General features: G+C 32.0%; 2 protein-coding genes across 2 annotated transcripts; both read right to left on the bottom strand.

Moving 5' to 3' along the window:
* Window positions 1–29,781: 29,781 nt before the first annotated feature.
* Window positions 29,782–30,874, bottom strand: LOC113765412 (basic endochitinase-like). The gene is given in 2 exon segments (XM_027309581.1): window positions 29,782–30,640; window positions 30,642–30,874. Coding segments are annotated over 2 exon segments (903 nt in total). The 5' UTR covers window positions 30,852–30,874; the 3' UTR covers window positions 29,782–29,947.
* A 20,176-nt stretch (window positions 30,875–51,050) lies between these two features.
* LOC113766882 (hevamine-A-like) lies at window positions 51,051–51,982 on the bottom strand. The gene has a single exon (XM_027311047.1). It carries the CDS (start codon window positions 51,980–51,982, stop codon window positions 51,086–51,088), a length of 897 nt encoding a protein of 298 aa, XP_027166848.1. The 3' UTR covers window positions 51,051–51,085.
* Window positions 51,983–72,089: the final 20,107 nt, after the last annotated feature.

Raw genomic sequence — 72,089 nt, 5'->3', positions numbered from 1 at the left:
AATGAATTAGAATAGTTCAGAGAAAGATACTTGAAAGCAGATTGTTGGATTTTTATAGTAAGTCGGCAATAGATCATAGTGCAGGTAAACATGTTGAAGTTTCAAATGTTGAAATCAACCAAATAAGAGGTCTTATTATAACGGAAAACATAATTTATTTTTCAAATTGGGCGGATATGAAATGTGAATGTGATGTAAATCATTCATATAATAAAGGCAGTGATTATTTCTCAAATTTTAGATTGCCACCCTTGATCAAAAGATCTTTTTTTTTTTTTTTTTTGTCAAAAAAATTTAGAATGGTTTCACTTTCGATAATGACCACAGGTCATGGTAACTAAAAGAAAATTTAACTAGTGAAATTATCTAGTAAACACACTAATTATCGATTAGGATGAAAAACCTTTTAATATTGGCGAATAGGAATTGGACTATCGGTAGTGGGTTTATTTTATCAATCCCGCTAACAAAACGTGTCCATAACTCGTGTTCGTAAATGGATTCCAATCCACGAACGAAGTATGTACGTGATTTTTGTTGGGCAGGGAAACAAGAGAATGTAAAAGGAAGGCGGGAACAACTAGGAAGGTAATCGAGTTGAATCGAATTCGAGCGAGCAGTATTATTGGAGTTCGAACTCGAGCTCGATGCTTACTCACAGAATTTGAAATTGACTTGCATGGACTCGAATCAATGCGAGCCTTATCGAGTTCGAGTTAGAAATTTTCATATTTTTTGATAATTTTTGAGTGAAAAGACATTATTACCCTTTAAAAATTTTTATATGATTTAAAACATTTCATAAATTCAGCAACTCTTTTGGGTATAAGAGTAATTTTTTAATAATAATATATTAAAGAATTAAAATTAAAAGCTCGATAAGACTTGATGAGCTTTCAAGCATTGTTTTTGGGTACTCGAACTCGACTCGTTTTGCTTATTGAAGCGCTTGAACTCGGTCAACCTGAGTTCGAGTCAAATTTTTAATCGAGCTACTCGCGAGTTACTCGCAAGCAATTCGGTTCGATTACAGCCCTAGGAACAACAACCACCATCAATTTCAGCGTTGTACTCATGCTATGCATCCACTCTGCAGTGCAAATGTTTTAAAGGGCGAGGGCGCTGCGCAGAGTGATTTATGTCCATCCAAACAAGGCGAAAGCCCCGAGGTGTGGGCGTAACTCCCAAAAAATTTGATTTTTTAAATATATAAAATAATACTACAAAATTATAACATTCATACATAAGTGTGTACATATGTTACTAATAAATATAAAACATGGATAAAATTATGAAAATATTATTGTTGTCTAACAAATAAAATTACAACATAACTCTAACTCATATATTAGCCATATAAAATCATATTAATAAAAGATAGTTATAATTTGGTATCAAAGAAAAGAAAAAAAAAAAAGGAAACAAAGTCAAGATATGAAGGATAAAATAGTAAAATCAAAATTCAAAATAAAAACAAAAACACCCCGAACACCCCAAACGCCCGGGCATTCGCGTTGCGCCCCATTCAAAAGCCGTGGGGCATTTGGGATTCGCCTCGCCTCGAGACTTGCCCTAGAAATGCCTTATAAAACAGTGTTGCAGTGTTGTTCAGCTCTATGCCATATGGACATATACCAACCAGTGACTAATCCCTTTCTTCTCTTGCAGGCAGTTCTGCTTGTTTGTCCAGTGATTTTGTTACGATTTCAACCGCCCATGAGAACATCTCACAGACAGCTACTTCTTTATCCCCTTTGTCTCTTACCAAGAGGGATCTCTATGTGCAGTGAATACAAAAATAAATCATCCTTCAGAAGCATAGCAACTAGTCACAACAGGTTAACATAATTTTCATGAACTTTAATTGGCCAGTGTCCTAAAGGAAATACTTCTAAGGCCTAAGAGTATTATTCTTGTTAGAATTGTTACTGTTATCACGAGAAAGAACTACTAGTTGTCATTGGATAATATAGTGAAATTTGTATTTACTGTGGATTCAAAGTACGATTTAGCAAAATCATTTGTACAATCACCCATTTTTCAATTTTCCTTTTCTCGCCTCGCATGCCATTCTGATGGCACTCAGAAAATTTCTCCGAAGTCTTTTGCCAAAAGAGCATGCATTTATAGGGTCAAGGACTAGTGTTGTTATGCCGCCGCACCATACATTTGACGGTTTATGACGGTTTAAAATAGGTTGAGTTCAGTTCGATTGATCTAAGCCATCAACTCTTTAATGACAATCCTGCAAGTTTGACAAGATTTTTCGTGTAACCACAAGGCATTAATTTTACGACACCTATACTAGCCTCCTCAGTGGGCTGTATTATTACCTGACTAAGAAATTGGGCATCAGTATTATAGGCACCGGCAAAGCCAGGATTTGGTCCTTGGAGACCGGGGCAAAAGTGATATGTATCACAGTAGTGTCTAATGAAAATTACAACAACTATAATTGATAGAGTTACAAATTGTCAAAAGACTAATTATTTATAGCATAATATTCAAAATCAAAAAAGTTATATCCAATGAAACAAGTATCAATTTATTTATGTTATCTATCAAATGGTAGAATTTGTCTTGACACTTTTTGTAATATGCTATTGCACATAAGTTATCGAGGAACATTAAGTTCTATTCTGTTTTGCTTCGGAATGAAGTGTCATGCATTTTAGGCAGAGAATGCACGCTCCTAATTGCGGTGGACACCGGAAAAGTAAGCATAACAAATCTATATATCTATATTAATTATAAAATAAGAGACGAAATGGTTAAGTGGACCTGCCAATACAATCTTTCATTTTTTTTTTTATACTCCCTCAGTTCCAATATTTTTTGTGCACTTAGTAAACCGTGCTTTTTTAATCAATAATCAATTTATGGTGAGAGAATGAATGCAACCGTGGGTCCTTAAATGCTTTAGTAATTTGTAGATAAGCATTCAAAGTGTATGTGCTTTCAGTCGCCAGGGTCATAATAGCTTTGCATAAGGGACGCATTGCTATTTTAGCAATTTTAGTGGAGATGAGATATATCATTTGGAACCCACAATAAGCATTAAAACCTCTTTGGACCATGTGAACAAAAGGCAATGCTTGAAAAGATTTTATTTATCTATTTTTAGTAAGATGATATAATTTTGGGAGGCATAAAAAAAGAAAATCATGACAATTTCAATAGAACAGAGAGACTATATAAATCTAAATTTATTAAATAATTGTAATTTGAACTTGCCACAATTATTAGACTACTATTGTATGCAAGTCGCCAAGTTTTAGTGGAGTTTGATCAAGAACAGAATTTTGGAAGGCAAAAACAAGAACCATTCAAAATTCTCAGGTCAAAATTCTTAACGCATAAAAAATATTATAAATTCTTTTGTGGTGTAATTTGGATTTTTTTTTGGGGGAGAAGGGGGAGGAGTGGCAGTTTCCCCTTTCCACCCCAGTGGTTACGCCAGTGATTATGGAGAGATGCTTGACTAGAAAATTGGAAAAACCAAAAAGTAGGCAGTTGACTTGCAAAGTAGATGTACTAGAAATCTGGAAAAACCAAAAATTACTTGGCACTTGAGGTGACTTCCTTAACTACTACACAATCAGCTAACGTAATGTGCTTTTTTCTTTTCTTGCAGCTGCATTACGCCGAGAATTTCGCCAACATCATCATCATCATCCACCTAGGGTGAGATCTTGCATGATCTACTTTAGTAGCTAGAAAGGCTGCTGTTACATTTTCCATCGAGACAGATCTGAGCATGAAGTGCGTATCCATCAAGGGAAACTAGTCAAAAAATGATTGACAAAACTTGCAAGAATTTAGGAGGTGCCATTCACTTTCTGAAATTGGAATCAGATTCGACTGATAGGGGAATGAAAGTGGGGAATGATATCAGGGTGAACATATTTTTCAGTGAAGTGTTAAGTTTTAAAAGGGGAATGATAGATAGGGCGTTCCGGGCAACATTAACAGATTCCTTGGCAATCTTCATGATTGAAATATAATTTAGAGATATTAATACTAGAGTTACCTTGGTTGTGCAAGTCACAGCCAAGGGTCCATAAAAGTTTAGTTGAATACATAACAACAAATTTTTTTGGTACATAATAAATAGAAATATAAGAGAAAAATTGAGTATCAAAACAATTAAAATTTGCCATGAAGAGAAATTCCATCTATGAAATTCGCCCCCAATTTATTGTGATTTGGAAAAAGTTTTTTAATTAATATCATGTGTATATAATGATACCAAAAAAGAAGAGAAAGCAAATCCATTATGAGTGTATTGTCTGTTTAATAGCAGCATAATTTTAGTTGTAACTAAACAACAAGCAGTCATAATGTTTCTAGCACTTTAATAATTAGAAAAAGGTTAGAAAGCCACCAAGACCTGTCAAAATCTTCAACATCAATAAAAACATACAAACTTACACATTTTTCTTTTTTTTTTTTTAGAGAAAAAGCAAGTTAATCCGTCCATTTAAATCCTGCCTAATAGCATTACAAACAGGTGAGCATATTATCTTACCAAACAGATTTAGAATACACATAGCAATTTTTAAATAAAAATATGAATGCCATGTTTCTAGATATACATATGCAAATTCAAAACCAACAATTTATTTGATTGCAAAAATGTTTTCTTAATCAAAATTGAATTTTCTTATTATATATTGTCGAGTGACACACTAGGCTAAAAGTCTCAATGCTAACTTATACTACCAACTGCAATCCTTTGACAATCCCAGTCATTTTAGCTAGTTAAATCGACAAAATATTATCAAATCATTTAGTCAAATAATAATGATATGTCCAGTTCCAAGCCTAACAACCATCTCAAACTCTAATTACATTATTTATCATTAGGGGCAATAGAAAAGGATAAGAGCACAAAGTCATATAGAACCAGTTTAAACAAAAGATTCTAAAATTTAATTTTACACTTCTTTTATTCTTAGACTATCATTTGCAAAAATTAAAAATCATGAAAATAAACTACCTATCATGGATACATGCTAGTAATTCAAAATAAAGAGATACTACGACATTTTTTTCACACCCTAAATTGCTGGCCCCACCAATCATTTTACACATCATCCACCTTATCCAGTAAATAAGCACTTTTCACTATTAAGAAACTTTATATAAATCAAAATATCAAAATATAATTATCTATCCATAAATTAAGAGACTTTAATTAATTTTTAGTTCAACAAGTCTCATCATTTCCTTCGTGAACATCGTCTACCTTGGACCTTCACTTGTCAAATTCTTCCTCCTCTGCTCTAGCACTATCACCCTATTATCAAATAACAATTTTAGTAAATAAAAAATTAAAATTGGAATGAATTTGTACGATGGAATTTATTATTTTATTGGGGGGGAAGTAATTACAATTTTTTCATTATCAGCATGAAGATTCTTCATGTAATCACCACCCATCCTCTTGTCAGCTTTAGAGAATTTTTTCCCAAAAATAAAAAAGCCAAAAAGTAATTTCAGAATAAATAAAATTTAAAAAACTAAAAAAAAAACACATTGCTTTATATTTAGGGGAAAAAAGTATTCACAGCATTATATACAAACTTCACCTTCCTTCTTTTATGGGGGAAAAAGAAAGCTAGTTGAAGAAGGAAGCTACGAGAAAAGGAATAAGCAAAGGTTTCAGATCAAGAGGTGAAAAATGACAAAAAAGTATTAAATAGTATATACTAGAAAAAGACCGTAAGAGCAAAAAATCATGAATCATGATGATTGTACTAAGCAAGAAAGGAAACATCAAACACATCCTTGACCTCCTACAACAAAACCATTCATTTAGTTAACTATGGACAAATTGAAAGAAAATTCATCAACTATCCAATAGAGAAAAAAAGGCAGAGTAAACGATTAGGATGAATGAAAAAAAAGAAAGGGACACAAAGTGAAAACTAAATGAGGAAACTGCAGTATAGATGAAGCTTTGTTTAGTTGTCTTTAGTTAGAAAGGAGAAAGGAAATAAAGCGAACAAAAAAAAAGAAAGAAAATTGAAGAAAAAAATTGAAAATAACTTTTTCAAAAGAGGGATGTGCCATGTGTAAAAAATAAAGGAAAACCACATGGCATTCATTTGGGTTGCTATAGTAACTCCACTTTCTTCCTATGGACAAATTGAAAGAATATTCATCAACTATCCAATAGAGAAAAATGAATAGAGTAAACAATCAGGATGAAGGGAAAAAAGAAAGGGACACAAAGTGAAAACTAAATGAGGAAACTGCAGTATAGACGAAGCTTTGTTTAGTTGTCTTTAGTTAGAAAGGAGAAAGGAAATAAAGCGAACAAAAAAAAGAAAGAAAATTGAAGAAAAAAAATTGAAAATAATTTTTTCAAAAGAGGAATGTGCCATGTGTAAAAAATAAAGGAAAACCACATGGCGTTCATTTGGGTTGCAATAGTAACTCCACTTTCTTCTTATATAATAGGTGTATATAGTTGTCTTTAGTTAGAAAAGAGAAAGGAGATAAAGTGAACAAAAAAAAAAGAAAGCAAAATGAAGAAAATAAAAAATAAAGATAGCTTTCTCAAAATGTGCCATGTGTCAAAAATAGAAGAAAGCCACTTGGCATTTATTGGGGTTGCTATAGTAACTCCACTTCTTGAAGCTATCTTTATTTTTTCTTTCTTTTTTTTAATTCACCTTATTTTCTTTCTTTTTTCTAATTAAAGACAATTAAACAAATCCCCATCTACATTGTAGCTTCGTCATTTAGATAATACTATGTACTTCTCTTTTCTTTTCCCTTCATCCTAATCATTTACTTTACTTTTTTTCTCTATTGGATTAGTTGATGCATTTTCTTTCAATTTTGTCCATAATTAACTAAATAAATGGTTTCATTGTAGAAGATCAAGGATGAATGTGATATTTCATTTCTTGTTTTGTTTAGTCAAATATTCATAATTCATGAATTTCTGCTCTTACCGTCTCTCCTTGGTATGTACTATTTAATTTCTTTGTCATTTTTTGTCTTCTGATCAGAAACCTTTGCTTATTCATTTTGCCGCCGCTTCATCCATCATTTGGCTTTCTTTTCCCCTAAAGGAGGCAAGTTAAAGTCTGTACATGATGTTGTGAATATTATTTCCCCCTAAATCTAAAGAAATGTGTTTTTTTAAAAAAAAAATTTTTAAAATTTTGTTTATTCTAAAATTGCTTTTTGGCCTTTTTATTTCTGGAAAAAAATTCCTTAAGGCTGACAAGAGGATGGTTGGTGATTACATGAAGAATCTTAAGCCTGACAATAACTTCTAGTGCCTTGGCTGTGTAAGGTACCTCTACTAGCCAAAGAAAAGAATTTTAAGAGAGAAGAAACGAGGATCGTTATCAAGTTGGAGAATGGTAATGGCAGGGAATAAGGTCACCTCCAGCTTGTTTTAGTGATTATTAGGGCTTGTTTTATTTGCATATGAGACCTCAAGCTTTGACTAAATCTAAAAATGATTTTGATCATACAGCTAATCTTTTTTGGGTTGTGGTCTAATCTATCCCTTATTGCATATAAATGCTCATAGTTATTATGAATATTAGACTTACCCTATTATTTTTTTGTAGAACTTTTTTTTGTATCTCTAATAATTTCTCTAAACTACTTATAAATGCTAAAACTTTGAAGTTTTCCCATGTTTCCTATTATGTAAAATATTGAGCCGTTTGACTTTAGAAACCACGTAATCTTTATTTCCTCATTTTTTTAAAACTAATTGAAATATTTCATTACAGCATATACATGTACTTTATAGTGAGTTAAAAACTTCTCTTTTTAAAAAAATTGAGAATGAATTTTTAAATTAATTAGATGTCTTTCTATCAAATAATTATATATAAAATATGCGTCTCATCGAAACCGTGATAATTCTACCATGATCGATGTGGAACAGTAATGACTGTGACCGTGACCACAACCGTTTCTTTGAACCATGTTTGTAGTCCTTTTTCTTATCTTTTCCTTGACAATTCCTTTCCACATATATAAGTATTAAAAAAATATTTCTTATCCATTGAAGTATACAAAATAAGTTTTTATACGTTCTTTAGTTTAAATACGATATTGAAAAATAAATTGTTTTGGCAAAGAATAAAAAACATCCAAAAAATGAAAGAGAGAAAAACTTAAAGAGGAAAAATACTTGTCTTGAAGATTTTAACATTCAATATAGTATTTTATACCAACTTTGCTAGGACGAGAAAGGTTGAAAATGTGGTTGCATGCAAAAGAAACTACATGTACGGTAAGATCAGAGTCTCCTAGAGTAGGGTTGCAAATGAGTCGAGTTGAATCAAACTTTGGCCTAATCGAGCCGAGTCTTGACTTAATTTTATCGAACTCAAGCTCGAGCTCGAGCTCGACGAGCTGACAATTTTGAAGCTCGAGCTCGAGCTTCAAATAATAAAAATAATTATTTTATTTTTTTAAAAATAAATAAAATAATATTTTTTTCTTAATAAATAATAAAATATTAAGGATATTTATGTAATTCTACTATTAAAATAAAAAATAAAGAATAAAAATATATATATTCGAGCTCGCAAGCCGGCTCGCAAGCTAACGAGCTTAATATTTTGAGCTCGAGTTCGAGCTCGACTTTGACTCGACCAGTTCGAGCTCGATATTGATCGAGTTCGAGTCGAGTTTGAATCGAGCGGTTCGATTCGTTTGCACCCCTATCCTAGAGTCTTGTTTGTCATCTTGCACAACAACTGCATTTATGTTTCTTGGCTCGCTATAGTAGTAGAGTATTAGCCAGATCTTAGTCTTAGGCTTTTAAAACTCAAAATCTGTATTAGCAATCTTAGGCCCCATTTGACAAGTGAGTTTTTTGGATGTTCGTCTAAAACTTTATTGTAGTTTTACTGTAGAAGTTTTTAAAAAAATTTTTGAAGTGTATAAATTTTTGAATATTTTGAAATGTATAGTTTAAAAACTTTAAGAAGTTTTTTAAGGTTACTGTAACTAAAGTTTTTAAAAAACTTGTAACAGACAAACTTGGCAAAAAACTCAAGTGCCAAGCAGGGCCTTAGTCTTAGGCTTTTAAAACTCAAAACCTAAAATTTTCTCTCCTCCGGAAAGCTAAGCCTAACTCAAAACCTAAGGCCCTGTTTGTATTGCCATTTTTCTCCAAAACTTTTATATTTTTTATGAATATATTTTTCAATCACCTTTTTATCTTACATATATCAAATCACTACAATACATTTTTTAAAAAAAAATTCAGAAAATAGCAATCCAAATGGATTCTTTCTCCACTGAAAACAAAATGGTAGGTCAATTTATAGAATTTCTAAAGGAATCACCTCGAGTTATATCTCTTTTGAACAACTTCGCATGTGGGTCGGTCATAGTTATTAAACTCGGCTCGGAAAGGAACCTGACGAAGGATATTGGTCAACGGGTCACTAGTTCAATTAGTAGGTGAGTGATTGAACCAGTGGGTCACTAAATATATTTAAATATTATGTTTTATATTTTTTGATAGAAGATATATGATATAAACTGTAATAAACAATGCCATAGCAAATGCTCATTTAATTCAATTCGTATAAGAATTAGCAAGACATAAATTTATTTAGTAATCTACCAAATTTCAAGTGTAAAATTTTATTTGTGTTTAGTGTAACTATCCATCTTATTTACGAATTTTAAGTGCAAAAAATTATTAAAAACAATATTTGTCTTTAAAATGAATTACGTAATATGTTATTTTTTAAATCCATCTTATAACTTATAGAGTTTGGGGGTTCATAAGTTTTTATTAAAAGATTCCAAATAAATTTGTTTCAACGAAATAAAAAAAATTAAGATAAAATTGACAAAACATTCATATATTATAAGAAAGCTACTCAACTAATGTTTGACAAGTGGTTTGGTGGTGAACATACTATAAATACATGCTGAAGGTCCCAAGTTCAAATCTTAGCAAAAGCTTACCAAAATTTTTCCACAAAAGCCAGTTCTTTCACAAAACCAGCCGAGTTCTCGGTTTAATCCGATTGAACTGCCAGATCATTGACCAGTCAACAGGTTTCATACTTAAACAGTTCAATTAGAAACTCAGCTTGGCCCAATGGTAAAATAGAGTAAAAGGATTGAAGAGGTAGAGATGAGGCAACATAAAGGGTAAAGAGATGAGGCAAAAATCGGCAACATAAAGGTAAAGAGATGAGGCAAAAAATCAATCCAAGATGCTAAAGGTAATGATTATGTCAAGTTTTTATGTATATTTGTGGAAATTTTTGGGCTAGTTGCCCTTATCTAGCCAGAGATGAGGCAAAGTGTCGAGGCTGAAAAGAGATTGTCGCAAATTCTGGAGGACAAGGGCTTGAAGGTTACGAATGAAACTTATGATACCAAAAATCAATCTGAGATGCTGAAGGTAATGATTATCTCGAGCATTTATGTATATTTGTCGAAAATTTCTGGCTAGTTGTCATTATCTAGCCAGAGATGAGGCAAATTGTTAAGAAGGCTGAAAAGAGATTGTCGTGGATTTTGAGGACAAGGGCTTGAAGGAGTACAGAGTGAACTAAATGAGGAAACTACAGTATAGATGAGGGTTTGTTTAGTTGTCTTTAGCCAAAAAGGAGAAAGGAAATAAAGTGAACAAGAAAAAGAAAACAAAATGAAGAAAAGAAAAAATGAAGATAGCTTTCTCAAAAGAGAAATGTGCCATGTGTCAAAAATAAATGAAAGCCACTTGGCATTATTTGGAATTGCTATAATAACTCTACTTTCTTTTTATATAATAGGTAGATAGTTGTCTTTAGTCAGAAAGGAGAAAGGAAATAAAGTAAACAAATAAAAAAGAAAGCAAAATGAAGATAGTTTTCTCAAAAAAGAAATGTGCCATGTGTCAAAAATAAAAGAAAGCCACTTGGCATTCATTGGAATTGCTATAATAACTCCACTTTCTTCTTGTAGACATGTAGGGTTGAATTTAGGAAGCTGGAGTAGGACTATGCAACTTCAATAAGTTTGGAAGTTGCATAAGCAAAGCACTGTGCTCTGTAAACTGTACAAAATGCTGGCTGAGAGGATAGTTGCTTATACTGAAACATGGCTTTATACCCTAAACCATTACAAGAATGCAAGTTGCATGGACTAGGTTGAGAAGTTCATAGCAAAGATGGCAAAGTCAAGTTTAACCACAAACCATCTCCACCTGCAAAAATATGAAAAGATTTAAAGATATGTGGAAGAGATAAAATTTAGGAAGTAAATTAGCCTTTTAAAATTACATGTACTGGGATAATATCTCTAAGATCTTACAGAATAATCTCCTTTCAATTCTCACCTGAAACACACTTGTGCTATTTCCATGGATGTGCCATTTTGGCTTATTTGAATCAAATGCATAATACTTTAGGTGCACATGGTTATATTATCCCAAAACTAATTCTTTTGTCAAATATTCATTGTCAACATCATGTTACAATATTTGCATATTTTTCATTTTCTTTAATTTTTATAATAGATTATTTAAAGTCAAAGATGTAAAGATTCTCACACGTACGTCTACAAGCTGTGAGGAGAATCAATAGCTCGAACTCTGACATACAAATGTTGACAGTATCACATTTTATTAAGTTCATTGTATAACAACAAACAATGTTTATAAAGAGTAGTAAAGGATTAAATTATAAAATCAAGTTCTAGAGGAACTTTAGAGTAAATTAATCGGCTTATCAATTCATGTCATTCGAGGTCACGGGTTGTGATTTGTAATCATAACTACAAAGATGACTGAACAGATGACCAAATGAAAGAAAGAAGAATCCACTACTAACCACGTAGAGGCCGATGGAGGGGTAACCAATTCACGTATTTGAATGAACTGATGTTATTATCAGTGCAATAATCTTTTAGCCAAGGCAAATCTGTACTATCTTAGAAGTGAAAAAAGAAAAAATTCATTTAGTAAAATGTGAGTAACATTTTGAACAATTTTCCCTAAGATATTTGTTCTTGTAAAGATTAGAGCAAAGGTTATTGTAGTAATTAGATAACTATAAAGAAATGCATTACTCTTTCTTGCACTATCAGTATAAAAATATTTTTTACACTTGTATTAGAAGCAAAACACATCACCAATTAGATAACTATAAAGAAATGCATTACTCTTTCTTGCACTATCAGTATAAAAATATTTTTTACACTTGTAGTAGAAGCAAAACACATCACCACTATTCAAATTTAAATTCTCTCTCTTTTCTTTTCTTTTTTTTTTTTTGTATATTGGCATACACTTTGTCTCACGAGTATATTAAAAATATAAATTTCAAGCATGTAAGAAAGATTAATTGGAGAATTTAACTTTAAATATCTCAAGCGGCACGAGGTTGGCAGAGTAAATTTTTACCATTTTAAAAGGGAAAAATGAAAAAATTCATTTAACGAAATGTGAGTAACAAGTTGAATGATTTCTCTAAAATATTTGTTCTTGTAAAGATTAGAACAAAGGTTATTGTAGTAATTAGATAACTATAGAGAAATGTATTAGTCTTTCTTGCACTATCAGAATAAAAATATTTTTCTACACTTGTAGTAGAAGCAAAACACATCACCACTATTCAAATCTAAACTCTCTCCCTTTTCTTCTTTTTTTTTTTTGGTTTGTATATTGGCATGTACTTTGTCTCACGATTATATTTAAAAAATTTTGTCAGCCATGTAAGAAATTGTAAGAAAGACTAATTCGCGAAATTAACTTTAAATAGGTTAAGGGGCACAAGGTAGGCAAGAGAGAGATGCTAGAAGTTAGGTTTGTATAACTTGAAGTAGTTCAATTCAACTCAAATCTAGTTAGTTTTCTTTTTTTTTTTTAAGTGTAAGTGAGAAGGTTCAAATTCGGAATTTCTCACTTATATTCGCTCGCTCGAAGCCACCCAATCTATCCCTTCTCTTGATCTAGTTAGGTTTGTATCATAATAACTACATTCGATAGCACTTGCTGTTGCCTTTTGATTTGAGGAAGACCCGCATGAAATTAAACTACGAAGTAGGCTAGCTCATCATGTTCCCTGTTCATTTGTAACCCATATAAATGGATCGGACTTAAAATCATAACGAAATTGACATTGAATCAATCCATCAACGTTGGTTTTCTCCCTTCAGTGTAAAGTTGAAATTAAACTCAAATTGGAAATCAATTTAGATAATTCACGCAGTTCATCATTCTGTGTATTTTCATATTTGGTATAAAAATTCAAAAATAAATTTGTGGCTAACTCGAAAACAAAATCAGGTTTTGGTAATCAATCTTCTCAATCTTGAGTAATTAAATTAATATTTAACATTTGTATCATGTGATTTATTAAGTTATTCATATGAACACAAAGTAATTGCTCATAAACTTTAAAGACATACCATTATATGAATATCATGACATGTCTCTATGTAAATTGAGAATGGTATGAACTAAGCACCTCTGTTTTTAAACTCGGACTGAACCGGTCAGTTTGACTGGTTGAACCGAAAACAGGCTAGTTCTCCGGTCCGAGTTAGAATACAAGACGTCAAAGTCGATCAAAGGACCAATTTGACCGTGAACCGGTAAAACCCAGAATACTTGGGTTTTTTGCTATTCTCTATTTTTGTTGAATTTTAATTTCTTTCTTGGACCTTTTTATATTTCCCTAAGTGACTAATAGCAACACAACAACTCTAAAAGCTTAAAATTTGGTTAAATTTTAACAAATCTGAAATCAAACAAAAATAAAAGAAAACATGTATGAAAGGATTAGAAGAAAAGAAGAAGAGATCAAGAATCTCACATGAGAAATGGTGAAAAGATCTAAAATAAAAAATGATAGAAGGGAACATAAGAGAAAGAGAAGAGGAAGAGAGTTTAAAAGAAATAAAAAGAAACCATTAGAAAAAAGGAAAAAAAAAAAGCACAAAGCAAACACATGACTTGGACACTGTGATGCGGGACTGGAAGGCGGAAAGCTTTGATGGCGGACTAGCAAAGAAGAAGCAACGAGAGAAAGAAACAAGAAGAATCCTTTATAAGTTAAAAAACTTTTCTCATATGACCCCTCAATATTTTAAATAATCATAATTACACACATAGAATTCTTTTATTACTCATTTGCAACCTTACTTTTTGCATTTTTACAATGATTCATATTTTCATTCTGGATTCATCATCTTATGAAATTAGAGACTCATTAATGTTATTATATCTTACTTAAAAATGTTTCATCAAAGTATTTGTATACTTTATCATTAATTTGGCCCTTAAATATATAGAACATATGGGGAAAGATTGAAATCACTATGAGTACATATTTATTCTATTTATTTTATTTTATATAATTAAAAAATATATTTATGACGTCATCCGGTTCAACCCCGAGCTTAACCGGTCGAACCCATTGACTCCTGACCCCTAAACTCTGCCAAGTCATTGCCCGGTTCAAGTTTCAAAACATAGCTAAGCACACACACATATTCTTAATAAGTAATAAAGTGTTAGACATTACTATTGGGAAAGGGATACCAGTGCAGACACACAATATCAGAATTAATTCAAGACAAATTACTCTCTCTCCAAGTACTAGTTAAAATAGGAACAAAGTAAATTACTACATAATGATATCAACAGTAATAATAAAATGCAGAAAAATAAAAGGCACAAGACACTAATATTTTTTTATGTGAAAAATCCAAATTGGAAAAAATCACGAGACTTAGTCCAGTTTAAAAAATCTACGCTATCACAGTAATGGAATTACACATGTCTACCCTGAACATCTGGAAGACAACAACATCACCAATAACAACCAAGTGAAATTGCTACAATTCATCTCTCAAAAACTACAACCGTCAAAGAAGTGGGTTTGAAGAGTGTTACCAAATGAAGAGAAAATCCAAAATCCAAACTAGTAGATGGGTAGAACTTGACAAGAGGATCACATGGGTAAAATTTCATCCTAATTGGGCTTCAAATGACTATCCAATCAAGATCTTGAAATTTTTCTCTCTCTAGGTTCTTTTCTCCCAATTCACTTTTTCTCTCTCTTCATTTTTTTTCAAGGTTGGCGGCTGGAACAATGCTTTCTTCTTATTTCTAAAAGGAAACCCGCGGTTGAATCAAGTCATGATGACTTGGTTTCCTTACTTGATTTGGTCAAAGTTGACCAAATTAATTTAATGTAAGGGCCTAAATTGTAACTTAACTCACCAAATGGGTTGGACCACAAGTCCAACAATCTCTCCCTCTAACTCATTTAGGGGGTTCTACCTAGGGCTGTTTCGCGAATCGAGCCGCTCGCGAGCCGATCGCGAGCGGCTCGAATACGAGCTCGACTCGAGCTCGTCAATATCGAGCTCGAGTCGAGCTCGAGCTAATTAAGCCGATCTCGAACTCGAGCTCGAGCTCAAAAACATTAAGCTCGTTGGCTCGCGAGCGGCTCGCGAGCTCAATTATATATTTTTTTTATTTTTTATTTTTTATTTTAATAGTAAAATTACATATATATCCCTAATATTTTATTATTTGTTAAAAAATTATTGTTTTATTCATTTTTTTTTTAAAATTATTTTTTATTTTTAAAAAATAAAATAATAATAATTATTTTTTTTTATTTTTTAAGCTCGAGCTCGAGCTCGAGCTCGACTCGAATTTGACTCGAGCTCGAGCTCGAGCTTGATATTTTGAGCTCGTCGAGCTCGAGCTCGAGTTCGAGCTTCACAAAATTAACTCGAGCTCGGCTCGATTAGCCAAAGCTCGACTCGATCTCGGCTCGTTTGCACCCCTAGTTCTACCAAACTTGCTTCCTATCTACAAAGCAAGAGTTTCTCACTAAGCAATACCTTAGTCAACATATCTACACCATTATCATTGGTATGAATTTTCTCAAGTGTCAACAATTTGGAATCTAACATATCCTGAATCCAATGATATTTCACATCAATGTGTTTGGATTGAGAGTGAAATGTAGAATTTTTACACAAATGAATGGCACTCTGACTATTACAGTGAAATATACTTCTCTTACTTCATATCCAACTCGTGAAGAAATTTTTGCAACTAAAGAGTCTTTTTGCACTTTTCAGTGGCTGTGATATACTCTGCCTCTATATTGGATAAGGCAATACACTTCTGCAACTTATTTTGTCATTACACTGCTTCCTCTGCAAAAATATCAAATATCCAGATATGGATTTCTTATTGTTGTGATCACCTGCCATATCTGTATCCATATACTCATCTAGCATGGTCTTCCCATTGCCGAAACACAAACACAATTTGAAAGTTTTCTTGAAATATCTGAGGATCCACTTGAAAGCATTTCAATATTCCTCACCAAGATTAAAAAGAAATCGGCTGACTATCTAAACTGCATGAGCTATATCTGGTCCGGTGCAAATCATAACATACATCAAACTACCAACAGTCGACGCATAAGAAATTTTTTTCATGTCTTCTTTATCTTTCTCATTTGTAGGACACTACTTAATGTTTAATTTGAAGTGACCTGCCAGTGGAGTAGAGATTTCGTTAACTTTACTCATGTTAAACCTATCAAACATTTTTTCAATGTACTTTTCCTGAGACAACCATTATTTTTCATTTTCATTCTAAGAATCTATCTAATCGGACCCAAATCCTTCATTACAAAGAATTTACTTAACTCCTTTTCAACTTGTTAATTTTCATAGCATCACGGTCAACAATCAACATGTCATCAACATATAGTAAGAGAATAATAAAATCACCATTAGAAAAATTCTTCACATAGACACAATGATCAATTGTAATCCTATGATACTCGTGGTCCGTCACGAAGGAGTCAAACTTTTTAAACCACTGTCTTAGCGCCTGTTTCAATCAATACAAAACTATTACTGAAACGGCATACAAGGTTCTTGTTGCCACTTTCTTTGAACATTTTCAGTTGTTCTATGTAAATTTCTTCTTCTAAGTCACAATGTAGGAAGACAGTTTTTACATCAAGTTATTCAATCTCTAAATTCAAGTTGGCCGCAATACCAAGAACAACCCAAATTGATGACATTTTTACCATAGGAGAGAAAATTTTTTCAAAATCTACACCTTTCTTCTGACTGAATCCCTTAACAAACAATCTTGTCTTGTACTGTGGCTGTGAGCTGAAATCTTGAGTCGTCAACCCATAGACCTATTTATTTTTGAGTGCTCTCTTGTTCTTAAGTAGTTTCACCAAGTTATAGGTGTGATTCTCATATAAGGACATCATCTCCTGTTGCATAGATTGCAACCAATTTTCTTTTCTCTTATATTGTAGAGTCTCACTGCAGGATTTCAGTTCCCATCCATCTGTTAGCAGCACATACTCATTAGGATTATATTTGTTAGAAGGCCTACTCTCTCTGGTAGATCTTTTAAACTCATCTTGTGATGGTGGTGGAGTTGGCAGTGTCTCTTATTCAAGTTTATCGGTAGCAGTATCATCACTATCAATATCCTGTCTCTGCTCTGTGTTAGCTTCCTCATGATCAAAATCAACTAATACTAGAACTGTATCTGGATTTGAATTAGCAGGAATATCATATGAAGATCTTGGCTTGTCAATTTTATAAATGTTCTTAATGATTTGATCTTTAAGGAAGACAACATCTCTTTTTCTGATTACCTTCTTTTCAACAACATCATATAGTCTATAGCCAAAATTTTTATGCCTATAATCCAAGAAAATATATTGTTTTGATTTTACATCAAATTTTGACCTCTCATCTATTGGAATATGGACAAATGTTTGACAACAAAAAATTCTCAAGTGTTTAAAGAATACATCTTCTCTTGTCCACATTCTCTCTGGGATATCACCATTCAAAGGAACTGATAGAGAAAGATTAATCAAATCAACTGCAGTCCTCATTGCCTTACCTTAGAATGATTCTGGTAGTTTAACATTAAAGAGCATATATTTGACCCGCTCAGTGATGGATTTGTTTATTCTTTCTGCTACTCTATTCTTTTGAGGAGTCTTTAGTACTATCTTTTTTAATCTGATCCCATAGGACTTGCAATAGCTTTTAAATAGTCACCTATACTTACCAGTATTGTCAACACAAACACACTTTAATTGCTTACCAGTCTCCCTCTCAACTTTGCTCTGAAAGTCTTTAAACACCTCTAAAACCTGATCTTTGGATTTCAAAACAAAATACCAAATTTTTCTAGCAAAATCATCAATAAAAGTTACAAAGTAAATGCCACCACTAAGAAACTTATCTTTCATATGGTAAACATCAATGTGTACCAACTCCAATGGATTTAATTTTCTAGATGGAGAAATATTTTGAAATGTAGCTCTATATTTTTCCCATAAATGTAGTCAACACAATGTTTAAGTGCATTACCTTTAATTTCAGGTAGGAATTGCTTGCGAATAAGTGTCTGAATCTCTTTTTGACTCATGTATTCTAATTGCTTGTGCCAAAAGTCAATGGATGAATTACGAACTGCATTCACTTCTCCCTTGTCTAACTTGACTTGCATCAAGTAGAAGGTACTCTGCTTCTTTTCTCTGACAATAACGAGATTTCCTTTGATGAATTTTCATTTGCCTCCACCTTGCAAGTTATGGTAACCTTCATTATCAAACTTTCCCGTAAAAACAAGATTAAGGTGGATATCAAGAACATGTCGAGCATTTTTCAAGACCAGCCGACACCCGGTATCTATGTCTAGATATATGTCTCCTATGCCAACAACTTTACATGAGATCTCATTTCCCATCCTAACATAGTCAAAATCTTCTTCGATGTAAATTGAGAAGAATTGACAGGTAATATTCATATGACCATCATTACGGAACACAAACATATCATCATGGCCTACCACAATTATTGTAGTCTCTTTATCATCTTTTTTCTTCGTCTTGTCTTTCCTTTTTTTCTCAACTTGTTTCCTTTTCAAGATTCTGCATTCCTTCATATAATGTCCTTTCTTTTTTCAATAAAAGTATGCATCATTTTTTTGCTATTCAGACCTACCTCTGAATTTGTCATTTCTATTGTGGGGTTCTCTACTTTTTCTTTTCTCCCTTCCTTCTTTCTTTTTTATCACCAGGGGTTAGGATTCATTCACAATTCCTTATTCCTTCTTCTTGAGTTCTTCATTCATCACAATCTCTTTTGTTATATTCATGGTCAACATACCATTCAAAACTGAATTATTGACAAAAATCACCATTGTTTCCCAACCATCCATCAATGAAGTGAATAATAACAAAGCTTGCACCTCATCATCCAAGTTCAAATTCAATGTAGTTGTTTGGTTTATCAAGCCGTGAAAATTATTCAGATGTTTAGTCATGTCTTCACCATTTTTTTATCTCATCCAAATAATCTATTTTAGACAAGAGGTTTTATTTAAACCAATCTTTTTTTCATACATATTTTCTAACTTTTTTCACAGTACATCACCTCTAATTTCATTAGTCAAGTGTTGGAAAATACTCTAACCAATCCACTTTCTAATATTACTAATAATTTTTCTGTGCATAACAGCCCACTTTTTATCACTCATAACACTTGATCTACCTTTATCCCCTAGAACAGGTTCAAACGAATCTCTACAATACAAATAGTCTTCTATTCTAAACTTTCAGATCGAATAATTAATTGCATTCAATTATATCATACAACCATTATTCGAATCATCCATTTTAACCAGTATAAATGAGTAGCCTAACCTAACTGCTCTAATATCACTTTGTTGAAAAAGGAATACTGCTGCAAACACACAATATCAAAGTTAATTCAGAACAAATTACTCTTTCCCCAAGTACTGGTTAAAAGAGGAACAAATCAAATTACCAAACATCGATATTGATAAGTATATATTTTACTTGTTTTAAGTGTGTTTTATTATTTAGTTTTGGTGTGTTTTAGTCATGTTTTTAGCTTATTAACTAAGGCTCCGTTTGGATTAGCTGTTTTTGGGTTTGTTTTTCAAAAACACCACTGTAGCATTTTGAATCTGAAAAACAAGTCCGTTTGGATTAGTTGTTTTTGGGGTTGTTTTTCAAAAACTATATGAAAAAGTTTTACTGTAGATTTTTTTGGATTATTTTTAGAGGTATTTTGGAAACATATTTTTGAGTATTTTTAGAATATTATAATTTTTATATTTTTATATAAATATACATTTATGCATTTATAATCATTTATATTTACAAATGTATAGATGTATATTATTATAAATGAATAAATTATAAATGAATATTATATAAATGTATAAATTATAAATTATAATTTTTATATTTTTATATAAATATGCATTTATGCATTTATAATACATTTATAGATATTTATAAATAAATATATTTATATATTCATATAAAAATATATAAATGTATTATATTATATATAATACATAATATAAATATATTTATAAATGTATAACTGTATATTATTATAAATGTATAAATGAATATTATAAATATATTATAAATTATAAGTGTATATTATTATAAATTTATAAATTATAAATGAATATTATAAATGTATAAATTAATATATTATAAATATATATTAATATTATGTAGAAATGCATTAATATAATTCATATAAATGTATACATGTATTAATATTATGTATAAATGTAAAATTAATATTATGTATATTAATATAAATGTATAAATGTATTATATTATATATTATACATAATATAAATGTATATTATAAATAAACATAAATATTTATATATTATGTATAAATGTATAATATATTATACATTATATTATATATAATTTATATAACATATAATATTTATGTAAATATATTATAAATATATATAAATATATTATAAATAAAATAAAATATTTATAATATGTATGTATAAATATATAATATTAGAAATGTATAATATATATAATATTATACATAATTGAAATAAATATATTTATATTAATATAATATATATATAATATACATAATTGAAATATACATATTAAAATATATTAAAATATAATTGAAATATACATATTAAAATACATAGTTAAAATATATAAATTGAAATATACTTATTAAAATATACAAATTAAATATACATAATTGAAATATATTTGGAGTTGTTTTTGATATATTGTTTGGATATGGGTGTTTTTGAAGTTATTTTTGAAATACACATTACTGTAGCATTTGGAATGTGAAAAACAGTTTTTCAAAAACAGGTGCAAAAACACTCAATCCAAACGCAGCCTAAGTTTCTAGTGAAAATATGCATTTTATGATTTAAGTGGTGAAAATTGCATTTTTATGGATTTTAATGGTGAAAACTTCATGTTTTTGTAGGTTTAATGATTCAATCATCAAATGGAGAGAATTGAGAAGATAATTGGATGATTAATAATGGTTTGAAGTGATAAAAAGAAAATATGAAGTGCAAAAGAGGAAATACAATTAAGAACAAAAGAAGAAAAGTTTTTCAGTTTTAATATCTTGTGGTATTTCGGCTATATCTTGAAATACAGGCATTGGATTGAGGTGATTCTGGAATTATTTTGAATCTAAGAGATAGATTTACATTTGATATGAAAACATCGAAATCCAGTTCAGCTGTTTTCATTGTCAAAAAGTCAAAATGTAGAAGTACATGTGCATGGTCGAAAGCTGAAACAGAGCCCTGACCAGTCAATGGTATTTTAGTCATATCTCAGTCTACAAAACTCCAAATTGGATGATTCTTAAGGCATTGGAAAGCTAACTCAAAGGGCTACAACTTTGCACAAGAACTAGTTCGGCCTCCATGATTGAGAAAATAGTGGTTGAAGTGCGCAAAACTCAATACTCGACTATTCAATACGCGAGAAGAAGTCGCGTATTCTCACCTGATTTCTGCAACTTGCTCATCAACTTGCTTTGCTTTCAGACAACTTTTCCAACTCAATTTCACTAGCAATTTCGGTTGTATCTGATTAAGAAAAGGGTAAAAAGTTGGAGAGACAACTCATAGGAGAGTCAAAAAATGACAACTTTAACAACTCTTCTTGACCTTGAATTCCTCTATAAATAAAAACCTTTGGAAACCATTTTGATAACTTTGGAAGGATAGAGAAACTTCACAAAAAATGTAGTCTTCACTAGATTTTCTTAGTTCATTAGTATAGTATAGTATAGTTAGAGTTAGCGTAGTTTGTTCTTCTTGTATTTGTAACTAAACTGTTGCTTTTTTGGGGGCATAAACTAAGAAACATGTTGACCTTGGTTGATCAGTCCTTGGTTTTGATGATTAACAAACCAAAATGTAGATTTGGGCTAATGTTTTTATGTGAGCAATTTGTTAGAACAGATTCTTGTGGCACAAAAGAAGAAGCAAAAACAGGGCACTCATGTGGGACGTCCGAAAGGAAGCTATCGGACGTCCGAAAGGATGAAAAACCACGCATCGGACGCACATCGATCGCATCGGACGTCCGAGAAATTTCGCAAAGATTTGATGACTCTCTGACGACGTTCGGACGCATGGTTCGGACGTCCGACAGGTGGTTTGGACGCAGGGTTCGGACGTTCGACAGGTGGTTCGGACGTCCGACAGGCCAACGGCTAGTTTTGACAGCATTTAATATTTGACCGTTGGAGAGCCTTTTGGAGCCATTTCTCACCTTCTATAAACACCCCAAAGCACAAGAAGACACAGACTTTTGCCAACACAAAATACAAGCTTACAAGTGAGATTTTTGAGTAGAAAGATTCTTTGTTGGTTGTATAAGGGGTTGGGGAAGTTGGGTTGTGAGGTTGCTCAAGTGAAGGTTATTCTCTAGGAGGAGTAAAACCTTGGTGAAGGTGAACCTATCACTTGAAGTGGTAAAACCTTGGTGAAGGTTGCCTCATTTGTATAAAATAGTTCTTATTTGGGTGAGTGATCTTTCAAGTGTAGGTTGTTGAGGGTTAACTAGAATAGTTGTAAAACTCCTTGGCTCAACCAAAGTGTGTTTGGGGTGAGGAAGGAGTGAGCCTTCACTTGTACATCTTGGTTAGCATCGCCATCTATTGAAGAGGCTATTGGATTGATATTTGGTTTGCATTTCTTATCTTTTCTCTTTAATTAAGTTTTCTTTATTGTGCTTAAATTTGATATATCTTTGTGCATCTTGTGAAATTGTTTGTACTCATTGGGTTGCACCGGGCCTTACAATTGGTATCAGAGCTTGGTCTCCTTGAGACTAAGCTCAATCGGCTTGGAGTAAAGATCATGGCAACCATAAAAGTTTCCTTTTTAGAAGGGCAATCTATTGATAGACCACCTATGTTTAATGGTTCTCATTTTAGCATGTGGAAACAAAGAATGATGATTTTCTTACAATCCGTTTATATTGAATTATGGTATGTGGTAGAAGATGGTCCTTATGAAGCTAGAATAGTTGACTCTACCACCAATTTGAGTAGATTAAAGACTAGACAAGAATTGAATGAAAAAGACAAGAGATACCTTTCTTTTGAATGCCAAGGCCATGTGTATATTGTACAATGCATTAGATGTAAATGAATCTAGTAGGATTAAAGGTTGTAAATCAGCTAAAGATATTTGGGATAAATTGTGTGTATTTCATGAAGGTAACCAAGATATTAAAGAACAAAAGAAATCTTTGCTTGTTTCTCAATATGAATTTTTCAAAATGCATCCTCTTGAAAATGTTGATAAGATGTGTAGTAGATTTTGTGACATTATTCAAGATTTTAAATTGCTTGGAAGAGAATATTCTTTGGGTGAGAAAAATAGAAAGATTTTGAATGCCTTGCCAAAAGAATGGGAAAACAAAATAAATGCTATAGAAGAGGCAAAGGATTTAAATTCTATGTCCATTGAATCTCTTGTGGATACCCTAACCTCTTATGAATTAAAGCTGAAATTCAAAGTGCAAGAGGAAGAAAATGCAAGAATGTATAAGAGAGGCATAGCTTTTAAAGCATCTTAAGTGGGGGATAACCCATCCTTCATGGGTAATGAAATCATGGAAGTGGACAATGATATAACTCCTCACATCAAAAGTTTCAAGAAGATCTTCAACAAGAGATGTTCAAGAGGAGATTGCAAAATTACATGGGATGAATGCAATTCAAAAAGAGAAAAAGAAGAGTTGGCCCAAATGGCACTAATGGCCGTTGGAGAAGATGAGGTAAGTTCTTATCACTCTTCTTGTGATGAAGATAATGAAGATGATGATGTGAAAATTCTTATGATTAAAATGCATAAAAGTTTGAGAAAATCTTATGCTAAAAATAAAGATTTGAAAACAAAAATAAATGATTTGTTGGAAGAAAACTCCAAACTTTTTCAAGAAAACAAATGTTTGAGAATGGAAAATGATGATTTAAAAAATCAAAAAAATGTTTTGAAAAGGAAGTTGGAAGAGAAAACAAAGTTTTATGAAAAAATGTTGGAGGAACAGAATTTGTTAAAGAAAAGAATTAATGACTTGAACGAATTTCTCCAAAATGAAAAACAAAAGTTTTCTCAAACAAAAGAAAGCAAATCTTTTCAAGGCACAAATAAGTTTGCTATGATAAGAAGTAAGAAAATTAGTTGCATTAAATCCACCTATGTGCAAAATACTTCTATCATGTGTCACTTTTGTTACAAATTTGGACATATGCAAAATGATTGCTATGTAAAGAAAAATATGAGAAAAGGTATGAAATCCATGTGGATTGCTAGATCATGTTGTATTAACTCCCAAGGACCCTATAAAGAAAGGGTACCAAATGAAATTTCTCATATTTAGGTACATCATGAAGATTTGATCCAAGAAGTGCTATATGGTTGTAAGTACAATTGAAAATTTTGATATTCAATATGGTCTTGATTTGAAAAATAAAGGGGGAGTTTGTTTTTGATTGATGCCAAAAGGGGGAGTAGGATTTATTGAAATTTCTTTGTATGTTGGCACTTTCTAAGGGGGAGCTTTATTTGAACTTATTTGATAAAAGAAATCTTCATTTTGTTTGTCATCATCAAAAAGGGGGAGATTGTTGACCTTGGTTGATCAGTCCTTGGTTTTGATGATTAACAAACCAAAATGTAGATTTGGGCTAATGTTTTTATGTGAGCAATTTGTTAGAACAGATTCTTGTGGCACAAAAGAAGAAGCAAAAACAGGGCACTCATGTGGGACGTCCGAAAGGAAGCTATCGGACGTCCGAAAGGATGAAAAACCACGCATCGGACGCACATCGATCGCATCGGACGTCCGAGAAATTTCGCAAAGATTTGATGACTCTCTGACGACGTTCGGACGCATGGTTCGGACGTCCGACAGGTGGTTTGGACGCAGGGTTCGGACGTTCGACAGGTGGTTCGGACGTCCGACAGGCCAACGGCTAGTTTTGACAGCATTTAATATTTGACCGTTGGAGAGCCTTTTGGAGCCATTTCTCACCTTCTATAAACACCCCAAAGCACAAGAAGACACAAGACTTTTGCCAACACAAAATACAAGCTTACAAGTGAGATTTTTGAGTAGAAAGATTCTTTGTTGGTTGTATAAGGGGTTGGGGAAGTTGGGTTGTGAGGTTGCTCAAGTGAAGGTTATTCTCTAGGAGGAGTAAAACCTTGGTGAAGGTGAACCTATCACTTGAAGTGGTAAAACCTTGGTGAAGGTTGCCTCATTTGTATAAAATAGTTCTTATTTGGGTGAGTGATCTTTCAAGTGTAGGTTGTTGAGGGTTAACTAGAATAGTTGTAAAACTCCTTGGCTCAACCAAAGTGTGTTTGGGGTGAGGAAGGAGTGAGCCTTCACTTGTACATCTTGGTTAGCATCGCCATCTATTGAAGAGGCTATTGGATTGATATTTGGTTTGCATTTCTTATCTTTTCTCTTTAATTAAGTTTTCTTTATTGTGCTTAAATTTGATATATCTTTGTGCATCATTGTGAAATTGTTTGTACTCATTGGGTTGCACCAGGCCTTACAAAACAACACCTTAGTGTTGCAAAAAAAACTTATAAGAGACTTGTATTGAAGGCAGAAAATGAGCTTATGTTCTACATTCATCAACTCACTATTTATAGTGATTACATGAAACAAACTAGCAAAATATCCAACTAACAATTATCCTAAAAATCTCAACAAAATATAATCTTCTACTACTAGCAAATCTTAGCTAATATATTTGTTAACAAACCAACATAATCTTTGGTTAACAAATATCCTTATTCTTATAATAACTAAATTATTTTGATATCAAACATAATCTAGCAAAATATGTAAAAAAAAGTTGCATATCCCAACACTCATCCTTGCCACTTTTGCTGCAGATTTTGAATTGTCTTCTCAAATCTTTGAATCTTGTTTTGGAGAGACTTTTGTAATAAATTCTGCAATTGATGATTAGCCTTGCAATGAACTTTTTCCTTTGGATTTTTATGCAAGCTAAATATTAGTCTTGCAACAAACCACTTCTTTTGTCTTCTCATGCCAAACTCCACATAAAAGATGATTTTTTTTTAATGTTTTCAAATAACCTTCTCATAGGTTTAAAGTGGAACATCCTTTGACGATATTTGAACCTATACAGAAAATATAAAATTCTGCATGGTTCTTCATTTTGTCATCACTATCAAAATCTGTAGACTCAAAAATAAAAATGTTATAATCTTGATAAATATCAGGAATCAATTTGATATTTCCTGACTTATCAATGATCTCCTCTTGAATTTTTTCAGGATTTGAATTCTTGATTTCATCATCATGTTCCACTGTAGAATTGTCAAAATCTGACCAATTTATAGTGAAACTTCTCCTTTTTATTTTAATTGAGAATAATTTATTCTCAATCAAATCATTAGCCATTATCTTTGTGAAAACGGCATAAAAAACTAATATGTGAATGCTGGCCTTGGATCTCTGTCTGACTGCAACTCTGTAGTCTCTAATTTGTGTATCTATCAGCTCTTCAAATGCTGATGAAACAAAATTCGTCTCCACCATATCCCGTAGATCATTGACTACCAAATAAGTCCAAAATTTTATGGTACAAATTTGGTAAGTTTCACCACTAAAAGTTGAAACATTTGACAAAAAGTTCTTTCCTGTCATGGCTTTGAACTTATAAAGGATCCTCACCAATGCATCACTCTAAAAAAAAAAGACTCGGGCCTTAGATATAGGCTCTGATACCACTTTGTTGATTTTTTGGGGGCATAAACTAATAAACAACACCTTAGTATTGCAAAAAAAACTTATAAAAAACTTGTATTGAAGGTGAAAAATGAGATTATGTTCTACATTCATCAACTCACTATTTATAGTGATTACATGAAACAAACTAGCAAAATATCCAACTAACAATTATCCTAAAAATCTCAACAAAATATAATCTTCTACTACTAGCAAATCTTAGCTAATATATTTGTTAACAAACCAACATGATCTTTGGTTAACAAATATCCTTATTCTTATAATAACTAAATTATTTTGATATCAAACATAATCTAGCAAAATATGTAGAAAAAGTTGCATATCCCAACATAAACTTAGATGAAGTTGACGCTAAAGATGGAGAGCATGGAGCTCAAGTGACATGGGTGACATTTTTCCTATCACTTTATTTCTTGAATTGCATCTTATGTTTAGTTATAATACAAGTATAGATCTTTCTTTCATTTTCTTCATGTTTAGTTAAAGTTTATACCTAGAGTTATGGATAAACTTTCTACATCTTATTTATGATGTTTATTTAGTTATTTGATGATATTATTTTGAGTAAGTTATTTATTACTTTTACTTATCTAATCATAATTAATCGGCCATTAGTTGTGATTATCTAAAAGTGTTAAGTTTACAATGAGAATTGGAGTTTAACACTAGTTCAAGAAAGTGATAAATCTAGGGAGTACACTCACGAGAATAGAGGTGCATCTATGTGGTTTTAGTGACTTGTTTCATGTAATTTCATAAAAGAAATGATCTTGTAATTAATTTATAACCATGAGAATAGGTATGATTTAGTTACAAGTATAGTTGATTCACAACGAGAGTAAGTTTCACATACATTAGGAAATTATGTCATAACTAGCCAAGATAATAGCATTCAATTAACCGGTAATCTCATTTGCAAGAGTAGTAAGGAATTCCATATCTCTAGAAGTTTTCTAGTGTTATTTTCATTAATTTTACATTTATGGTAGTCTAGATAATAAAGGAATTCGAAAAATACCGATAATTATCACTCTTCCCTGTGGGACCGACTCTTAGTACTCTATACTTGCTCACAATTCGTATACCTGCGATAAATCGCGTGTGGGGTATTTAGGAATTATAAATGTAAAACTTGATTGTGGATAAACTAATTGTTATATGTATACCCCGTGCACGTCAGATATCAACAGTAATAATAAAATATAGAAAAATAAAACACATAAGACACCAAGATTTTTAATGTGAAAAATCCAAATTGAAAAAATTACGAGATCTAGTCTAGTCAAAAAAATTTTCACTATCACAGTAATGGAAATACACAGGTTTACCCGAAACATTCAAATGACAATAGGTGTGTTTGGATTACAAGATTTTTTTTTTTAAAAAAAATTAATTTTGTTTTGCTTACATCATACACACAATTTTCAACCATCTTTTTATTTCACATATATCACATCACAAAAAATGATATAGTAATTATTTTAAATAAATATTTCAAATATCCTCCTATCCAAACAAACTCAATAACATTACCAATAGCAACCAAGTGAAATTGCTACAAATTCATTCCTCAAAAATTACAATTATCAAAAAAGTAAGTTTGAAAGGATATTACCAAACGAAAAGAAAGTTCAAAATCCAAGTCAGTAGATGGGTAGAGATTGACAAGAGAATTGCATGGATAAAATTTCATCTCAATTGAAATTCAAATCACCATCCAATTTTTCTCTGTCCAACTGATTTTTTTCCAATTCACTTTTTTCTCTCTCTTCGTTTCTTTTCAAGGTTGGCGGCTGGAACAATGCTTTCTTCTTATTTCTAAAATGCAACCCCGGGCTGAATCATCAAGTCATGATGACTTGGTTTCCCTCCTTGATTTGGTCAAACTTGACCAAGTTAATTTAATGTGTGGGCCTAAGTTGTAACTTAATCCATCAAATAGGCCAGACCACAAGCCCAACAATTATTACTACCTTATGTATATTACTTTGAATTATGTAGTTTTTTGTACGAGAAAGGCAGTAATGTAAATATTCATAATTGGTGACATAGTGAAAAATCAATAATTAATTTGTATATGTATATATGTGTGTGTCTATATATATATATTAATAATAGATTGTAACATAGGCGTATAAATCATTAGGCATAAGAATAAACAACAACAATGTTATGTATGCAGAAAAGTAAATAAGAGTAAAATTTTGTTAAAAAATAAAATCCAAAATAAAAAATTTGATACCAAATTTGGAATTTGGATTTTAAACAAAATTGAATCCAATCAAGTTTACTAAGATCGATTGACCAAATTCAATTTGATTCAACATGAAATTCTGTTAGCCATATCGCTGCTCACCCCTATCCAGATTTTTTTTTCCCAAAAATATATTATTTTTATTGCTCAACAAAACCCCAATACAGAGAGTTCGTGGAAGCCAATCACAATCTACCGACAGCGGATAGGAGGAGTCCTAATCCTGTAGGACCTGTACTAACTGCACACGCAAAAAAGGACGCTCCCCGGAATCAAGTCGAATAGCTTATCCAGATGTTAATAAGCTCTAGTTCTTTATTGACATGCTTAAACAAAAATAATAGACTATAAAAGTACAAGGACAATTATTGTTGTATCATTGATAATAAAGTTTTTTTAGTGATTAGATAAATAACATGCTCACAGCAGAAGTAGTAATAACATGGTGGCTTCATTATTAGGCCACATTACTCTTCTGGATTTTTTATTTAGTAATAACATGGTGGCTTGGATAGTAAACTTAAACACTGCCCTTCACAGCAGAACTGTAGCCATTCTGTTCATCATTGTATCGATCGTAAAGCATGATCCCACCATATTTTGATGACCTTTTCACAAATGGCAGGACCTCTGATATTAGAACTTGCTTTGGAACATAACCATTTCCAGCAGCCGCCGTTGAAGCTGGAAGTCCAACAAAAAACTGATTTGCTTTTATGGATGAAGTCCATTTGTTCCATGAGTTTTTGAAGTTGTTGGGACTGCTAGAAGTGTACTCACAAGGAGGATTATTGTAAAACTGGATCCACACGTAGTCGAAGAGTCCGGTGCTAAGTGCGGAATTGAGGCTCCGATCAGGAAATGGACATTGTGGTGCTGCAGTTAAGTACACTTTTTTGCCTTGTTTGCTGTAATCAGACAATGCTCTTGCCAGAGTAGCATAATAGGATTGGCCTTGCTCATGTTCAATATCGAAGTCAATGCCATCCAAAACAGCATCACCTAGTGGTCTTGAATTTGATTTGCCCCCTAAAAAGTTGTTCCACAGATAATTTGCTACTTGCCTGGCGTCATTATCTGATGATAAAGAATAGCTTCCAGCGCCACCGCCAATCGAGAGCATGACCTTAATTCCTTGGCTTTGACACTGGCGGATGCTGTTGCTTAATTTTTGACAGCCCCCAGATGAAGGGTCACAGTGACCGGCCAGCTAAGTTCAGTTTAGGAGTTTGCCCATTGCCAAAAGTTGGGAGGAAGGCTATGTTAACAATCTTGTATAATCCAGAGGAACATGTATCACTCAAGGTGCCTTCCCTTGCATTTTGGCCCCAATAGACCACAATGATTCCACATTCTGAAATCAAGACGAGAGAAAAGATTATAGAGACTATTAAAGCAATTGAACAGACCTTGAGACTCATCATTTGGTGGAATATGGTTTGTGAAGTCCGCGATGAACCAAGGGACTAAGGTTTGCGCTCATTTGGGTGGTTGGACGAATTTGGCCCTCTGTTAAATTTTCAACTTTACACTGTATTACACTATGTATTATAGGATTGTGAAAAATCTAGAGCAAGTGCATCCTAATACATAGGTAATATGATGTGACGGCGGCTAGCTATTTAATTTGACAGCATTTCGACTGACAATTCTTGGTCAATGTTTGTGATTGTAGGGTGAAATTAATAAGGGCGATTAATTTGATTTGAAATTGGATGGATGTACTAATTTTTTTTAAAAAAAAAACTTTGAAATGATTTGATTAGTTTTAATCTGTTATTTTAGTGTATATATATATATATGTATATATATTGCATTGGTGTATACATTATCCCATTCAATTATGATGGATAATTGTTGAAGCTCATGATCCATCTCTTGTCCTCTGTGGTTGCACCTTGGCTTGCAAAAGACAGTTAAAACTTTTAAAATTCAAATGAAAAGCTGAGATCAGCCTGAGTTCGGCTCAGCCAATCTCGATCGTCAAAAAATCCTCTACGATTGTAGAGATTTGGATCCTAGGTGCAGTTACTTACGATGTGTCAAATGTGGATCCGTATTTGGTCGTTGCCAAAAGTTGAAAGGAAGGCCAATTATTATTTGTTTACAATCTCATGCGGTCCAAATGCAGAAGTATCCCTTAAACTGCCTCCCGCCCTAGTCAATTTCCCCCTAGTCTTGGCCACAGTACCCCACAACTCTTCCAGATTCTGATTTCAGAATCAAGGAAATGACAAAGAAAAGTAGTGAAAGTGTTTGCTTCCGTTTGAAGCTTATCTTTGGTTGAAACAGCTTTGTATTTAGGCTGCATTGTCTAACTAAGGAATTAGGAAAACCAAAAAAGTTGGCACTTTACCTGCAAGACGCTTGACTAGAATGTTGGAAAAATAAAAAAGTTGGGGGTTGCCTAACCAAGATGTGGTCATGGTTTCTCATTATGACTAGCTGAAGATGGTAGGAAGACTTTGACCATTCTTACCGTAGGCAGCCCCTCAGAGCATGACACGTGTATTTGTAAAATGAGAAACTCACGGACCGTTTTGTTGCAGTGGTAACACCCGTGGAGATAAACCAAACAAAACGTATACGGATGCAGCCTTTTTTCCCCTCCAATTCCTCCGTTCACTGTGCATTGTTTCCCCACTGCTTTATTACATTTAAAAAATTGTGAAACTATAATTTTCTAATAAAATTAATAATAACATACCAACAATATATATTTATCCCAAATATCACATTTTGTTTGGATAGTACGAAAAAAAAAGACTAATTAACGAAAATACGATCTCGAAAAATTTTTAATTCACAGTCACAATATGTGAATTCGTGATAAATACAAAAAAGTATGGCACTTTGATCATATAATGAAGGAAAGCCATAAAGAACAGGCCATTTACAGGAAAAGTTTCATTAATAAAAATACCAACTCTTCACGGCTTTCTTATCAGTCCTCCAACGTATGAGCAAAGTGCCAATAATTAAATTAGTAATTTTTTCGATTTATACATAATTAAATTTTTTTTTTTTTTGCATTTTCACAAAAAAAAATTTTAATTATGTATCAGAAAGCACAAAAGTCAAATTGATTGGTCTAAAAGGGAAAAGAATAACAGATATGTATAGTACTTGTATTTCACATTCGAAATGCTACAGTGCTATTTTTGAAAAACACCCCCAAAAACATCTAATTCAAACGAAACCAATTTTCATTATTTAAAATACCAAATCTGTGAATGTGTTTTAACTGTTATCCATTGATATCCTAAAGTATCATTTTCCCATCAAATACCAGCTCTTTAACACCCATTTTTCCATAAACAAATTTATTTATCGGATAAAATAAAAATATACCTGTTTTCCAATAAATAGCTATTTCCAAGAAATAACTGGTGTTTTATTGAAAAACGGGTTTATTTTTATTTTATCCAATAAATAAATTTGTTTATGAAAAAATGGGTACTTTGTTCTGATAATAGAGAAAAGCCATAAAGAGCTGGTGTTTTATGGAAAAAAAGGTACTCTGTTCTTATAATAGAGGAAAGCCATAAAGAGCTGGTGTTTTATTGGAAAACAAGTATATTTTCATTTTATCCGATAAATAAATTTGTTTATGGAAAAATGGGTATTAAAGAGCTGGTATTTGATGGAAAAATGATACTTTAGGATACCAATGGATAACAGTTAAAACACATTCACAGATTTGATATTTTAAATCACAGTCTTCATTATTTAAAATACCAAATCTGTGAATGTATTTTAACTGTTATCCATTGGTATTCTTTTTTATCAAATATTAGCTCTTTAACATCCATTTTCCCATAAACAAATTTATTTATCGGATAAAATAAAAATAAATCCGTTTTTCAAAAAAACACCAGCTCTTTATGGCTTTTCTCTATTATAAGAACAGAGTACCCATTTTCCCATAAAATGCTAGCTCTTTATGACTTTTTTCTATTATAAGAACAGAGTACCCATTTTTCCATAAATAAATTTATTTATCGGATAAAATAAAAATAAACCCGTTTTTCAATAAAACACCAGCTATTTCTTAGAAATAGTTATTTATTGAAAAATGGGTATATTTTTATTTTATCCAATAAATAAATTTATTTATGAAAAAATGGGTGTTAAAGAGCTGGTATTTGATGGAAAAATGATATTTTAGGAAACCAATGGATAACAGTTAAAACACATTCACAGATTTGGTATTTAAAATAAGGGAAAATCATTCAAAACGTCCCTCACATTTTACAAAATAACTTTTTTCGTCCCTCGCTTTTAAAAATGTAATTTTACATGTCTTACAAATTCACATTGGTCAAATTTGATCCCTACTTAGGTTTCCAACTGGTTTTTTATTCGAATTCACCACGTGCCTTGCACATGATCATATTTTAAGGGCAAATTTGTCAAATCAAATTTTATATAATTCGATTCATAATCCCTCACATTTCATAAAATAAATTTTTTCGTTCTTCACATTTTTCAAAATGAATTTTTTCATCTTTTATTGATCATGTATGTGAATAATTTTTTTTAAATCCATGTATATATTTATTTGATTTCACCTGAACAGTACGAATAGCATGTGAAATCAAATAGAGATATATTACACACTATTTGTATTGCCAAGTGAAATCAAATAGATATATACATGAATTTAAAAAAATTGTTAGTTTTTCACTTATATTCATTTTCTTTTACTCGAAATTTGAAAATAAAGAAGACATTTAATCCTAAATATTATAGAGTGTTTATATCGAATTAAATTTGGATAGAAAAAGTAAACAAAAGAAAAGTATGACAAAAAGAAATAAGTGATTATCACTTTCAAATTTTAACACAATCACAAGGCAAATAATTCAACTGTTGTTCTTAAAAGTGTCGAGTAGAAATTTCAGATTTAAACTGAAATTTGTTAGTACAATTATAGAATTCGAGTTAGGACCCATTAATTAGATGACCTTATTATACAACTCAATAAATAAATTATTACCAAAAAAGAAATGTCACAAATATTGAATAAGTTCAAATGGTGAAATCATATAAATATATACATGGGTTTCAAACAAAATTATTAGTTTAAAACCCCTATATATATCTATTGAATAGCATGTGTCTAACTACGATTAGCATGTTTAGATGAAATCTAATAGAGATAAATTACATGTTATTCATACTGTTCAAGTAAAATCAAATAGACATATAGTGGGTTTATAGAAAAAAAACTATTCGTATACATGATCAATGAGGGATGAAAAAATTCATTTTAAAAAATATGAGGGATGGAAAAATTCATTTTTTGAAATGTGAGGAACGAAGCAACTCATTTTGTAAAATGTAAGGGACAAAAAAATTCATTTTGTGAAATGATAGGGTGTTAATTGTTAGTTATTATATTGTTAATTTTCCCCTTTATCCTTGCCAAATATTGTTTTAATTATTAATATTTACTTATATTTGGTATTGGACTCAATTTCAGGAAGTGAAACAGAAAACTACAAAAATGAGGGACTTTTTGGAGATAATTGGGATTTCAAACAACCGGGCCCACATGGTGCTACAAAGAGATTGCATTTCCTTTGCTGATTAGGAGATTGGAGTCCTACGGACAATAGGAAACTAAAAGCAAGGAATTCGGTAGAGCCCCACTTTTGGTTTGATTCTCAATTCCAGCGGGGACCACAGGGATAAGAAGCTTTAGTCATTGTTGGCTTTAAAAAGGAGACAAACGTACAGAGAACTCTTATCAATCAATAGTTTTAGTTTAGGCTTTTAGCATAGTTTTAGATTTCTTTTCTTAGCTCTTTCGCATGGTTGTTCTCCATTAATGGAGGACTAACCTCTTAATTCTAGTCAAGGGGACAACTGAAGACTTGGTTCAACAATTACTGTGAGATCGAAATTATTTTAATCGCTTCCTCATTTATTGGTATTTATGTGTTTCCTGTCTTTAATTGTTATAGTCCTTATGTATGATTGATTAGTGCGCAATAATTAATTATTCATATAGGCTATTTTGCTAAATAGAGGTAATTGAATCCGTAATTGTTCGTTATCTCTATCTTAGTAGCAACTGGCGTAATTGGGTTTATGTCAGGGGAGCATATGATCTAGTTTAAACAAACCCTCGTAGCGTGTTTGTTGGTTAGGATTGGGCCTTTCTAATTATTAATGCAATCTAGAAATTAAATCCTACGATCGTACCTAGGGTTATTTTTGGGTTAGAGAAATAGTTAACGGTCGTACCTTAGCTATCGAGAAATTAAAGAAGGGTTGGTTGTTTATCGCGTACATGACAACTATAACTAATCTATTAATAAATGTGGAATTATCTGTGAATCAATGATCAGTGCCTGAACCATTTCTGAAGTGTACCATTGGCTAAAGTTTTCCCTTAATTATTTCTCTTAATCAATTATTTTCTGCAGTTAATTTATTTAGTTAGCATTTAATCCAAAACCCCCCATACCTTGAACTCTAGAAGAAACGAATTATCCCTAGTCCCTGTGGATTCGACCCTACTCACCGCTATATACAAAATCTGTATTTTTCTCGAATAGGTATTTATTATTGCACAGATTCGGCACCTGTCAATTTTTGGCGCCGTTGCCGGGGACTGGTGCCTGATTAATTTATTTCTTTTTGAGTTCATTTTTTTTATTATTTTCCTCTTATTTTTTTATTATATATATATAGTTTATGACTGCTAACATTCCGTATTTTGGTGATAGACTGGATTTTATTTCTAGAAAGGGTTATGAAGCTTGTGCTTTTTCTAATGATCAATGGGCTGCTACAAATTGTGAAACTTATTTTGCCTCAGATCATTCAATCGACATATGCCATGCATTTCAAGATGGTCTAAGTGCTCCAATAGATACTTTTGGAAATTTTTCGCCTCAATATCAAACATGGTATGACCCTATTTCAAACGGGTATGATCAAGGATGGTGGGATGATTCCAATTTTAATTATGAACAAAGGCCAATAGATTTTCAACAGCTAGAGTTTCAAGAACCGTCATCCATGTCAGGTATGTCTCTCGAAGAAATAGTTGAATCACTAGCTACTAACACATATCTAATTCAACAGGAGACACATCAAATTCAACAGGAGGCATATCAACTATCAACAACAAGAGACAATGAATTTTCATCAGGCGACAATAGATTTTCATCAGGAGGTACAAGCGAGAATGCGTAACCTGCCAGATCAAATGGATCAATTGACATCTAGGATAACGCAATTGACTTCTCGAATGAGTGAAGAATTGCCCTCACAGACTATTATCGACCATGAGGAAGATGAGAGTGCAATTATCCTGACGAATGACATGGTGCTGCGAGAATCTCAAGAAGAAGGATCTAAAAATGCAGTTGAAAAGAAAGTTGAAGTGCAAGACATGAGACCCCAACATCAAATGGTTCAAGTGAATGAATCCAGTGAACAATCTCCAAATGCGGTGACATCTCCTCCATTCCTTAATCAATATTTTCCTAACTCATATTCTTTAATTCCTGTTAGTGAGATTGATTTTATTATACCAGACGATTTTGAGTTTCATGACAGGAATAAGTTAAGAGTTGCGATGGCAAAATATTTTGAACCAGTAAATGCTCATGATGGGGGGGTGAGGGAAGAACTAAGGTCGTCGTTACCTGTTTGTTTGGCGCCATCTACTAATCCATGGAAGACCGTATCTCGTGTGTTCAAAGATTACTCTATTTACGAGGGATATCAGGACTACATAGAAGATGAAGCGCTGAAACGAGCTACACGATTTTATCCTCCCTGAGCAAAGATGACAATGTCTAGCCAAAGACATTAAAGAAAGGCGCTACTTGGGAGGCAACCCAAGACTATTTGTTTCAGTTTTCATGCGTTTTTGAAGTTTTAGTTAAGTGTTAGTGTCAATTAATAGTTTGATGTTTGGTGACAGGGAATTAGCAGTTAGACGTGCCCACGCCAGGTGGTCACGCCTGAGGGAAAGAAATTTTCGTTCAGGATCTGCGGACTCTATAGCAGTTAGACGTGCCCACGCTAGGTGGTCACGCTAACGGATCGAGAATTTTCGACGGATGGTCAAATGACTAAGGGCAGTTAGGCGTGTCCACGCCTGAGACAGGGGTTGCTGGTTCATCTTCAAAAAAAAAAAAAATATTTTTTTTATTTTATTAAAAAAGAAAAACATTTTTTTTAAAGTAATTTCCAATTCGGACGATTCACGTTGGAGTAATTTTGAAAAAAAAAAAAACATTTCCCTTTTCTCTTTTCTTCTTTTTTTCCTTCTTTTCTTTTTCTTTCTTTCTTTCCTTCTTTTCTTCTTTCTTTCTTTCTTTCTTTCTTTCCTTTTCTTCTTCTTCTCCGCCGCTCCCCTGTTTCCCTCTGTTTCTTTTTTTTTTCTTTCACGCCGCTGCCGCAGCTCACGCTCGTCCCTCCACCTCACTCACCCTCGCCCGCCTCCAGCGTCATCCGCAACCAGAGCCGCCGCTGGCCCCAAGCTCCGCCATCGCCACCACCTAGCGAGCAATAGCCGCGCGTCGCGCCTCATCCTCCCTGCAGCTTGTCGACACCTACCACCAGCTCCACCTGCGCGCCGCGGCCCCTTCTCCCTCGTGCGCAGTTTCCGCCGTGAGCTCAGCTTCCACCGCCATTAGCATCACCAGCACGCCGCGGCCATCATCAGCTCCGCCTCACCTCACGCCAACCTCCAGCAGCTCCATCGCCGCCACCTCCTTGCCGCGCGTCACCACCTGCCCAAAATTGGCAGGTGGAGGTATTCCAATTTCCACCTTAATTAGTAGTTCTCTGGTCCTTAAATTGCTGGAATTTGAGTTTTTGTTTCTTGGGTGTCTTGATGGATACAAGCAGGAGGTGATTTGGGCATTTTCTGGGGTTAATTTTGGGTGAAATTCAATTTATTTGCTACCCCATTTGGGGGTGCTCTCTGGTATTGATTATATTGTTGAATATTATTTGGGTTTTGACTACTTGAGATTTCTATTGCATCTGGGGGATAAAATTTGATGACTTTTGTGCCAGTTTATTTGTTTGGAAATTGTTGGGGGTAATTTGGGAGTTACTTGTCAATTGGGTCCCGTGTTACTCTCTGCCATTTAGTGGTACTGATTGGTGTGTTTGGCTTTATCACATGTCTTGGGTTGGCCATTTGATTTCAATTTTCCTTGTGCATGCACCAGTGGTACTGGTTGAGGTTTTTTGCCCTGTGACTCACCAGTGGTACTGGTTGATTAATTTTAAAGTTTAAGTTCTTGCGGTTGAGTTGCTGCCATTGAATTTAATTCTTTCCTGTCTGTGTACCATTGGTACTGGTTGCAGTGTTGCTTTCCATTTTCTTAATCCTCTGTGCTGGCCTGCCTATTTGATTCTTGAGTTTTGGTGCCTATTTAACTGTTACATTGTTTGGGGTGATTTTCTGGTATTCATCGAATTGTTGGACATTATTTGGGATTTTGGCTACTGGAGACCCCTATTGCACCCTTAGTTGAGTAATTTTCTGGGTTGGTTTGTTGAATTAGTATTGCCATTGGTTGACTCTAAGTACCTTGTTTGGGGAGTATTCGGTTTTGTGATTTCAATTGCCTAAGCTCATTGGAGCACTTGCCGAGATTTTGAGTTGCATGATTTCTGCATTGACTAATATTCGGACCACCATTGCTTATTGTTTGTAATAGCTGCTTTGTGAGACTTTCGCCTAGTCCTTAGGTGCCTGAAGTTTCCATTTTCTTGATTGGGGTGGCCGTTTATGTTGCTTCATTATCCGAGGGAGGCACCAGTGGCTATTAAATTGTTATTGTTTTGAATTTGCTAAGTGGCCTCTCCCACCGATGGCCTCTGATGCTCAGTGGATGAGCGAGTAATGCATATCGCCAACCAGGTGGCTCCAATCCCTAGAACCTGGCGCGCTATTTCCACCTGAACCGCCCCTCTTTTGATGACTTCAGGGAAGTACCGTTGCCCTTCTCCTTCCTTCTGCTTTTACATTATCACATTGAGGGTAATGTGTGAATTAGGTGTGGGGGGGAGATCAGTTGGGGTGCTAGTATTTTTGTTTTTAGTTTCTAGGGGCTTTTCCTTTATTTTTAGTTAGTTTTTGCCTATTTTTCATTTATTTTATTTTATTTTTCTTTCTAGTGGTCAGTCCTTAAATGAATACCAAGTTTTGATGCTGGATTGTTGCCTCTAATTATGCTATTGCCAAGTTTTATTAATAAAAGGGTATTAAATTAATGTGGTTGAGTTCATGAACATCTCTCTGGTGAATATCGGTAATTGCTTGAATTTTCTAATTTTTGGTTAACTTTTCTAGGCATAGGGAATGATTGTTGGCATTTTTCATGTGAATTGGTCCAATTATTAATTTTAGTTCTCCATGTTTGGAAATTTGAGGCTGGCTGCTGTTATTTTTGTGATATTTTCTAGTTATTGTGGTATGTTATCATAAATAAGAGGTGACTGTACTCCACTAGTTGTTACTACTGAGTAACCGGGGATCTTCACCTAAAGTGTCGATTCTCGCGTCAAAAGGTAGTAGTTACTATGAGTGCGTGGTCCCGTAGCAATTAGAGCTGAGTAACCGGGCTCCTCCATCTATCAAATGTTGGAGTTCGCGTCAAAAGGCTCTAAGGGCTATAGACTAAGTCTTTTGTTATTCAAAAAAAAAAAGGAAAAAATAAAATAAAGATTGTGTTAGTATGTGAATAAGTCAGCTTGCCAGTTTGTGATCTTAATGTCGAGATTTTGGTTAATAGTTGGACCATTTGCTGATAAATGTGAGCAACCATTCCTTTTTCTTAGATTAGTTTGCTTTAAATTGGAAAGTTGGTGGTTGGGAAGCTAACCGGAGTGATTTTTCTTGGATCTTAACTGTGATGCTTGATATATGTTTTTCTGGGTATCTTGGCAATATGATAGTTAGAGCAATAGCCATTGTCAAATTTTGGTGTTCAATTGCTGTTCTTATGCTTGAGGGCAAGCATGATTTAGGTGTGGGGGGAATTGATAGGGTGTTAATTGTTGGTTATTTTATTGTTAATTTTCCCCTTTATCCTTGCCAAATATTGTTTTAATTATTAATATTTACTTATATTTGGTATTGGACTCAATTTCAGGAAGTGAAACAGAAAACTACAAAAATGAGGGACTTTTTGGAGATAATTGGGATTTCAAACAACCGGGCCCACATGGTGCTACAAAGAGATTGCATTTCCTTTGCTGATTAGGAGATTGGAGTCCTACGGACAATAGGAAACTAAAAGCAAGGAATTCGGTAGAGCCCCACTTTTGGTTTGATTCTCAATTCCAGTGGGGACCACAGGGATAAGAAGCTTTAGTCATTGTTGGCTTTAAAAAGGAGACAAACGTACAGAGAACTCTTATCAATCAATAGTTTTAGTTTAGGCTTTTAGCATAGTTTTAGATTTCTTTTCTTAGCTCTTTCGCATGGTTGTTCTCCATTAATGGAGGACTAACCTCTTAATTCTAGTCAAGGGGACAACTGAAGACTTGGTTCAACAATTACTGTGAGATCGAAATTATTTTAATCGCTTCCTCATTTATTGGTATTTATGTGTTTCCTGTCTTTAATTGTTATAGTCCTTATGTATGATTGATTAGTGCGCAATAATTAATTATTCATATAGGCTATTTTGCTAAATAGAGGTAATTGAATCCGTAATTGTTCGTTATCTCTATCTTAGTAGCAACTGGCGTAATTGGGTTTATGTCAGGGGAGCATATGATCTAGTTTAAACAAACCCTCGTAGCGTGTTTGTTGGTTAGGATTGGGCCTTTCTAATTATTAATGCAATCTAGAAATTAAATCCTACGGTCGTACCTAGGGTTATTTTTGGGTTAGAGAAATAGTTAACGGTCGTACCTTAGCTATCGAGAAATTAAAGAAGGGTTGGTTGTTTATCGCGTGCATGACAACTATAACTAATCTATTAATAAATGTGGAATTATCTGTGAATCAATGATCAGTGCCTGAACCATTTCTGAAGTGTACCCTTGGCTAGAGTTTTCCCTTAATTATTTCTCTTAATCAATTATTTTCTGCAGTTAATTTATTTAGTTAGCATTTAATCCAAAACCCCCCATACCTTGAACTCTAGAAGAAACGAATTATCCCCAATCCCTGTGGATTCGACCCTACTCACCGCTATATACAAAATCTGTATTTTTCTCGAGTAGGTATTTATTATTGCACAGGTTCGGCACCTGTCATGAAATGTGAGGGACTATGAATCAAATTATGTAAAAATTTGATTTGATAATTTTGCCCTTAAAAAATGATCACATGTAAATCATGTGGTGGATTCCGACAAAAACTAGTCGGAAACCTAGATAGGGACCAAATTTGGTCAATGTGAATTTGTAAGGGACGTAAAATTACACTTTTAAGAGTGATGGACAAAAAATGTCATCTTCTAAAATGTGATGGACGTTTTGAATGATTTTTCCTTTAAATAATGAAGATTGGTTCCGTTTGAATTAGATGTTTTTTAGGGTGTTTTTCAAAAACAGCACTGTAGCATTTCGAACATGAAAAACAAGTACTATACATATCTGCTATTCCTTTCCCTTTTAGACCAATCATTTTGACTTTTGTGCTTTTTGATAAAAAATTTTCATTTATTTTTTGTGGAAACGCAAAAAAAAAAATTAATTATGTATAAATCAAAAAAATTACTAATTTAATTATTGGCACTTTGCTCATACGTTGGAGGACTGATAAGAAAGCCGTGAAGAGTTGGTATTTTTATTAATGAAAATTTTTCCCGTAAATGGCCTGCTCTTTATGGCTTTCCTTCATTATATGATCAAAGTACCATACTTTTTTGTATTTATCACGAATTCACATATTGTGACTGTGAATTAAAAATTTTTCGAGATCGTATTTTCATTAATTAGTCTTTTTTTGGTACTATCGTTAGTTTGAATGAAAAATTTAGTTGCACGGTGTTTGGGAGCAACTTCTAAAGTAACTATATAATCCTAATAATTCTTATAATTGCTTAGTATATTTATGTCATGGGTATATATTGTTGGTATGTTGTTATTAATTTTATTAAATTGTTTGGTATATTAGGTGCAGAAAATTATAGTTTCATAATTTTTTAAATGTAATAAAGCAGTGGGGAAACAATGCACAGTGAACGGAGGAATTGAAGGGGAAAAAGGCTGCATCCGGACATGTCTTGTTTGGTTTATCTCCATGCGCGTTACCATTGCAACATAACGGTCCGTGAGCTCCTATTTTACAAATACACGTGTCATGCTCTGAAGAGCTGCCTATGGTAGAAAGGTTCCTACGATAAAGGTATCCATGCCTTAATCAGTTTCTTTTACTTTTTTTTTGGGGCCCCTCTTGCAGCTGCAGTAGGTCAATAATTCTGATTTTCTGTCCACTAATTTTAGGTTGAATTACATATAATCCCTCTGTAGTTTCGTCTATGGCCATATGAACCTTCTATGGCTACAAAAATGTTCACTTCATCCCTTATAATTTTATGTAAAGTAAAAATTTGACAAAAAATAGCCAATGTAACGTCGTTAACTAAAATACCAATAGTGCCCTTACTTAAATGCTAAATCAATCGAAGACTTAACTATTTTGTACAAATGCATAGGAAGATTACATGGATAAATGCAAAAATCACAAGAGGTAAAGTGGATACTTATACAAATCATAAGAGGATTATATGGAGATTAAAATGTTATCATACGAGCTTTTAAAGTGCATTTGGTATAAATGTCGTAATTGATTCTATATTACGTATATTTTTCACTTTGCATAAAATCATAGAGCGATTATGTGGTTATTTTGAAACATAAGAAAGGGCCATTTGGCAATATATAAAATCACAGGGACTTATAAGTATCCCTAATTTTATTAAGATTTCGGCCTCTGATGGCAACATAGCACATGATCTTTTTAGTGCAGCTGGAAATTCTACTACTTTTTTGGTTTCCTTTTTCTTTCTCCGAAGTCTGCTGGGAAAAATTGTGAGCGTTGATGGCTGGATAGTGTCTTAAGTTTGTTGATTTGTAGACTGCAAATGCACTGCATAATATTAATTATGCTTTCGGCAGTATTGACAGAGTCCTTGGCAATTTTCAGGATGAAAATCTAATTAAGCCGGACTATGCAACTTTAGGAAAAGTCTATGGTTCCTTTAAGGAACTATTCCCTCAGTTTCTACCCTTAAGTAATGATAGAGGTTCAATTTTTAAATGGTTGAAAAGGTTGCCATTTAAGGGTCCAAAACACTTAAATCACCATCCAGCAATAACTTTAACTTAAAGGTATGACAAACTTATTTCAATCAATTCAAAAGATTGAATTGGAGAGTTTTTTTCCTTTTTGTTTTTTTGGGCTGGAAAGGATTGTTGCTACTAAATATGCTTTGTCTGGGTTGAGATGTTGATAGCAAAGATGGCAAAAGCTGGTCTAACCACAAACTATTTCCATTCTCCACTTGCAACTAGATAAAAATTTAACCATATGTGCAAGAGAGAGAAGATAAACAAAAGATAAGTTTAGAACCAATTAAAGATTAAAGTTCACAACTATGTCCCCTTTTTTCCTTCATAAGATTACTCCTACTGAATAGAAAGCCATGTAGGAGATCTTACTGCTTTGCATTAAGATTAATAAAGATTCAGAAATATGTCCCAATTTGAAGATTGTGATATTGTACTAATTTGCACTTGAGACAAGATTTGAGTCTTTCAAGTTTTAGATGATAATAAGCTTCCTTAGAAGTAGTTTACAGCAAGGTTTTACATACCTTGCCGAATTAAAGAATAAAAGACAAAGAGGAAAAAAAAATGAGTTATTCAATTGGCAGTACGTTAATTTTAAAAATAAGAAATTTGACCATTACATTTACTTCCCTTGAAAAGTAAAAATGACAGTCTTTAAACTTCATAAATTTGTTAAACACACCTGGTGCCAAAAAAAATCTTCTACCCCATTGCAGTTTTTTTTTTTGTATTTTTTTGTATTTTTTTAAAGACCTTTCTTTTGCCTATTCAAAACTTCCTTTGCCATCGCTCGTAACCACTTATCCAGCACAAATAAGGGGTGCAAGCATAAATATTAAAAATGACACGGCAACTAATTAATAATTGTCATAAAATAGAGTTTGGGGGCATGAAGTGGAAATGTATGACAAACTAGAGGTAAAAATTGAATTTTGTCCTACTGAATGTGTGCGTGTGTGTGTGTAAATACCCACTACTAAAATATTAGACTTTTTAACATATGGTATTTTATGTGGCTAATGTATGATAAACTGTTCTTTTTCAATCTCTAATTGATAAATTTATGTATGTTATGGTAAAAGATATTGGCTCTATTTAGATTGAGTTGTTTTTCATAGACAATGTAACAGTAACATACTCCAAAAACACCATGAAAAACACTTATTCATACAATTTCAAATACAACTTATAAAAAACACAACAAAAACTTTTAAAAAAATCCTACTACCTTTTTTTCTTCCACCCACCACCACTTAACACTCCCCTCCTCCCTTCTCCATCGTCACTACCACCGTCACCACCACCCCTTCCTTTCTTCCTCTCCTCCTTCTATCCCTTTCCCTTCCTAACCCCTAAACCAAGGTTAGTATTGAAAATGCCCCCTTCTTTTGAAGAGGAAGTAGGCTCACATTTCTATTGGCAAATGGGGAACTGATTTTTAGAATTTGCTATATTTCACTCTTTAATTTTATTTAAACTCTTTGGTATGTTTAAGCAATTTTGTCATATATAGATAAAAGGGTCATTATTGACCATTCATGCAAATTAAGAAGTGAATAGAGTCCAAAAGTTTTCTATGTAAATGGATCACTATACAACAAATAAAATTTTCAAGTTACCTATAGTGCAGATAGTAAGATGTTCTATATCTAAATTTTCCTTTTCGCAGATTCTAGAGATGCAATTGTACATCAAGAATTGTTCCCTCACCTGAATGTTTTTTGTGGTGCAGCATGGAATCCAATTACTTCTAATTCCAAACACAAGAAAATGGCTCATAGGCATAGTACATGATGTGAAGGTGAAACCATCCCTCATCTTTTCTAGAATTTAATGGTGTAACAACTAGCAAGCCCATTTGATTCTTATTTCTTACAATCTGATTTTGAATATCACGTTTCTTATTGAACATAAGTATAATTATCCCTTAGGATGTCCAAATTTTTTTTTTTCCTTTTTTTTTCTCCAATAAAAGTCTGATGAAAAGTAAGAATTTGAAAAGGTAATTTTTTATATTGGTGAATAAAATCACAGAACATAAAGCCTTGAAAGGTACAAGGACCTTTGAGATGTTATGCTGTCTTCTAACTTAAGTCCTTTCACCTAGATTGTACCATGTGTGGGTGCGCGCATATATATATATATATAGAGAGAGAGGCACACACATCTCCCCACACCCTTTTCACTTTCATTATCAAATTTTTTTTTTGAAGCAAAAAAGAGGTGAAACTTAAAAAGCCGGAAGGAATACAACAATTTGAGTCCAGGACTTTTATATGCAATTGCTGATTTGGCATATATATATACTCCCCATCATCAACAATTGTAAAGCCCCTCATCATCCTAGTTGAGGGAGGGTTTTGGTACAACTAAAAGTAGTAAGCACACAGTGCAATGAATGCCCATAACGGGTCAATCTGTTTATTTTAAAATTTTGAAATTATTCACCACAATTTGATTTACACAGTTATTCAACTTATATGCAATCATAATTAGGGTAAATTACACTAACCTCCTTTGTCCATTTCTTGCTTTCATTTTTCCACCAACAATTTTTTTTTTCTTTTTGCAACTTTAAAATTAACTACCCATTACACATTATTTAATTTTACATTTAATTTTTTGGTGCAAATCACTAGTTATGGGAAATTTACATACACTAAATGGTACGAAATCTAAGAAGTGTGCAGCTCAATTTTAGAATGTGAAGAGGGTCGGCAAGTGTAAACCTATCATAATATCTCTCCTTTCTTATCTTGGGTTTTGCACTAACAAGTTTCGCAGCAAAATCGCTACGCTTGCGGGAATTCACAGGGCACCGTAGTGCTGCAGTTAAGTACACTTTTTTGCCTTGTTTGCTGTAATATGCTTGAGCCAAAGTACCATAATAAAGATTGAATTTGATTTGCCCCCTAAAAAGTTGTTCCGCAAATAACCAGCCACTTGCTTAGCCAATTGATAAAGAATAGCTCCCGGCGCCCCAGCCAATCGAGAGCATAACCTCAATTCCTTGGCTTTGACACTGGCGAATGTTGTTGCCTAATTTTTGACAGCCCACAGATGAAGGCCCACAATGACCAAGCTAAGTTCAGCTTAGGATGTTAACAAGCTTATAGAATCCAGAGCAACATGTATCGCTCAAGGAGACTTCCCTTTCATCTTGGCCCGAGTAGACCACAATGATTCCACATTCTGAAGTCAAGACGAGGGAAAAGATTTTAGAGGCTATTAAATCAATTGAACAAACTTTGAGATTCATCATTTGGTGGAATATGGCTTGTGAAGGCTAGAATGAACCATGGGAATAAGGTTTGCTCTTCTTATAGAAAGGGATTTGAAGAACTCTTGGGATGGTTGGACGAATTTGGATCCTCCGTTAAATTTTTAACATTACACTCTATCAAGAACAGAATTTTGGGAGGCAAAAACTAGAACCATTCAAAATTCTCAAGCCAAAATTCTTATTACATAGGAAATATTATAAATTCTTTTGTGGTGTCTTTTGGATTATTTTTGGGGGGCGGAGGAGGGGGTGATAGCGGTTTCCCCTCTCCACAGGTATGGTTGCGCCAGTGATTATAGAGAGATGCTTGACTAGAAAGTTGGAAAACCCAAAAAGTTGGCAATTGACTTGCAAAGTAGCTGAACTAGAAATCTGGAAAAACCAAAAAAAAATTGGCACTTGACGTGACTGATTTAACTACATGGTTTTACACGATGGGCTAAGGTAATGTGCCTTTTTTCTTTCCTTGCAGCTGCATTATGCCGAGAATTTTTAGCTTATTTGTCCACTGATTACTATTATTATTATTATTATTTAGATTTCAGCAATCTAGAGTGAGATCTTGCATTATCTACTTAGTAGCTAGAAAGACTGCTTACTTTGTCCATTTCCTTTTTCTGTAACCGAGACACATCTAAGCATGAAGTGCATATCCACCAAGGGAAACTAGTCAAAAAATGATTGACAAAACTTACAAGAACTTAGGAGGTGCCATTCACACTCTGAAAATGGAATCAGATTCGAATGATAGGGGAATGATATCAGGGTGAACATATTTTTCAGTGAAGTGTTAGGTCTTTAAAGGGGAATGATAGATAGGGCCTTCCAGGCAACATTAACAGACTTCTTGGCAATCTTCATGAATGAAATACAATTTAGATATATTAATACATGTAGGATTGAATTTAGGAAGCTGGAGCAGGACTTTGCAACTTCAATTAGTCTGGAAGATGCATAAGCAAAGCACTATGTAAAACTGTACAGAATGCTAGTTGAGAGGATAGTTGCTTATACTGAAACATGGCTTTATGCCCTAAACCATTTCAAGAATGCAAGTTGTGTGGACTAGGTTGAGATGCTCATAGCAAAGATGGCAAAAGCAAGTTTAACCACAAACTATCTCCACTTGTAAAAAACTGGAAATGAATAAGAAAAGATTCAAAGATATGTGGAAGAGATAAAATTTTAGGCGGTAAATTAGCCTTTTAAAATTACATGTATAGGGAGAATATTTCTGCAGTCTTACAGAATAATCTCCTTTCAATTCTCACCTGAAACACACTTGAGCTATTTCCATGGATGCGCCATTTTGGCTTATTTGAAGCAAACTAGTAATACTTCAGGTGCACATGGTCATATTATCCCAAAATTAATTCTTTTGTCAAATGTTGATTGTCAACATCGTGTTACAATATTTGCATATTTTTCATCTTCTTTAATTTTTTATAATAGATTATTTAAAGTCAAAGATCTAAAGATTTTAACACCTCTGTAGGTTGTGAGGATAACCTACAGCTTGAACTCCGACATACAAATACTGAAAGTACCATATTTTATCAAGTTAATTGTATATCCACAATATCATTACATTTGTTGTGTGATAAAAATTACAATTTGTTATACACAAAACAACATTGTTAAAACTCAAACAAGGGAACAATAAACAATGTCTATAAAGTGCAGTAAAGGCTTAAATTTTAAATCAATTTCTAGAGGGCTTCAGCGTAAATTAATCGGCGAGCAGTTCATGTCATTCCTAGTCACAAGTTGTGATTTATAAACATAACTACATAGATGATTGAATGAAAGAGCAACTACTAACCACGTAAAGGAGTGTTTTGAAAATCGGATCAGACTGGGCAATTCGACTGATCAAACTGTGAACAGGTCATGCCTCTAATCCGATTCAATGAATAAGTCAAAGAATCAATTGAACCGTTCAAATCCAGTTAAGAATTGGTTGAACTGGTAAAATCGGGAGGTTCAAACAGTTTTTATTAGAATTTCATTTTCTAAAATAAATATGTTAGTTTCATTCAAAATTTTTAATGTCAAAATAAATTTAAAAAATTTATTAAACCTTTGAATCAAGGTTGAACCAGTTGAACCGGTCAAACCGCAAAATAGGAAGGTTTTTCGGATCACTCTTCGGTCCAAATTTAAAACCATTGACATAGAGACCGACAAAGGGATAACCAGTTCATGTATTTGAATGGGTTGATGTTATTGTCAATGCAATAATCTTTTAGCCAGAGCAAATATTTTTAAAAATGAAGAATGAAAAAATTCATTTAACAAAATGTGAACAACATTTTGAACAATTTTCTCTAAAATATTTGTTCTTGTAAAGATTAGAACAAAGCTTACTGTACTAATTGGATAACTATAAAGAAATGCATTACTCGTTCTTGCACTATTAATATAAAATATTTTTCTACACTTGTAGTAGATGCAAAACACATCACCACTATTCAAATTTGAATTCTCTCTCTCTCTCTCTCTCTCTCTCTCTCTCTCTCTCTCTTGTATTGGCATGTATTTTGTCTCAATAGTATATTAATAAAATAAATTTTGAGTGTTTAAGAAAGTGTAAGAAAGATTAATTCGAGAAATTAACTTTAAATAGGTCAAGGGGTGCGGGATAGGCAAGAGAGAGACGCTAGAAGTTAGGTTTGTATAACTTGAAGCAGTTCAACTCAAATCAGATCTAGTTAGGTTTGTATCATATTAATTACATTAGATGGCACTTGCTGTTGCCTTTTGATTTAAGGAAACCCGCATGAAATTAAACTATAAAATAGGCTGGCTCATCATGTTCCTTGTCCATTTATAACCCATATAAATGGATCGGACTTAAAATCATAACGAACTTGCCATTGAATCAATCCGCCAACGTTGGTTTTCTCCCATCAGTGTAAAGTTGAAATTAAATTGAAATTGGAAATCAATTTAGATAAATCGCGTGGTTCATTATTTTGTTTATTTTCATACATGGCATAAAATCTTAAAAATAAATTTGTAGTTAACTCGAAAAACAAAATTAGTTTTTTGTGTCATTCGTCATTTATCTACTCTACTCTTACTCTAACCTAATTTAGGGGAGTCAATGGAAATTAAACCACCATCGAACCAGACGGGTGCACTCGCACCCGTATGGATTTAAGGAAACCACATATTATGGGAAATGATGGGAGGTAAGGTTTGAACCCTTAATCTCCCACCCACCAAGACTCAAAAAACAAAATCAGTTTTGGTAATCGATTTTCTCCATCTTGACTAATTAAATTAATATTTAACACTTATATCATGTGATTTATTAAGTTAATTCATACCAACACAAAGTAATTACTTATAAACTTTAAAGGCATGCTATTACATGAGTATTATGACATGTATCTATATAAATTGTATATGGCATTAACTAAGCACACAAACATATTTCATAATAAGTAATAAAATATTAGATGTTATTACTACTTTATCTATATTGCTTGCAATTATGTAGTTTTTTTGTATGAGAAAGTTATTAATGTAAATATTCACAATTGATGACATAGTGAATAATCAATAATCAATTCGTTTATGTATATTTGCGTGTATTAGTAATAAGTTGTAACATAGGCATATAAATTATTAGGCATAAGAATAAACAACACCAATATTATGTATGCAAAAAAAAGTAAATAAGATTCAAATTTTGTTTAAAAACAAAAACCAAAATCAAATATTTGATACCAAAAATTTGGAATTGGATTTTAAACAAAATTGAATTGAATCAAATGTATCGAGATTGATTGACCAAATTCAATTTAATTCAACAGGAGATTCTATTAACTTTATTGCTGCTCGCCCCTATCCAGATGTTAATAAGCTCTAGCTCTTTATTGACTGCTTAAACTAAAATGCTAGATTATATAAGTAGAAGGACAATTATTGGTGTATCATTGATAAGAAGGGGTTTAGTGCTTACACAAATAACATACTCAAGCAGTAGTAGTAATAACATGGTGGCTTCATTATTAGGCCACATTATTCTTCTGTTTTTTATTTAGTAATAACATGGTGGTTTAGATATTAAACTTAAACACTGCTCTTCACAGCAGAACTATAGCCGCTCTGTTTGTCATAGTATCGATCGTAAAGCATGATCCCACCATATTTTGATGACCTTTTCACAAGTGGCAGGACCTTTGATTTTAGAACTTGTGGTGGAACATAACCATTTCGAGCAGCCGCCGTTGAAGCTGGCAGTCCAACAAAAAACTTATTTGCTTTTATGGAGGATGTCCACTTGTTCCAAGAGTTTTTGAAGTTGTTGGGACTGCTAGAAGTGTACTCACAAGAAGGATTATTGTAAAACTGGATCCACACGTAATCGAAGAGTCCAGTACTAAGTGCGGTATTGAGGTTCCGATCAGGAAATGGACATTGTGGTGCAGCAGTTAAGTACACTTTTTTACCTTTCTTGCTGTAATCAGACAATGCTCTTGCCAAAGTAGCATAATAAGATTGGCCTTGGTCATGTTCAATATCGAAGTCGATACCATCCAAAACAGCATCACCTAGTGGTCTTGATTTTGATTTGCCCCCTAAAAAGTTGTTCCACAAATAATCAGCCACTTGCCTGGCATCATTGGCTGATGATAAAGAATAGCTTCCAATACGACCGCCAATCGAGAGCATGACCTTAATTCCTCGCCTTTGACACTGGCGAATGCTGTCACTTAATTTTTTACAGCCCCCAGATGAAGGGTCACAATGACCAGCTAAGTTCAGCTTAGGAGTTCGCCCGTTGCCAAAAGTTGGGAGGAAGGCTATGTTAACAATCTTATATAATCCAGAAGAACATGTATCACTCAAGGTGCCTTCCCTTGCATTTTGGCCCCAATAGACCGCAATGATTCCACATTCTGAAATCAAGAAAAGGGAAAAGATTATAGAGAGTATTAAAGCAATTGGACAAACTTTGAGACTCATCATTTGTTGGAGTATGGTTTGTGAAGGCTACAATGAACCAAGGGAATAAGGTTTGCGCTTCTTATAGAAGGGGATATGAAAGAACTCTTGGGGTGGTTTGACGAATTTGGCTCTTCGTTAAATTTTCAACTTTACACTCTTTATTACACTATGTATTATAGGTTTGTGAAATATTAGAGCAAGTGCATCCTAACACATAGGTAATAGGGAGTGTAACACCAAAAGTGTATTAGAGGCGGCAAGCTACGTTGGCGGCTTTTCGACTGACAATTCTTGATCAAAGTTTGTGATTGTAGAGTGAAATTAACAATGGCGATTGATTTGTAATATGAAATTGGATGAATGTACTGATTTTGAAAAAAAAAAAACTTTTGAATGATTTGATTAGTATTAATCTATTAATTTAGTATTTATATATATTGCATTGATGTATATATTGTCCCATTCAATTATGATGAATAATTGTTGAGGTTCATGATCTATCTCTCACGCATTGGTGCAAGATCAGCGCAAGGTCGGCTCGACCGATCTCAACCGTTAAAAACTCCACTGCAGTTCCTGAGGACCTCGATCCTAGTGCAAGCGCTTGCGATGTGTCAAGTATGGATCCATATTCAGTGTTGCACTAATTTGAGCAGGACAAATATGGAATAAGCCTGGACTAGTCCGTATAAATACCCATATTATCTATTGTTAATTTGATTAGTTTTGATTATATATATATATTGATTTGATTAGTTTTGATTATATATATATATATATATATATATATAAATCAAAACCCTAATAAATTTTTTTTTTGTTATTTTCTTATTTAGTTTGTCATATCTCATTCTTGTTTTTCTTCGTTCCTTATGTGTATATCTTATATTGGTCTTGGACTTTCAGTATCTCCAACTCAGGATTTGAGATGCCGCAAGCCTTTCGAACTAGCTAGGACCTTTTTTATTACTTTTTTTCGTTATCAAGATAGGGGGGGACTTGAGAGGTTTGAGAAGGGAGAGAAGAGGAATTTAAACCCAAGACCTCTATGTTTTAGGATTTCAATTTTAATTATTAAATCAAAACCTCATCGACGAACAAGATAGAACTTTCTTTTTGAATGTACATCTTTTCTTCATATTCTGGACCTGGGGCTTTTGTCATAGAAGATTGGGGCAAAATTCTTCAGCTAAATTCAAACCTTCCTAAATTTTATGTAGGAAAAATAAGAAAACGGATTAACATGGGACTTTTTTAGCAATGTGCTTAAGAAAGATAACAGAAATAAAAGAAAACTGAATCTTTTATTTCCACCAAATGATGGCTCAGATTGACAAGATAAGTAGATTTTAGGAGTTTGGCCAATGCCAAAAGTCGAAAGGGCGCAACCGATCCTTAGCCCCCCTTTAAGGGGCCTTCTTACTTGGTCTCATTCTAAAAATTTGACATCTATGATTGACATCTTAAGTCAATCATAGATATTCAAGTAAAAAAAAAATTTGTAAAGAGTGACGGAAAACATCGGATGCTGAGAGGGATGAGAATAATTCTAATTGTAGATTTAGGGTTTATAGATTTTTGTTTAATGTGATTTCTCGTTGATTGGATCATTGATGCACTGACTGGATTTCATAATATTCAAGAGAAGGGAATAGCCAAATATGTTTCGGGGTAGGATTGGGTTAATAAAATCACATGAGTTATTACATGTGTCAAATTTTTAGAATGAGACCCGATAAGAGGACTTCTTAAGGGGCTGAGGATCGGATGTGTTTGAGGCTTATCTTTGGTTGAAACAGTTAGCTTTGTGTGTCGGCCGCATTAACTAACTAGGAAACTAAATATCTGTGAATTATCAAGATATAAATAAAGAAATTTCTGAATTTCTTATCAAACATGCCGAAAAAGGTCAGAATACAGTCTATTCAAAAAGGATGAAATAGAAAATCTTCCCTCTTTACCGGGACAAGAAAATTGTCAATAGACTGAAAGATTTGGAATAAATTCTCTCAATGATGGGATATTCTTAAAATCGAATTTTAATCACAAACAGACATTTCAAAGGATACCCATGATGGATAATATAATTAATGAGCATCCGTTCATCTCTGAATACAATTCTCTCATAAATTACAAAATATGGAAACATTTATATAGATTTCACAGGAATCTATCCTCGAATGAATTGCGTGCAGGGATGTGATAGCAATTTCATTCAAATGTAGTACAATTTTGGAGTAATCAATGTTATCTATATGGCAACTCCAACTTTTCCTAAAATTTTCAAACTCCCTCGGTGGATTCAAGAGTTAGGCATATTTATCAAAATAATCCTACATATGGTCCCAAAGACATTTTAATGCTCAAGATTATTTCAGTTGGACCAGATTTTGAAGATTTAAATAGATATGATGCCTTTCATCATATCAAAGTTATGAAATTTGATGAGTTGGAGATAAAGGTCTACTCTCAAAAAAAGGAATATACATATTTTTTTGAAGATAACATACATTATCGAAGAGCTCTTGGGATAAGGATTATTTTGTAAAATCTTGAAAATATCTCCAAGCAAGGATTTCGTATATATGGAAGAAATGGAGCATTTTTTTCAATTATGACTACATATGGAGGAAAGACCCCTGAAGCAGCAATGAATTATTTGAATTGGAAAATACGTCTACTAGAAAGCAGTCGAATAAAATCCAATAACAAAACTATCAAAACTTTGTGCAGAATAAGAAAGTACAAAATTAACACATGTCCAATTTGTACCAAAAAAGAAGATAAGGATACAGCATCAAGTAGTCAAAGTATGGGATAAGACATAAGCACTTATGTCATCCTCGAAATCCAAAATATTTTGCTCAAGTCCGCGGGATTGAAACTAGTTGAAGTCCGTCTACGGGATTGAAAGACTGTGAAAATATCAATTCAAATCCAGCATTGAAATTCGCCAAACACCTATATAAATAGGGTAGACGGCATATGAAGAAGGCAATTGAGGAATCAAGAGTTCAACTTTGGCAACTCAACCTTACCGATTGTTTTGAAAAGTTTCTCTCATGTTTAGTAAATAGAGAGAGAGAGAGAGTAGTGTGCTAAGCCTATATCTTGTACTAAACTTTCTTCATTAATAGAAGGATCAATTTTCTTCACAACTTCTCATATTCACATCTGAGTACACTCAAAGGTAGGAAACAAAACTAAGTTGTACTGCAAGATTCTGAAACGGCCCTTAAAGGAAGTCACCCTGGTGGTTGGAGGCTATAATGCCCAAGTAAGAAGTTCTCGAGGAGGTAGCCGCAGTTTTTTCGATCAAAAATCAGATCTAAAGTGTGGAAGCGTGTTGGGCCCCTTTCTTTCTTTAATAAGAAATTGTTAGTCTTGATATGATTTGCACTCTATTCTCTTCAAAATTTTTATGGAAGATATTTCAAACCTGCTTAGTACCTTATCAATAAATATTACACATTTTGAATACACTTTAAAAATAAAAATATTTTTTACATCAAGAATGATAAATATAAATATCTTGCTAGCTAACCCAAACTTAAATTTTGACTTAAATTTGGGCACCGAAATGATATCAGAGCCCATAAATAATCCCACAATTTTCAAAAATGATCTACATATTCCCTTAAATAATAACAATGATTATATTTCTGATAAAGAATTTGATGCAAACCCAGTACCAATTAGATATTTTGATAATGGAATAGAATTTGACGATTCTGATTGGCACTATCCTTCTCCTTAATATGGAAGAATGTCAAATATGTGATTCAATGTTATTTCTTATTAAAGAATATGCGTATCAGTTACTACAATTAAATGAAAGAATTACATATTATCAAGAAAGGTGAGTTTATTTTACTTTGTATAATTGTAATCCAGTTACCTGCCATGATAGATACAAGTTCTTAAGAGAAGCTAAACATGAAAAATATTTAATAACTAATACATGTGCACAACTAAATCAAAAATTTACAGTCCGTTAAAGAAAAGAACACTTAGATAAACCATGAACAACTCAGAAAGAATAACATATTGCCAAGAATATCAAAAATGTATTAGTAAAGACCTAGTAGCCAAAGCTAAAATAAATAAGGTAAGACAAATTATTGTTAAATATTCCTCTAAAGAAATAGTGTTAGAAGCATTAAATATATTATTAGAAATAGAAAATAAAAATTTGGAAAAAGTTGTACGAGAAAGAAATTTACATTTAGTAAGAACTCATACATGAATTTGGACAATTACAAAATAATAGAACTTGGAAATTTAAAAATATAGAAAGACCTATTTGAAATACAAAAAACAATGTTATACATATATAAAAGATCTAAAGAAAGAAATTCAAATAATTAAAGAAAACCTAGAAAAAAATTCAGAAGAAAAAATTACCGAAAAAAGAAATAAAACCACTATGGAATACCTAACAGAACATATTGCTAAAATAAAATGAATGAGTCTAAAAATAACTGTACTTGTCTCTCAGATTCTGAAATAGAAAAAATAAGTAACAAACTTAATAATCTGATGATAAATATAAAATCGGATATGAAACTAGAAATAAACCCAAATATAAATGATATGCTTTCATCCAGTAGACCTGCCTCCTCATATGCTAGGCGTAAATCCAGTTCAAAAAATTCTTTTATTTCATCACTAATGAACATGGCAAAGCAAAAAGGTTATTTAGATAATGAAGCATAATACACTTTTAGATAAGATCACACCTAAAGCAATATTTCCTTTTGGAACATTTTTAGATTTAGATTGTGTAAAAAAATACAGAAAACTCAATAGATAAATGGGAAATTGAATTAAGATTAGCTGTTTTATAAATAAATTATCATATGAAGAGTCAAAAGGATTTTTTGAAAAATCTCTAGTAAATAGCATCTCTCGATATTGGAAGACATTACCAGAAGTGACTAAAGCAATAATATATGTTGAAGAACAAGATACAAATGGTATAATAACTAGAGCACTAGAGCACTTGAATTAATTCATCTTGAATTTATTAGTGAAGGAAATTATTTTAAAGATGCTAATTCAGTTCAAAAATATACCGATGCATTACTTAAATTAACACTTTGTAATATGTATGAAATAGATAAATATATATGTGTTTTTCAAGATTATTATTATAGAATAGATTCAAAAAAAAGAGAAATATATTTAGAAATATTTTCCTCAAAAATTCCTGACCCATGGGATAAATTAAGAGAAGAATATAATCTTGAAAATAAAGATACTTTAGGAAAAAGAATATTCTATACACTAGATAAATTAAGTAAATGTTGTGAAGAATCCATACTTTTTAGAAAGACACGTGATTTAAAATACCAATTAAGACTATATTGTAATAATATTAATATGCCTACCCAAAAAGGATGTGACACTCCATATTATTATCATAAGATAAAAATAGATATAAAAAATTGAAAGTATTTTAAAAGAAAGTATATGAAAAGAAGAAAGGCTAAATACTACAAATGTAGAGAAAATTTTCCAAAACAGAAAAAGGTATGGAGAAATAAAAGAAAAAGAACTATAATAGATTGTGAATGATATTTTTGCAAAGAAAAAGGACACTTAGCAAATCAATGTCCTAAAAAATTTAATAAAAAGAGGTTTGAAGTGGGTGATGATATTGAAAACTTGATTAATAATAATGAATTAATACAAATAAATAAATTTGTAGAAATAGAGGAAATTTCTTCTGATAAAAGTATATTTATCTTTACATATACAAAATACGAAATAAGCAGCGAAAATGAGTGAAATAGAAGAAGAAAAAATAATTCTTCAGAAATAATAGATATTCTTTCAGAAAAATTAGGTGAATATATCCAAGAAACACTTATAGATAAAAAAAATTAGCAAAAAATCAAAAAAGCAAATTTTCAATAAACTCTTATAGTGAATTTAATGTACCAACATTAGAAAAGATAAAATTTTATCTAAGGAAACACCATATGTTCTATGGGATAAATCTCAAAGAAAAAGCACTAGAATATAGTCTTACTAGTAATAAAATAATGATCACATTAATATCTAAAAAGGGTATTTACAACAAAATAGGGAAAATACTAGAAAAAATAAGAGAATCTATAGGATGGATTCATATAGGTTTTATCCATATGATTATTAGATCTACATATAGAGAGCGACTAAATACTCCTATAGATCTTGCTGTAACTAATAACCAAATAAAAAATAGAGAAGAAGTAATCCTTGGTATTGTTAGAAGAAATCTTAAATATCAAATACTAATTTTTAATATATATCCAAATATTTCTTATAATATACAAGATAAAGATTTGATAAAACACTTTTCTTAATACAAGATTTCAAACGAACTAATTTATTTTTTAGTAGAAATAGATCATATTCTATTACATATACGATTTCTTATGCTCTATCAAATACTTATCATACTGAACACTTTTCAAATACTTAATTCATAGATCTCCCTAAATTATTTTTCAAGGTAGGAAAAATATATCCTCCAAAAATTACTAATATAGAATTAGACGAGGAGTTCAATTTAGATATAAATCAAAAACCTCAATCAGATAAGTCAAATACATTGTTATCCATATTATCCTATACGGGAAATATGGTTAGAAGTAATTCTCACCATTTTCCAAATATGAATACTAATCAAAAAATAATGACAAATTATAGTATAGAAACTAGATATTGGAATGGAAAAAATATGACAAACTGTAATATTTTAATAAATATAGGAGTTAATGAAAATTATATATCTCACAGATTGGTTGAGCACTTACCCATTTTTTAATTACAAGATCCTTATCAATACACAAATTTTAATGGAGAAACTCATGAAATAAAGGAGAATGTAGAAACAAAAATTGAATTAACTGGTAATCAATTCCTAATCGACTTCTAGTTGAAAATCAAAGATTTAATGATACTCCTGAAATAATGTTGGAAACAAACTTTTTAGATTCATTATCCCCGTATAATATAACTACTAGTGGAATAGTTATTAACCCTTCTAACGTTTCCGGAAAAAAAAAAAAGAATAGTTATTACCCATAACAATAAAAATATATATATGTTGAAAGAAAATGACGAGTCAATATAGTATTTATATACTTATAGGAATAACCTATAAAGACTATAAAGCTGAATATTTTGCAGCATATATTGATAGTGAATCAGGAACATGTATATGTAAACCTACATGTTTCCTATCACAATATCATGAAACCTTATTTGATTGAACAGGTATTGATATTTCTAATAATCCTATTACTTTAAATTCTGGAATAGCTAAACCTCAAATATTACTCTGTTCATTTCTTGTTAAATGTCCTCCATTTTACTTTTTTGATACAGGATTAGATATACCCTTAGAAAATCATTTTCTTAATTATTTCATAAAGTTTTATTTGATACTTTACAATTTCAAATAGATTTTAAACTCCTTGTGGCCACTGGATCGTAGTTTCCCGCGTTAAACATGCTTATACCCGTAAAATTTCTAAAACCTTTCATCCTCGAACAAGTCAGGGTGGTGATATTGGATATTTCAAAAATCAAAAATACCAAAAGAAAGTTCTATGTTAAAATTTAAAAGACAATTACATTCAAAACAACTACAATTACAAATCATATTTAGTACCCTAGAAGACATAAAAGAAAAATTACTATTAAATTATATAGAAAATCCTCAAAAGTTTTAGGATAAAAATCAAGATTATGCTGAAATAAAACTCAAAGATGAAAATAAAATAATTAGAGTTAAACCCATGAGGTATAATCCTATTGATCAAGATGAATTCAAAAAATAAATTAAAGAATTATTTGAAATACTTTTAATAAGAGAAAGTAATTCTTCCCATTCTTCACCTGCATTTATGGTAAGAAATCATACTGAAATAGTAAGAAATAAACCTAGAATTGTTGTTAATTATAAACAATTAAATAACAAAACTATATTTGATGGATACTTTTTACCACATAAAGAAACTCTCATAAATATGAGTAAAAGAAAGAAAATATATTCTAAATTTGATTGTAAAAGTGATTTTTGGCAAATAAAAATGCATTAGTTATATTGTTTGGATTAAAAATGCCCCTAAAATATATCAAAGAAAAATGGATAAAATTTTCAAAAATTATCCTTTCTTATTTGTATATGTTGATGATATCTTTATAGCATCAGATTCAATCGAAAAATATTTAGAACATTTAAATATATTTTCTGATCTATATTTAAAACATGGAATTGGATTATCAGGAAAGAAAGCAAAAATAGTATTAAATGAAATTGAATTTTTAAATCTTGAAATAAATGGTAAAGGAATAAAAAAGCAACCACATATTTTAGAAAAAATGCAAGCATTTCTTGTTAAACTAGAAGATAAAAAACAGTTGCAAAAATTTTTGGAAACATTAAATTATGCATTAGATTTTATCTACAACCTAACGGGAAAAAGAAAAAAAAACTAGAAAAATTGCTAAAGAAATATAATAAATATGAATTCTCTAAAACTCATATAGTTCTAGTAAAGAAAATAAAAGAATAATGTAAAATTTTACCATTTTTAACTTTACCATCTGATTAATATAATTTTATATTAGAAACTGATGCTTCCGAAAAAGTATGGAGTGCAGTTTTAAAAATAGAAAATAATTTATTATGTAGATATGTTTCTAGAATGTTCTCAAATACAGAACAAAGATATCACATAAATGAAAAAGAATTACTTGCAGTAATAAAAGGATGTCATGAATTTTACTACTTTTTATTACTTAAGAAATTTAAGTTACGAATGGATAATTTTCAAGTAAGAGCATTTATCAAAAATAATTTTAAACTTATGTCTCAAAATAAAAAATTAATTAGATGGCAAATGGCATTATCTGAATTCATGATTAAAATTAAACTAATAAAACCTGATGAGGATTGTCTTGCAGATTTTTTCACTAGAGATGAAAAGTCAAATGAATAAGCAAACTATCCTCGTAGATAAAGTCTTGGAATTATCTGAGTAAATTTCTCAATTGCTAACGTTATTCAATGACGTAATGGATATTGTAAATTATTAAGATATAAATAAAAAAGTTTCTAAACTTCTTATCAAGCATGCCAAAAAAGGTCAGAATACAGTTAGCCTTTACAATAAGGTTGAAGAATTATTATATGACCTATTCAAAAAGGATGAAATAGAAAATCTTCCCCGTTCACCAGGACAAGAAGATTGTCAACAGACTGAGAGATTTGAAATAAATTCTCTCAATGATAGAATATCCTTAAAACCGAATTTTAACTAGGAACAAACATTTCAAAGAATACCAATGATGGATAATATAATTAATGAATATCCACTCGTCTCTAAATACAATTCTCTTATAAGAAAATTATATGGCTTACAAAATACAGAAACATATTATATGGATTTCATAAGAATCTATCGTCGAATGAATTGCGTGCAAGGACATGATGGCAATTTCATTAAAAAAATGGTTCAATTCTAGAGTAATCAATGCTATCTATATGACAACTCTTACTTTTCCGAAAATTTCCAAACTCCCTCAGTGGATTCAAGAAGGAATTAAGCATATTTATTAAAATAATCCTACATATAGTCCCAAAAATATTTTAATGCTCAAGATTATTTCAGCTGGACCAAATTTTGAAGATTCAAATAGATATGATGCCTTTCATCATATCAAAGTTATGAAATTTGATGAATTGGAGATAAAGTCTACCCTCAAAGGAAGGAATATGAATATTTTTCTAAAAATAAAATACATTTTCGAAGAGTTTTTGAGATAAGGATTGTTTTGCAAAATTTTGAAAATACCCCAAGTAAGGATTTCATATATGTGGAGAAAATGGAGCATTTTCTTCAATTATGGCTATATATGCAGGAAAGACTCCTGAAGCAGCAATGAATTATTTGAATTGAAAAATACATCTACTGGAAAGCAGTCGAGTAAAATCCAGCAATAAAACTATCAAAACTTTGTACAGGATAAGAAAGCACAAAAATAACACGTGTCCAACTTGTGCCAGCTATCCTTATCTTCTTTGTGTTATTTTCCAATTCAAATAATTCATTGCTACTTTAGTGATATTTCCTGCATATGTTGTCATCATTGAAGAAAATGCTTCATTTCCTTCATATGTACGAAATTCTTGTTTGAGGGTATTTTCAAAATTTTGCAAAACAATCCTTATCCCAAGATCTTTTCGATAATGTATTTTATTTTCAGAAAAATATTCCCATTTCTTCCTTTGAGGGTAGAGCTTTATCTCCAACTCATCAAATTTCAAAACTTTTATTTGATGAAAGGCATTATATTCATTTGAATCTTCAAAATCCGGTCCAACTGAAAAAATCTTGAGCATTAAAATGTCTTTGGAACCATATGTAGGATTATTTTGATAAATATGCCTAACTCCTTCTTGAATCTGCTGAGGGAGTTAGGAAATTTCAGGAAAAGTAGGAGTTGTCATATAGATACTATTGATTACTTCAAAATTATACCATTTTTGAATAAAATTGCTATCACATCCCTGTACGCAATTCATTCGAGGATAGATTCTTGTGAAATTCATAGAATATGTTTCCATATTTTGTGCGTCATATAATTATCTCATAAGAGAATTGTATTCAGAGACAAACGAACACTCATTAATTAATTATCCACCATGGGTACCCTTTGAAATGTCTGTTTCTAACTAAAATTCGATTTCAAGAATATCCCATCATTGAGAGAATTTATTCCAAATCTCTCAGTCTGTTGACAATCTTGTTGTCCTAATGAAAAGGGAAGATTTTCTATTTCATCTTTTTTCAATAGGTCATATAATAATTCTTCAACCTTATCGTTAAGGTTGATTGTATTCTGACCTTTTTCGGCAAGCTTAATAAGAAGTTTAGAAACTTCTTTATTTATATCTTGATAATTCACAATATCCATTATGTCATTGAATGACGTCTACTATTGAGAAATTTGCTCAAATAATTCCGAGACTTTGTCTAAGATGATAGTTTATTTATTCATTTGGCCTTCCACCTCTAGTGAGAAAATCTGCAAGATAATTCTTATTAGATTTTTTTAGTTCAATTTCAATCATGAACTCAGATAATGTCATTTACCATCTAATTAATCTTTTATTTTGAGGCAAAGGTTTAATATTATTTATTAAAAATGCTCTTACTTAAGAATTATTCGTTCGTAATTTAAATTTCTTAAATACTAAAAAGTAGTGAAATTTATGACATCCTCTTATTACTGCAAGTAATTATTTTTTATTTATGTGATATCTTTTTTCTGCATCTGAGAACATTCCAGATGCATATCTACATAATAAATTATTTTATGTTTTTAAAACTGCACTCTATACTTCCTCGGAAGCATCAATTTCTAATATAAGATTATCTTCATCAAATGGTACAGTTAAAAATGGTAAATTTTTACACTGCTCTTTTATTTTATTTACTAGAACTATAAGATTTTTGGAGAATTCATATTTATTATTTTTCTTTAACAATTTTTGTAGTTCTTTTCTTTTTTCTGTTAGATTGCAGATAAAATTTGATGCATAATTTAATATTTTCAAAAATCTTTACAATTGTTTTTTATCTTCTAATTTATCAGAAAATGCTTGTATTTTTTCTAAAATATGTGGTTGCATTTTTATTCTTTCACCATTTATTTCTAGACCTAAAAATTCAATTTCTTTTAATCCTATTTTTGCTTTCTTTTCTGATAATTCAATTCCATATTTTAGACATCGATTAGAAAATATATTTAAATATTCTAAATGTTCTTCTATTGAATCTGATGCTATTAAAGATATCATTAACATATACATATAAGAAAGGATAATCATTGAAGATTTTATCCATTTTTCTTTGATATATTTGAGGGACATTTTTTAATCCAAACGGCATAACTAACCATTCATATTGTCCTTGAGAAGTTCTAAATTCTATATATTTAATACTGTCAGGATGCATTTTTATTTGTCAAATATCACTTTTACAATCAAACTTCAAATATATTTTCTTTCTTTTACTCATATTTATGAGAGTTTCTTTATGTGGTAAAAAGTATCCATGAAATATGGCTTCATTAGTTAATTGTTTATAATTAACAACCATTCTAAATTTATTTTTTACTATTTCAGCATGGTTTCTTACCATAAATGCAGGTGAAGAATGGGGAGAATTACTTTCTCTTATTAAAGGTACTTCTAATAATTCTTGAATTTGTTTTTTGAATTCATCTTGATCAATAGGATTATACCTGATGAGTTTAGTTCCAATTATGTTATTTTCATCTTTGAGTTTTATTTCAGCATAATCTTGCTTTTTATCCCAAAACTTTAGAGGATTTTTTGTATAATTTAATCGTAACTTTTCTTTTATGTCTTCTAGGGTAGTAGATATGGTTTTTAATTGTAGTTATTTTAAATGTAATTATCTTTCAAGTTTTAACATAAGACTTCCTTTTGGTATTTTTAATTTTTCGGAACATCCAATATCACCACGCTGACCTACGCGAGAATGAAAGGTTATAGGAATTTTACGGGCATAAGCATGTTTAAGGCGGGAAACTACAATCTAGTGGCCACAAGGAGTTTTAAAATATAGTTGAGATTGTAAAGTATCAAATAAAACTTTATGAAATAATTGAAAAAAATTATTTTCTAAGAGTATATCATATCCTATATCGAAGAAGTGAAATGGAGGGCATTTAACAAGGAATGAATCAAGAAATATTTGAGATTTAGCTATTCTAGAATTTAAAATAATAGAGTTATTAGAAATATCAATACCTATTCGATTAGGTAAGGTTTTATGATATTGTGGTGGGAAACATGTAAGTTTACACAAAATGTTCCTGATCTACTATCAATATATGCTGCAAAGTATTCAACTTTATAGTCATTATAGGTTATTCCTATAGGTATATAAATACTATATTGACTCATCATTTTCTTTCAATATATATATATATATATATATTTTTATTGTTATGGGTAATAACTATTCCACTAGAAGTTATATTATAGGAGGATACTGAATCTAAAAAACTTATTCCCAACATTATTTCAAGCGTATCATTAAATCATTTATTTTCAACTAGAAGTCGAATAGGAATCCGATTAGCAGTTAATTCAATTTCTGTTTCCACGGTCTCCTTTATTTCATGAGTTTCTCCATTAAAATTTGTGTATTGATAAGGATCTTGTAATTGAAAAATGGGTAAGTACTCAACCAATCTGTGAGATATATAATTTTCATTAACTCCTATATCTATTAAAATATTGCAATTTGTCATATTTTTTCATTCCAATATCTAGCTTCTATACTACAATTTGTCGTTATTTTTTTTATTAGTATTCATATTTCGAAAATGATGAGAACTACTTCTAACAATATTTCCTATATAGGATAATCTGGGTAACAATGTATTTGGCTTATCTAATAGGGATTTTTGACTTATATCTAAATTAAATTCCTTGTCTAATTCTATATTAATAATTTCTGGAGGATATATTTTTCCTACTTCAGAAAACAATTTAGGGAGATCTATGAATTCAATATTTGAAAGTAAATATTCCACAATTTCCAAAATTTTAACGCAGCGGAAGCGTGGTAATATTGAATATTCCAAAAAATCAAATATACCGAAAGGAAGTCCTATGTTAAAATTTGAAAGACAATTATATTTAAAACAACTACAATTAAAACTCATATCTACTACCCTAGAAGACATAAAAGAAAAGTTACGATTAAGTTATACAAAAAATCCTCTAAAGTTTTGGAATAAAAATCAAGATTATGCTGAAATAAAACTCAAAGATGAAAATAAAATAATTAGAGTTAAACCCATGAGGTATAATCCTATTGATCAAGATGAATTCAAAAAATAAATTAAAGAATTATTAGAAATACCTTTAATAAGAGAAAGTAATTCTCCTCATTTTTCACCTACATTTATGGTAAGAAACCACGCTGAAATAGTAATAAATAAACCTAGAATGGTTGCTAATTATAACAATCAAATAATGAAACCATATTTCATGGATACTTTTTACCACATAAAGAAACTCTCATAAATATGAGTGAAAAAAAGAAAATATATTCTAAATATGATTGTAAAAGTGATTTTTGGCAAATAAAAATTCATCTTGACAGTATTAAATACACAGCATTTAGTACTCCTCAAGGACAATATGAATGGTTAGTTATGCTGTTTGAATTAAAAAATACCCCTCAAATATATCAAAGAAAAATGGATAAAATCTTCAAAAATTATCCTTTCTTATGTATATGTTAATGATATCTTAATAGCATCAAATTTAATAGAAGAACATTTAGAACATTTAAATATATTTTCTGATCTATGTCTAAAACATAGAATTGGATTATTAGAAAAGAAAGCAAAAATAGGATTAAAAGAAATTAAAATTTTAGGTCTAGAAATAAATGGTGAAGGAATAAAAATGCAACCACATATTTTAGAAAAAATACAAGCATTTCCTGATAAACTAGAAGATAAAAAACAATTGCAAAGATTTTTGGAAACATTAAATTATGCATCAATTTTCATATACAACCTAGCGGAAAAAGAGAAGAACTACAAAAATTGGTAAAGAAAAATAATAAATATGGATTCTCTAAAAATCATATAGCTTTGGTAAAGAAAATAAAAGAGCAATATAAAAATTTACCATTTTTAACTTTACCATCTAATGAAGATAATCCTATATTAAAAACTGATGCTTTTTGAGGAAGTATGGAGTGTAATTTTAAAAATAAAAAATAATCTATTATGTAGATATGCATCTGGAATGTTCTCAAATACAGAAAAAAGATATCACATAAATGAAAAAGAATTACTTGTAGTAATAAGAGTATGTCATAAATTTTACTACTTTTTATTACCTAAGAAATTTAAGTTACGAACGAATAATTCTCAAGTAAGAGCATTTATTAAAAATAATATTCAACCTCTATCTCAAAATAAACGATTAATTAGATGGCAAATGACATTATATGACTTCATGATTGAAGTTGAACTAATAAAATCTGATGATAATTGTCTTGCAGATTTTGTAGCATTGGGCAAAAGCTTGATAGGAATTAGGAAAACCGAAAAAGTTGGCACTTTGCCTGCAAAAAATGACGCTTGACTAAAATGTTGGAAAATTAAAAAAGTTGGCAGTTGGCCTAACTAAGATGTGGTTATGTAGGCTGCATTATTCAGTCTTTTTTTTCTCTCCTCTTGCAGGTACAGTAGGTCGATAATTCTGATTTTCTGTCCGCTAATTTTATTAAGATTTCAGCCTCTAATGGCAACATAGCACATGATCTCTTTAGTGTAGCTGGAAAGTCTACTACTTTTTATCGTTTCCTTTTTCTTTCTCCAGAGTCTGCTGGGAAAAATATGGGAGCGTTGATGGCTGGATAGTGTCTTAGGCTTGTTGATTTTTAGACTGCAAATTCACTGCATAATAATATGCTTTCGGCAATATTGACAGATTCCTTTGCAATTTTCCGGATTAAAGTCTAATTAAGAGGGAATTAATCCATGTTGGAAGCTGAAGCAGGACTATGAAACTATAGGAAAATTCTATCTCCATTCTCCACTTGCAGCAGAATAAAAATTTAACCATATGTGCAAGACACAGAAGATAAACAAAAGATTTTACAAGTTTAGTCAAAGTTTCGAACCAATTAAAGATTAAAGTTCACAACTATGTCCTTTTTTTTTTCTCTTCATAAGATTCCCCCTGCTGAATAGAAAGCCATGTAGGAAATTTTACTACTTTGCATTAAGATTAATAATGATTCAGAAATATGTCCTAATCTAAAGATTATGATAATGTACTACTTTGCAATAGAGACAAGATTTGAGTCGTTCAAGTTTTAGATGATAATAAGCTTCCTAGAAGTAGTTCAGAGCAGAGCTTTTCATACCTTGCCGAATTAAAGACAAAAAATGAAAAAAAAAAGAAAAAAGAAGAGTAATCCAATTGGCTATACGTTCAGTTTTAAAAATAAAAGACAATTACAAGTGCCAAAAAATAAATAAAATCCTCTACCCCATTGACGTTTATGTTTATGTTCTTTTTTTCCTAAAACCTTTCTCCTACCTGTTCAAAGCTTCCTCTTCCCTCGCTCGTAAGTCGTAACCACTTATCCAGCACAAAAAGGGGTGCAGCTGTAAATATTAAGAACGATATTGCAACTAATTATAATTGTCATAAATTAGTCTGGGGGTACGAAGTGGAAATGTATAACAAGCTAGGGATGAAAATTGAATTTTGTCCTACCAAAAAACATTTAGATTTGTCAATAGGGTTGAACTAGCTCGAGTTCAGCCCTTGGGCTCTAAAATTATTGGGTTGAACCTTATACAATGTGTGTTGAACTAAACTTATACTAAAATATTTTGTTTGATTTAAATGTAGGCTGAACTTGAGTAGCACTGAGCTCAACCCACTTCATATTCTACCCGAATGATACATATATACTATATATACATACATATGCACCCACTATAAAAATATTAGGCATTTTAACGTATAGTGTTTTATGTGGCTCATTTACAAGAAGTTATTCTTTTTCATTCTCTAGTTGATAAGTTTATAGATGTTATGGTAAACGATATAATTTATGGTCATGAAATTCAAACTTTTATTGATGTTACAACTTTATATAAACGCTGCAAAATGTCTATGGATGGTTAGTTGTTTCATTTAATTAGATTTTTTTTTGTCGTAGGTCCAATTGAACCGGGAGAACCTGACGGGAATTGAACCACCATCAGACCAAACGGGTGCACCATGCACCCGTATGAATTTAGAATGAAACTCATATTGAGGCACATTAATGGGAGGTAAGGTTTGAACCCTTGACCTCCCATTCTACAATTAATGTGGTCGCCAACTCCCTGAGTTGGTTATTTAATTAGATTTTTATTGCTACCCTATCAGTGTGCAGAATAATTAGGCGCCATTATTTAGGGCAATTGGCCCAATCTGTCACTGGTTGCAACTTTGATTTTGGTATGGACTGGGGCAGAGTCTATTCTAGGTTATGAACAAAAGGGGATCTGCTGTAAAACGGGCTGCCTGCATTAATTCTGGGATAGTTTAGGGTCCTTGGATTGGTGTGACTTAGATAGGGGTTCACCTTCACTCTAGAGCCTTAGTCCTAGCATGGTGACAATCGCCTAAGGTACAGGAGTTGGGAAGATGAAGGCCATGAAATGTAACTGAGGCACATCTCAAGGCGGATTTGTACTAGACCCATTAATGTTATTTTTGAAACGGTTTATCCCTTTTTTTTTTTTGTCGCAACGGTAGAATTCCTATAATCTAATCTAGCCTAATCTAGGGGGAAGGGGAGGAGGACTCGATGTGAGTAGAGATTCCATCGAAAAAATTCAATTAAAACTTCGAAAAAATTCAATTAAAACTGCCACATAAAGTAGCAATTGGTAACCCTTGACCTCCCACCCCACCAAGACTGGTGGTGACCACCAGGCCAAAGGCCTAGTGGCATGAAACAGTTTATCCCACTCCACTATGAGTTGTAATCAAGTCTGACTGTTGGATGATATCCAAACTTCCAAATTTGCCTTCATTTTCAACACAATCGAATGTTGATTTGCAATTCAACCCATGAATTCAACAGCACATCCCCTAAAAGATATTAATGCGGTCGCCAACTCCCTGAGTTGGTTATTTAATTAGATTTTTATTGCTACCCTATCTGTGTGCAGAATAATTAGGCGCCATTATTTAGGGCAATTGGCCCAATCTGACACTGGAAAAAGTTGCAACTCAACCTTGATTTTGGTATGGACTGGGAGCAGAGTCTATACTAAGTTATGAATATAAGGGGATCTGCTGTAAAACGGGCTACCTGCATTAATTCTTGGATAGTTTAGGGTCCTTGGATTGGTGTGACTTAGATAGGGGTTTACCTTCACTCTAGAGCCTTAGTCCTAGCATGGTCACAGTCGCCTAAGGTACAGGAGTTAGGAAGATGAAGGCCATGAGATGGAACTAAGGGATATCTCAAGGCGGATTTGTACCAGACTTTTTCGAATGTATATGGTGTCATATTTAGGAATTTGATGAGCTGGAATACTCTGTCTGCCATAGCTGGTTTGGGCAAAATATTGATATCCTCTGGATTGGATATTTTTTTATCCGGCTCCACTCTGAGTTGTAATCAAGTCTGACTGTTGAATGATATCTAAACTTCCAAATTTGCCTTCATTTTCAACACAATCGAATGTTCATTTGCAATTTAACCCATGCATCATAGCTCATGGGTAAACTCTACCACCACATTATCATTGAAAAGTTAGATTCTCGAAAAACAACCAACAATATGTATCCAAGGAAATACATTTGTCATTATCATATGTTAATTGTACTTTCAAACATTTGTTATTATTGCAAATTTATATGAGGATTTGCAGATTTCCAGTTGAGTTTAGAGGATGACCTAGTGGACCTAGTTGGCGGCTGGACTTCAATTTATGTGGCTTACAGTAAAGAACAGGAAAACGGATACGATTTTAACCACCAAGTTTTGTCTCAGTGGCTATCGAAAAGAAATTGGAGGTCGAGGGGTTCGAACCTTATTTGCAGTGAAAAAAATCCAAAAAAGGTGCCAAAGCATATCTTTGGTCTAGTCAGATCTGTATATCTAATAGTCCCTTATACAGCCTCTTTAGACTCTCTCTCCCTATAGAATATGATAGATTAGATTATAAAAATGTTATTCTTGCAAAAAAAAAAAAATACATATCCTATTTCATACCTGATGGCTGAAGCTACTCAAACACTTCTGTAATTTTCATTTGCATATGCTCTTTTAATTGAAGCTACCCTTTCCAAACTTTCCCTAAACTGTATCCTGTCAAATTTCATTTACATTTATTCTGCATTCTCTCTAATTATTATTTTAAAAGGAATAATTTTACTTTGTACCCTCCAAATTTAATTTGATTCAGGTTTGCTTTGAATTCACAATTCCAATTTTGAACCAACTGCACCCCTAATCTGTTTTAGATCCATGACAGGAAGTTTTTGAAATATGGAAATGACCAGAGTTTTTTTTTTTTTTTTTTTTTTGAGCAGCTGAATCAAGTCAAGTAATCTCTTTTTCCTTTCAAAACATTATTACTTTTTAGAACCAATCAACTAGCCCGTCTAGCTTAATGTTATTGGCAGTATTCAGAAAATTTAGAAACAATACTCTTTAAATTACGTTTGTTTCAATAAATTTTGTAATGATTGTTTTCAAAGGTGTTTAATGTGAATAAAAAATGAAAAGTTGAAAGACAAGAATGGAAAGTTGAAGGCGCAATTACATATCTGTGTGTGTATGTACGGAAAGTTGAAGGCACAATTATATATATATATATATATATGTATGTATGTATGTATGTATGCATGTATCTGTGTGTGCGTGTATATATATGTATGTATATGTATATGTATGTAATTGTGTGTGTGTATATATATGTGTGTATGTATATGTACTAACAGTACTAGTTTTTTGACTAATTCTTATCCTGTTGTCCAGATTGACGTTACAAAAATCTTCAAAGGATCTCCCAGTTCTGTTATCAATCCTGAGGCCAAATTCAACCTTCACCACGCCAATGTCAAAGGCCACATTAACTAAGTCTTTAATTGTGTTGGCTCAAAAAATGCGCAGTGAAAGCATATAGTATATAATTTGACACCGGTTATTGAGAAATATTTAACTCACAATAAATTCAAGATACAAAAATAAGGATTAATTTTATATATATTGTCAGTGTATATACTATCATCATTAGATATACGACACATGTGTAAATTTTGAAATTCAAAATTTGCTCATGTGCTATTCATCCAACCGTAATAGTGTATAAAATTTACTCCAAAAATAATGTAGGGAAATAAGTGGTGAAAAGTAGGGGTGGGCACGGGTCGGGTACCCGCTCCTAACATGATATGGCTGACCCGACCCTAAAATATCGGATCAGCCATTTTGCCACCCTAATCCGCTCATAATGTTTTCGGGTACCCGCTATTCGGGTACCC

This window comes from Coffea eugenioides, chromosome 3 (assembly GCF_003713205.1).
Source record: "Coffea eugenioides isolate CCC68of chromosome 3, Ceug_1.0, whole genome shotgun sequence".
Classification (NCBI taxonomy): domain Eukaryota; kingdom Viridiplantae; phylum Streptophyta; class Magnoliopsida; order Gentianales; family Rubiaceae; genus Coffea; species Coffea eugenioides.
This window is presented reverse-complemented; position numbering and strand designations above follow the sequence as displayed.

What these genes read in the sequence shown, in the direction of transcription:
- LOC113766882 (XM_027311047.1), bottom strand. Translation starts at nt 51,982, where the DNA reads ATGAGTCTCAAAGTTTGTCCAATTGCTTTAATACTCTCTATAATCTTT.